Genomic DNA, 61,095 nt, shown 5'->3' with positions numbered 1-61,095 from the left:
TCTTACTACATACCCCACCCTCATACCTCTCCCTCCATTCCACATCTTCATCTCTATCTTATTACATACCCCCACCCTCATACCTCTCCTCCATTCCACATCTTCATCTCTATCTTATTACATACCCCCACCCTCATACCTCTCCTCCATTCCACATCTTCATCTCTATCTTATTACATACCCCACCCTCATACCTCTCCCTCCATTCCACATCTTCATCTCTATCTTATTACATACCCCCACCCTCATACCTCTCCTCCATTCCACATCTTCATCTCTATCTTATTACATACCCCACCCTCATACCTCTCCTCCATTCCACATCTTCATCTCTATCTTACTACATACCCCCACCCTCATACCTCTCCCTCCATTCCACATCTTCATCTCTATCTTATTACATACCCCCACCCTCATACCTCTCCTCCATTCCACATCTTCATCTCTATCTTATTACATACCCCCACCCTCATACCTCTCCTCCATTCCACATCTTCATCTCTATCTTATTACATACCCCCACCCTCATACCTCTCCCTCCATTCCACATCTTCATCTCTATCTTATTACATACCCCCACCCTCATACCTCTCCTCCATTCCACATCTTCATCTCTATCTTATTACATACCCCACCCTCACACCTCTCCTCCATTCCACATCTTCATCTCTATCTTATTACATACCCCACCTTCACACCTCTCCCTCCATTCCACATCTTCATCTCTATCTTATTACATACCCCACCCTCATACCTCTCCCTCCATTCCACATCTTCATCTCTATCTTATTACATACCCCACCCTCATACCTCTCCTTCATTTCACATCTTCATCTCTATCTTATTACATACCCCACCCTCATACCTCTCCTTCATTCCATATCTTCATCTCTATCTTATTACATACCCCACCCTCACACCTCTCCCTCCATTCCACATCTTCATCTCTATCTTATTACATACCCCACCCTCACACCTCTCCCTCCATTCCACATCTTCATCTCTATCTTATTACATACCCCACCCTCATACCTCTCCTTCATTCCACATCTTCATCTCTATCTTATTACATACCCCACCCTCATACCTCTTCTTCATTCCACATCTTCATCTCTATCTTATTACATACCCCACCCTCATACCTCTCCTTCATTCCACATCTTCATATCTTTTTATTTTTTACCACACTATGATTCATCTTGCAATTTTGTCAAAACAAGGTAGTCAAGAATGTAAATCAGATGTATTCAATGTTATAATAATAATATAGGATTTGTATAGTGCACGTATACACCTTGCTAGGTGCTCAAGGCACTCCTATATTACCCCAGCTAAGCAAGTCTACCGATTCTGGTGTGCACAGCGCAGTGTGGATAAATTTCTTGCTGAAGGAAAACATGCCATGGCTATAGGATTCGAACCCACAACCCTCTGTTTGAAAGGCGAGTCGGAACCACTAGACCATGACGTGCCCACACAAACTTATCCCATGACAAACTCAGAGCAGACACAATATACATGAAAAAATAGAGTAATATTTATTCTAAAATTCATTCCCATGTGTATAAAAGTTCCACAACAATTGCATTCAGTATTCACAAGTCATTATTATTGGAACATTTGTATTTACAGTCAAAGCTGCTTTAGAGACCATCTGTCTACAACATCTTATTGACTCTAGAAGAAGATGATTGAAATTCAAATTCAACTTCATTACTACAATTTAAAAATATATAAATATACAAAATAATTTACATTAAATAGGGTTTATACTTGTGGAGGGGTCAAATTAAGCACAATTGCTTCTATAAACTGAATCCATAATAAATATCAAATCAATACGTGTAAAAAATTTACACAAAAGGTAACAATATGAACATAAAAACTGAAAGATGACATATTTTTATCATTTGTATTTTAGGGTTTATTATTGAGCTACATAGCTGAAACCTCTGCTGGTGATACACTTGTTTCTTTTATTCTCTTTACTCCATCCTTTTCTCTATCTTGGTTTACTAGTGCTTGAAAAAATATGGTGGAGCTACCGTTTGAGGCACCGTTCCTGATAATAAGTGTGTATCCTTGTATATCATTGAAACATGCTCGTAAAGACTATCCTATTACAAAGACTGCTTCTCTCTATTGTTTGATATCTATATACAGGTTTTACTGTACCATGATACTGCGTATAATATTAATTTATGATATCATTAGCAATATGAATGACATACATGTTTTAACGTTTTAATGATTCATGCAATTAAAATGATAAACTCTTCTATTTGCATTTAGAATGCATTATAAGTAACTCCATTGTGTCAAAAGTACAGGTGTACTACTTCACAATAATTTGACAGAAGTCAGCCTTTCTACTCAGTAATCAACTTCTATCTAAGCAAGTTATCCATCAATTCTTATACATAATGAAGTGGATTGTGTGATACACACATTTGACAAAAGTCAAGAACTATTTCAGGCAGAAATTACCATTCAAAACCAGTGACATCACAATGGCCTCTACAGGTGGATGCAAAATAAATCATCACACATCTTACATCGGGAGAATATGTAATTCATGAGAAATGTCATAAGAAATTAACATGAAGGCCTTGGCTTTAAAGCAAACGACTTACATGTATACAGTGTGTATCAAAAAAAGTTTACTCAGAAAAAATCCTATAAAAATTATGCATTTGTAATATCTTGAAGATTTTTCCACATTTCAACATTGGTACAGATCTCTTTAAGTCAATGACGATATAACTGTCAAACAATTGTTCTGCTTGAGTGAGCACCACTCACTTTTGAAAAATTGGTGAAAAATGATTTGCGCAGATTTTGAAATAGTTATATGAATAAAACGAAGACTTCAATCGTGAAAAACGCACAGACTTTAGCTAGGAAGATTGATTTGGAGATATCTTTTACATTTTTAGCTTGTTTCCTTGCCCAAATACCTTCATAGAGTGCCATTACATACTACTTCACAATAATCAGACAGAAGTAATCCTTTCTACTCATTAATCAACTTCTCAATTAAAATGGGATTTTGGCATTTTTGATACACCAATTTGACAAAAGTCAATAACTACTAATTTGATACACAAATTCTACTACATGTATTAACAACACATAATTAGTAATACCACTGTGTCCAAAATACAGGTGTACCACTTCACAATATTCTGACAGGAGCCATCCTTTTACTCAATTACCCTAAGACAAAACAGTTTAATTTTTGATTCATATTCAAGACGTAATATATTGGGGATTTTCTGATTCACAAATTTGACAAAAGTCATTTGATACACCACATTTCAAATTACCATTAAAATCCTCCTAAACCAACTTGGCCTATACAGGATGGATGGATACAATAAATTATCTTACATCTGAAGAATGAGTAATTCATGGGAGATGTGATAATAAATAAACATTAAAAGGCATTTAAAAGGAAAAATAGTTAGTTTTAAACAGTTAAAAATGTACCCAAGAAAATTCCTGAATTTAACCAAATTTCAGCTGCCATTGGTTTATAATAGACAATACTGTCTTCTAAACTTTACACTACTAATTTACATTATATATAAACATGTATTATTTATGACTCTATACATTATTAAAATTGAAAGACTTCACATACACTGTGGACATGTACTTGTAGCTTAGAATTATTCCACATTGCTTTTCCTTACAATGAAAATAAGATGAAATATGATGAAACAAGTGAAGCTGATTACTGGTCTCTTTTTAAGAGATAAATCATTCTGATATCATGGATATGGATGAAAATCAACAAAATTATTTTCATCCAAGGAGTAATCATAATCAATTTAATCTATTGTGAGCTTGTGTTTCTATATTGTATAATAAATTTTGTATGATTTTGAAATTGCCCCGCCCCTCTGTTCTTGTAAAATGTGAAGAAAAAAATAGTAGTTTGATTTGAATCACTTCTAAAAGGTGAAAAAATCTTATCTTTATCATAATCAAATGGTATCTTTTCATTTTGCTTTATCATTATTACAAGTTAGATGTAAACATTGAATTGAGAATGGATGAGTAACTCAGTGTATGTACGCATCAGAAAACAAGTAATATATTGTATGTTGTCATTGAATATGCATATTATTATGAAGAGAATCAAATATTATATTGGTAGGTCATATATTTGTGTGAAAAGAACTGCCTTTCATTCTGAAAGATTGCAACTTGGTTTCAAAGTTCATATTAAATTGATTTCATGTCTCTAAAATCATCAAACAAAAAAGTGTATTGAAAACCGTGATTAATCATAAACCAAATATTCCTCATTCAGTTTCAACATGAAAATATACATGTATGATCATTACAACATATACAATTTCATGAAAATAACATAAAGGAAGGCTTCACTTTTAATTTTGAAAGAATGGGCAAGATTTGTAAAAACTAGAAGAAAACACTAACAGCAAATCATTCCCTCTATTTGAAAGAGCGACTTTCTCCTTTATGTTAAACATTAAAGAATTAAAGGAGTGACTTTCTCCTTTATGATAAACATAATAGAATTGAAGGAGTGACTTTTTCTTAATCATAAACATAATAGAATTGAAGGAGTGACTTTCTCCTTTATGATAAACACAATAGAACTGAAGGAGTAACTTTCTCCTTTATGATAAACATAATAGAATTGAAGGAGTGACTTTCTCCTTTATGATAAACATAATAGAATTGAAGGAGTGACTTTCTCCTTTATGATAAACATACTAGAATTGAAGGAGTGACTTTCTCCTTTATGATAAACATAATAGAATTGAAGGAGTGACTTTCTCCTTTATGATAAACATAATAGAATTGAAGGAGTGACTTTCTCCTTCATGATGAACATAATAGAATTGAAGGAGTGACTTTCTCCTTTATGATGAACATAATAGAATTGAAGGAGTGACTTTCTCCTTTATGATAAACATACTAGAATTGAAGGAGTGACTTTCTCCTTTATAATAAACATAATAGAATTGAAGGAGTGACTTTCTCCTTTATGATAAACATAATAGAATTGAAGGAGTGACTTTCTCCTTTATGATAAACATAATAGAATTGAAGGAGTGACTTTCTCATTTATGATAAACATAATAGAATTGAAGGAGTGACTTTCTCCTTTATGATAAACATAATAGAATTGAAGGAGTGACTTTCTCCTTTATAATAAACATAATAGAATTGAAGGAGTGACTTTCTCCTTTATGATAAACATAATAGAATTGAAGGAGTGACTTTCTCCTTTATGATAAACATAATAGAATTGAAGGAGTGACTTTCTCATTTATGATAAACATAATAGAATTGAAGGAGTGACTTTCCCCTTTATGATAAACATAATAGAATTGAAGGAGTGACTTTCTCCTTTATAATAAACATAATAGAATTGAAGGAGTGACTTTCTCCTTTATGATAAACATAATAGAATTGAAGGAGTGACTTTCTCCTTTATAATAAACATAATAGAATTGAAGGAGTGACTTTCTCCTTTATAATAAACATAATAGAATTGAAGGAGTGACTTTCTCATTTATGATAAACATAATAGAATTGAAGGAGTGACTTTCTCCTTTATGATAAACATAATAGAATTGAAGGAGTGACTTTCTCCTTTATGATAAACATAATAGAATTGAAGGAGAGACTTTCTCCTTTATGATAAACATAATAGAATTGAAGGAGTGACTTTCTCCTTTATGATAAACATAATAGAATTGAAGGAGTGACTTTCTCATTTATGATAAACATAACATGATAAATAAAACATAATTAAAGGGAGGACATTCTCATTTTCTACAGCATAGTTGTTAGATCTTCTACCTCAGATAACATAATAGGATTCCAGGAAGAATAAAACAGTATACCTCTGGAAAGAGTTTGGCTTGATAACATCAAACGGATGTAATTTTGACAGATGAAACATGGTTTTTGGTTAAGAATAATGTGAAAATATTTGGAATAGCTTTGAAAAACACTGAAAATTAATTTTTATATTTGCATAAACATAACAAGGTGAATTCATGTTTTTAACATCACATACTTGGTCATAGATAAAAATTACCATCAACGGGTGACAACTGCATAATCTTCTATGCTGAAAAGTTGAGTCTCTTAAAAATGCATCACATGATATCATTAGTTATGATACTTCCTTAATAACCAAAAAATGCCTGAATATCAGTTTGAAAGCATTTCGCATCATAAATTCATTGCAAAACATTCTGGGATAGAAAGAGTTCACAGTCATTTTACGAATAAAATAATGTTCCAGGGATAAAACTGAAATGGGTTCATGTACACACCATTGTAGGATCCAGTGACTGTCATAGAGACCAATAAGATGGTTCTAATCATTAGAGTAGAATGAAACCAGTTATACCATCTAGATGGTTGGGATACTCTGTTATATGTACATGTACACACTATTGTAGGATCTAGTGACTGTCATGGAGACCAATAAGATGGTTCTATTCATTAGAGTAGAATGAAACCAGTTATACCATCTAGATGGTTGGGATACTCTGTTATATGTTTGTATGGATTACTTGGCACTATGTCACCAACACATACACTAAATAATCAAGTCCAAGTTGGTATATTTAGTTAGAAATTCTAAGGCTTTCATCCGGCATCACTGGTTACTATGGCAGCGTATTGTGCAGACATCAGTGACATCATAATGCTTTTTACATCAATGCGCACACATGTATAATCAATAATGATAATACATGTACATGACACAGTCCATGACAGAGAAATGTCATTCATCATTTATTTGTCTGAGGAAGAGGCAACAGCAGCAGAGTACTCGTGTTAAGTAAGAAGGTCCAACCGAGGAGCTCTCGTCTGAAAAATTCTCGTCATAAAAGCTAGGGATATTTAGAAAAAGGCAAAAATAAAGAATTAATCAACAGGATGTAGGCCCAGAATCCTTGTTCGTATAAATTACTAAAAGCGGTTTCATGGCCAGGTAAGGTGTTCCTGATACATGTAAATTAATAATGTTAAGACATGTTTTTATGACCAGTTTAGGAACATTTATTTCATTCCTCTTACAAATAAATTAGTTTGGTACAAAAACGCTGCTGTTTCATGACCAGTTTAGGTACAATTATTGCACTCCTCGTAGGCCTACATATCAATGTGTATTCCTCATACATATAAATCAGTACTGTAGAAAATGTTTTATGAACAATATTGTTTGGTTTTTTACAGTACTAATTTTAGCTACAATATTTGTCTTCCTCAAACATCTAACTAAGTAAGAAGTTTCATGACCAATTTAAGTACAATTACCGTTTTCCTCATACATACATAATAATATTGCACATGAATCAGTTTCATGACCTATTTAGATACAATTGCTGTGTTCCTCATATGAATCAAGTACTAGTGGACAAAGCAGTTTCATGATCAGTTTAAGTACAATCATTATGTTCCTCATACTTAGTATTGTAAATAATTATTTCATTTACATGACCAGTTTAGGTACAATTATCGTATGCCTGGAGCATTTCTACAAAGCCATTTCATGACCATTTAGGTACAATTATTTCATTTGTCATACATACATATAAATGAGTTGGCCCATTGTAATGATCAAATTAATGAGCAGTATAAGAACTGTTTATACATTGATCATATGTAGGTTGTATCAGTCTGAGTGAAGAGGTCACCTTTAGCTTTAATAAAAAGTTTATTAGTTCACCTACCCTATCTCGTCACTGACTGCTTGTAGGAATGATTGAAGATCCTTCTGAGGCTTTCCATTGAACATGAAATTTCCTTTTCTGATCTGAGGGAAAGAACCCTGAAAGAATAGAAGCATCACTGGAAATAGTAATTCATCAAATCATTTCTTTATTCTCATTTTCATAATGCTCAAAATTGTATCATGCATAGAATATACCTTTCTTATCTTATTTATATTTTATACGAGTCATATGAGGCGCAGATCCAGAGTTGGACTTTTACAGGGGGCTGATTAATGCACGGGAAGGTTGCCAACACTTACAGAGCGTGCAAAGCGTGCTACGGGGGGGGGGGGGGGGAGGATGCAGGGAGGGGGGAGTTTGCCCCCTTGTGTGCGGAACACAAAGTTTTTGATATATCCACAAATTCTAATAAACAGAAGACATCTCTTGCATCTCTAGGAGAAAACTGAAATGAGGCGAATTTTTAAATAGTGATCAGAAAGAGAACAGGAGGAAGATCTGAGGACAAAGAGAAAATAGAGAGAGAGAGAGAGAGAGAGAAGAGACAGACAATGTAACATAAATATACAAGTAATTTTCACAACAAAATTACTCAATAACAATTAGAGTTTTGTGTCATTTTTTATACTGTTGTGTATTCTCTTAAATTTCTTGATTGTTTTTGTCTAAAAATTGACCGTCTGAAATTCATGGAAAACCATATCAAAGGACTTCAATATTTCCTTGCAATATTTTGAGTTCTCAACACAACCTTTGCTTACACGTATGTAGAAAACAAATACAATTTACATGTATAACCTTTGACCTTCTTTCAAGAACTGAACTTGCCATGACACTTCACATGACCTTCTATGTTATTTGACACATTGATTTACTGTATCAATCATTTTCTTGATTTAATACTACATTGTTCTAATGGAATTACATGTATCAGCTTTTGTAAGTTATAATCATTTTGAAATTGGTATCTCTTTTATTTTTATTTTCACATCCTTTATCATTAAAAGAATTGACCTTCTATTTTATTTGACACATTGTTTTTACTGTATCAATCATTTTCTTGATTTAATACTCCATTGTTCTGATGGAATTAAATGTTCAGCATTTGCAAGTTATAATCATTTTGAAATTGTTTCCAACATTTAGCAATTACACTAAAATTGAACTTTCTGTTTCTCAATAAATTAAACATACCAATGCTTCTACATGGATTTTGCATGATGCAAATTCACAAATGGAGAGGGGGGGGGGGATCCACTCGTCAATGGAAGTGCCCCCCCCTCTCCCGGGTTCTCATCATTTCATCAAACAGGATACATGTAATTTAAAAATTCTACCACTCTTTCCAATCCTTACTCCTCCATCTTTCTTTTTCTCAATATTTATTAACCCAAAAAACTATATTATGCCTCCTCTCTATCATAGAGCTATTAAAATAGCTCTATCATTCTACAGTGCGTATATAAACAAAGTTTACAATTTGAAAAAGCCCTGGGAATGAAAAAATATACAACATTTGGGTAATTTTTCCACATATAATGTTGGGTTTGGGTCTCATCTATCCAATGAAAGTAAAAGTTTTGACAGAATGTTACACTTGAGTGAGCACTGTCATTTTTGTAAAGCTCGCAGAAATCTGTTTGCGCAGAAATGATTGTTTTCACGCTGTGTCAATAGGGAAACCACGAAATCAAACTTACCCTGCGAAACATTTCTCATACATCTCCCTTGCACTTTTAGTCAATTGAAATTAAACAGATACATTCAAGCATTTTGTAACACTTTTGCCACCCAAACTGAAATTTCAACACTTAGTAAGCACAACCTTTACCTTTTTTTTGTGCCAGCTGGATCTGAGGAAATAAATAAATCTGAACAAAAGTTTATATCAGACATCTCCAGCATATTTTCACCAAGTTTTTATCATTTAAAGTGGGTTTACATTTCATTTTTCATTTAATACTTGTTTCTCTACACTTTTTCAAAGCTTGACAATGATTAAGAAAATGAAAATCAAGCCTAAGCCATTTTATGTAAATCACAGCTCAGTGTAAAGCAAATATCGTCACGATGGCCTCGGTGTGTGGGGAGTGGGGTGGGGCGCAAAGCACTCTTCAAAGTGTTTTGGGCAAGGAAACAAGTTAAAAAAGGTAAAAGATATCTTCAAATCAATGTTACTAACTGAATTCCAAGTGTTCATCATGATTAAGGTCTACTTTAATTCGCATAACTATTTCAAAGTTCTGCGCAAATCATTTTTCACAAACTTTTCAAAAGTAAGTGGTGCTCACTCAAGCGGAAATATTCTTCGACAGTTTATATCGTCATTTGCTTTAATTGACCTGTACCAATGTTAAAATGTGGAAAAATCTTCAGGATATTACAAATGTATAATTTTACAGGATTTTTTCAAATTGTAAACTTTTTTTGATACGCACTGTATTTTGTTAGACAAACTTTGCATCATCAATCCTTTTTCCATGGTGAACTGTTATAAAATCTCAATTTAAAGTTGACTGTGATATGGGTCTCTTAAAAAATGTTTCCCTTTCTGAGACTCACTAAATAACTAATGACCCAAAATGCAATTTGAGAAGAATATTCCTTTGATTAAATTATGTTCATTATGTAAAGAATAAACATTAATATCTAAATTAAACACCAAAATGTCAATGAGGGCAATAGCAATTAATAATAAACATTCCTGATACATTGAAGCAATGTAAAAAGAGCTCACATTGTTCTCTAAAGGTTAGATGGTTTATTTGATAGAATGTTAAATTTATCTTTTGAAAATAAACAAGATGATGCCCATCTAGATGTTTAGTAAATGTACACAGTAATTCCTAACATTTAACAGAGATGTATAAAATTCAGAGTTCACATGTCATTATCCACAGGATAGAGTCTCACTTACTTTCTTAAGTTTTATTTTTCATCCCAATTGTTTATATACACTATGTAAAAGTGTCAGGGAGATTCCCTATAATGTGTACAAGCCATTCACATTTGTTATCATGTTAATTACATTCATGTACATGCTCCCCTTCATTTGACTACTTCTGACTTTGGTTGACTACAAGGTCAAGTACACAATAATTGTAAACATCTAGACAAATGGAATGTAAATTACTTTCTGGAGTTTACTGGTTGGTATAGCATAATGGATTGCACCATTAGTTCAACATGAATAGCTCCAAGCATTAAAACAGATCATATATAGTGATTGTCTATTGTAGAAAAATAATGAATATTTTTCTTTTACAAAGTTCACAATTTTGAAAATTCTACAAATAGTTCCTTTCTCTAAAAAATATTGGATTTCATTCTAATTTCTATTCAGCATTATTAATTGAAGTCGATGGTGTATAACATCCAGGAAGTAGGAATGTGATTCATTTAGGGCACTAAATTAATCTAGAATACAATATTTAATCATGGTTAACCTTAATATAACCATCAGAGACAAGCACTACATGTATTTTTGCAGACTGTTCATTGCAGCATTTGATACTGGGTAAATTTCCATTCCTTTGCTAGACCTACAAATTTTGCTCCTAGTATTTACCAAACAGAATTAATAAATTTGAAATTGATATTCAAATAGCAGGGTAGTAAACTATCCCGTACTAACACTTCAATCAAATTTGCAGCCTGTCAATATCCACTATTCTATTTCAAACAAACTTTATTGAATGACCATTCATAAATCATTATATCCTATAAAGCAAAATAAATAAAGCAAACAAGCAAAACACACAAACACCCATAACCAATGCAGTAATGTAGTAAGAGAACTCAATGTTAAGTCAGTAAGATTGGGCATAATACACAGTGCTTCTGCTAGGTCACTGGATGAGATTGTTGACAAGTCTAATGTATTCAACACACAAACATATATCATTCATTACACACATAAGATTTAAAATCAAAACAACATTACAACTATTCATTTTCAATATAAATCTATTAATTATGTGTACTATAGAGCAATTGAGATGTATATTCTACAGATATATGTCATCAGACACCAACTCACTAAACATAGGTTGAGCAGGACAAAAACATATTTATTGTCTTGCCAACAGATATACAGTGCCGGCCGCAGGAAACGTCACGCCCGAGCACGCAAACACCCTAGGGGGCTTTTGCGTCTAACCGAGGGTATTCAAGGGGAGCCCCCTAGGGTGTTTAGCCGCGCCCGCAGTTTCCTGCGTGCTATATAATATTGGCCGTGCCCGCACTTATCCTCGGGTACCCTAGGGTACGTACATTGCATTATGTTTACATGTGCATGTACTTTGGTTATGTTGTGATAGACCATTATATTTTTTAACTAGCGTGATCAGAATCTATTCTAGATTTTTTTTTTTTAGATGTTGTTTGTTTTGTTTTCTTTCATTTTTTCATTTCTGTTTTCCTTTTAATTCTTTTCCCTTATTCCCTCTTTCCTTTCTTCCTTCCTTCATGTTTTCTTCTGTCTTTCTTTCTTTCAAATAATGAAGGAATTATTTTTCTTTCTTTCTTTCTTTCTCTTTTCCTCCATTTTTCTTACTTTTCTCTTTTCTCTCCTTATGTTTTTTCTTTCACACATTTATTCATCTTCCCTTCCTTTATTTTAATTCTTTCTTTCTTTATTCATTTCAAGTAATGATGGAAACTGTTATCTGTCTTTTATTCTTTCTTTCATCCTTTTATTCAAACTTTTTTCCTTTTAATTTTTCCTTATTTTTTTCTTTCCTCTCAATTCATTTCTTGTTTCCTCATTTTTTTTCTCTTTTGTTTCTTCCGCTCACCCTCCCTCCCCCTTTCTTAATATATTTTGTTAACAAGTCTAACATTGTGTAGCCTTTTTGTTGATTTTTTGGCCTGGCTCGGTCGATCCGATGGTACATAGTGCTTTGTCGATTGTCCCGTATTTAATTTTGTGAAATATGGTAACCCTTGCTGGAACATCGAATTTATTGTTTTTCATTTACCGCAATGAATCTAATCAATTAATCTAATTTGATGCATTAGGTAAACTTTTTTCCTTACGCCTTACGTGGGAGGCATACATGTATCATACAAACTTGTTTAAAAAAATAGGACACAATTGTGATTTAATGTCATGGAGATCAATTCTTTATCTTTTGTGATAAGTTTTTTTTTTCTCTCTCCATACGTACCCATTCCTCTCCCTTCAGCGTGAACTTTACACCTAATCCCATCTCCTTATCATGAACAGTGTAAGAACTAGAAAACATTTGAAACATTCTTCATTGAGTTTTAACGGGGTGCACAGGGTGGAATCAGAAAAGAAGAAAGAAAGGCATATCAACAACAAAAGATAGTTAAAATAGACAAAAGACATTAATAAGCAGACTTGATTTTTTTTGTAAATCAAAATTGACAAGTTATTAACAGAGTGAATGTTAACAAACATTAATGACAAACTTAAAATAAAACAGAATTATGAATATCAAGGGCATTTGCGAATTATCATTATGTTAAAACAAACGTGCGGTCAATATTGGGATCGTCAATTCGTTGACATGGTTGATAAAACCCTAATAAAGGGAATGAAAGGTATGTGAAAACGAATACTAGTATAACCAAGATCTTACAAAGTAGACGTGCAAAAAGCTAACACCAGCAAAACTGGTTGTGCTCATCGATTTGTTATTTGGTTCTTTTGTTATTGTCAACAGTCTGGTAGAGTCTTGCTCCCCGCCCACACCTTTGATCTCCTTTGATCACATCCGCTTCCCAATTTATGACAGGATGTTCATAGAAATGGGGGGGGGGGGGATTAATTTGTTGATGCGTTAACAACAATGATGATGTTCTGTTCATTTCGGTTCAAATCGGGTCTCTAAAACCCTCACCCTATAAAAAGTATAAATTTACCTAAATGTAACAGATGGAACAGATTTATCTTTTTGCTAAAACATCTGATTACATTACCTGCACTCTATTGCGGTTTTTAAGTTACATTGGTAGATATTCGAATTGGGAAGAGATGAAAGTGGTGGAAATAATAAATGAGAAGAAGGAAGAAATATACTTTGTTATATGAATTGGAAATGATAAAACCAAGTCACAACTTGGTATAATACAGAATTCAGTGTTAAATGGCAGCTATAAATAATAATACATGACATTTGTAAAGCGCACTTTCCATCTTGATTGGATGCTCAATGCGCTTCAGAGCAAAGCAACAAAAGCTATTTACATAATGTAACTATTTAAAAAAATTCTAGCGCATTTAGCTTCAATGTTTAAACACATGCCCTAGTAAAAGTATGTTTTCGAAAGCTACTATGACGTAGTGTGTGGAATGGGTACTTAACGAGTTAATTATCACTTTCCGACAAAGCAAGAATGGAGCAGCTATACAGACCATTCTATTCTTTTGTTAAGAGTTTTGGTGGGTGCTCACGCAAACGCTAACTATCAAACCTAACAATTCTTTTGGGGGAACAAAGGAGTCAGTCAAGCAAAGTTAAAGAATGAAAGCCCCGTCCCGGTTCACCTTTATATAGTCGAAAATCCTTTTAATCATCACGCGTGAGCATTACTGAGTAAAACAAGTTTCATAACTAACTACTGCAGAACTATATGGTATACATATTACCATGAAACAATAAGCCCCCTCTATTTTCTCTTTCTCCCCTTTCCCCTTCGTTTCTTCGCTCCCTTCTGCTTCTCTCACTTTTTCTATTTCCTTCTCATTTTCCCTCCATCCCTTCCTATTTTCCTTTTTCTTTCATTTTTCTTTCTTCTTTCTTGAAGGAGCGGATGTTAATTCGGGACAAGTTTTTAATTGATGCAACGAGAGCAGGAAATTGTGAGCATGGTGAGAGAAAATAATTACAAAATTGAGCGCAAGAATGTTCAATACTTGTCATCAGCGTAAAAATGGGCAGATGCGAGTTACTAACGTATTTTCTGACATGAAAATCTGGACAAATTCCCAATTTTTTCTTCCCACTTTCTCTCTTTTCCTCTACTTTTTCTTAAGTCCCACTTCTATTGTCCCCTGTACTTCTTACCTTTTCTTGCGCCCTTCCTTCTCTTCCCCTTTTCGCTTTTTTACTCCATTTTATTATGTCTCCCTTCTTCATTTTATTTAATTTCCCCCTCCTTATCATTCTCTCTTTCTCATTCTGTCCTTCCTTTTCTTCCTTTGTCTCTTCTTCTTCCCTTCGATTTTCAATCTATTTTCCTTTTCTCCTTTTCCCTCTTTTCTTTCTGCCTCACCTTCCCTTTTTTATCCCCTCTGTTTTCTTTTCCATTTCACCTTTTCCTTATTTATTTTCTTTACCCCCTCTCCCTCTTTCTCCTCTTCGCCCCCCCCCTATTTTCTCTTTCTGCACTTTCCCCTTCTCTCACTTTTTCTTTTTCCTTCTCGTCTTCAATCCATCCCTTCATTTTCGCCTTTTCTTTCATTTTTGCTTTCTTCTTCTCCCTTTTATCTGCATCTCGTAGATCCGCGCCTGAAAGGCATGTCAGGGTATATAAAAAAGGATGACCATGTAGGGAAAGAATAGAGTAGATGGTTCTAGGACGACCTCTGGAATGTAGGGTCAACATCGACAAATACCTGCTCCTTTGTCAGAAACTCATTTACGATCACGACTAACCATTTCAGTGAATGAAATAACGGACACCACGGGAGAATATTCATATACATGTATAGGAAAGGACCCTTTACACTGGTGCCAGTGTGTAATCGAACACAATAAGTAATTCGGTGAAAAGCCTAAAATCCCAGTTATCAACCCAAAACTTTGTAATTTTCATAACAGATTTTATCCACGATAAATTATCGAAAACTTATGCTTGATATGAGATAAAAATCATGCAGTCTTGAACGAATGTGTCAAATCAGACCTCCTCTTTCGACCAAGAATGCCCGGCCGAACATACTAGGGAAACACCCTAGGATAGACGCGGGCACTATCCTCGGGCGCTCCCCTAGGGCACTCATGTCCTAGGGGAGCGGACGCGGGCGTCTTCCCTCGTCCGCTCCCCTCAAATGTCCGCTACGGGCTACCGCGTTCGCCCTAGGGGGCACTGTGACGTTTCCCGCGGCCGGCACTGTATGTAAATTGGTTGAAAAACATTAATTTGAAACTGATGTCAAGTTGTGAGGCAGGTATTTATCTTCTACAATATGTGAGTCAGCAAGGAAACAGTATGTTCATATTCATATCCATTTTCCATTCCAGCTTTTACCCTGCATACCATCTCAATCTAAACCACCTGGTCATTGTTCATTTCATCCTATTGTTATGTTCCATGTATACACTCAATGTAGCTCTCACTGTACTGTATACATTGTATGTATCATGGTCAATATCACTCTCATACACATACCACATGCACCTCTGATATTCAATGATCTACTTTCTCTCCCACCTTTTTGAAGCTGATATTTCTCTTTATATCTTTCATGTGTATTATCATAAGAGATGACTAGGAAGAATCACATATGGATAAAGTTAAAAAGGTTTCCATGTTTCGACATCAATCATAACCAAACACTTGAAGATATGACAATTTGTCGATTACAGCATACCTGTGCATTAAAACCAAATTTGAAAAAGAAATCTCATCTAGTCTCCTTTATTTATAAACACTCTCAAACAATATTTCTAAGTAGCATGAAATATGTTCTTTAATGTATTTAACACAATAAAATTAGATAAACACTTTTTGACTATTCCAAGTTTTCCAAACATGATGTGAGAATAAAATAGAGGCAGACATACCTTCAAGGTTGAAGCCTTCTCATTCAGATGAGAATAGAACTCCTGGTCCCAATCTCCTCTCAGTATCAGGTTAGTCAGGTTAGGTAGGAAGCATAAAGCTTCTACTAGGTGATATGAAGAGGCTGATAGAGGCCAATCAATCTCAATATCAAGAGTATGGACCTACATGTGTACAAACATTGATCATTAAACATACATGTACATATAAGATGGTATGATCATGCTGTAATGCTTCCAAGTTAAACTGGTTCAAAAATGTGTTGATAAGGCTAATGTATTCATAGATGTACTTCACAACATAACATTTTAGCATCCATACATGTTTAGGCTTCACATCTTTTCTGTTGAGGTGTATTTTGTTTAATAAAGGACTACACATTTTTAATACCTATGAATTTTGAAAGAATGAATTATTACAGGTAATCTATGTACCCTTATTCTCCATTACAGCATCACTTTTAACAATTATGAGATATCATGAAAATGATTAATTTAAGATCATACATGTGAAGACCATAATAATCTCAGATACTCTGTGATATGTTTGTTACTTCATATTTGTATTCTATTTTTAGTATAACCTTTTACCCTGCATACCATCTCAATCTAAACCACCTGGTCATTGTTCATTTCATCCTATTGTTATGTTCCATGTATACACTCAATGTAGCTCTCATTGTACTGTATAGCATACCTGTGCATTAGAACCAAATTTGAAAAAGAAATCTCATCTAGTCTCCTTTATTTATAAACACTCTCAAACAATATTTCTAAGTAGCTTAAAATATGTTCTTTAATGTATTTAACACAATAAAATTAGATAAACACTTTTTCACTATTCCAAGTTTTCCAAACATGATGTGAGAATAAAGTAAAGGCAGACATACCTTCAAGGTTGAAGCCTTCTCATTCAATTGAGAATACAACTCCTCCTCGTCACAAACTCTTCTCAGTATCAGGTTAGTCAGGTTAGGTAGGGAGCATAAAGCTTCTACTAGGTGATGTGAAGAGGCTGATGATAGAGGCTCATCATCCCAAATCTGAAGAGTATGGACCTACATGTGTACAAACATTGATCATTAAACATACATGTACATATCAGATGGTATGATCATGCTGTAATCCTTCAAGTTTAAACTGGTTCAAAAATGTGTTGATAAGGCTATAAATATTTGCATCACAACATAACATTTTAGAAACCATACCTGTTTAGGCTTCACAGCTTTTCTGTTGATGTGTATTTTGTTTATAAAAGACATTTTAATACCTATGAATTTTGAAAGAAGGAATTATTACAGGTTACCGGTATCTCTGTACCCTTATTCAACATTATAGCATCACTTTCAACAATTTCTGAGATATCATGAAAATGATCAATTTAAGATCATACATGTGAAGACCATAATAATCTCAGATACTCTATGATATGTTTGTTCCTTCATATTTGTTTTCTATTTTCAGTAACCTTTTACCCTACATACCATCTCAATCTAAACCACCTGGTCATTGTTCATTTCATCCTATTGTTATGTTCCATGTATACACTCAATGTAGCTCTCACTGTACTGTATACATTGTATGTATCATGGTCAATATCACTCTCATACACATACCACATGCACCTCTGATATTCAATTATCTAATTTCTCTCTTAACTTGTTAAAGCTGATATTTCTCTTTTTATCTTCCATGTATACCTATTTTATGAAGAAATATCTTGTAAAACTGACTGACGGACAAAGTTGTAAACAATTCTTTATTTCTACATCAATCATAACCAAACACTTGAGGACATGACAAATTGTTTCAATTACAGCATACCTGTGCATTAGAGCCAAATTTCCAAAACATTTACTCATCTAGTCTCCTTTATTAATAATCACTCCTAAATAGTATAAAAATATGTTCTTTAATGTATTTAACAATAAAATTAGATAAACATTTTTTTTTATTATTCCATGTTTTCAAGCATGGTGTGGGTATAAAGTAGAGGCAGACATACCTTCAAGGTTGAAGCCTTCTTATTCAGAAGAGAACAGAACTCCTCTTGGTTACACACTTTATATAGTGTCAGGTTAGTCAGGTTAGGTATGGAGCATAAAGCTTCTACTAGGTGATGTGAAGAGGCTGATGATAGACGCCTACCATTAAAAATCTCAAGAGTATGGGCCTACATGTGTACAAACATTGATCATTAAACATACATGTACATATCAGATGGTATGATCATGCTGTAATGCTTCAAGTTAAACTGGTTCAAAAATGTGTTGATAAGGCTAATGTTTGCATCACAACATAACATTTTAGCATCCATACCTGATTAGGCTTCACAGCTTTTCGGTTGAGGTGTATTTTGTTAAAGGACTAAACATTTTTAATACCTATAAATCGTGAAAGAAGGAATCATTACAGGTTATCTCTGTACCCTTATTCAACATTATAACATCACTTTCAACAATTTCTGAGATATCACAAAAATGATCAATTTAAGATCATACATGTGAAGACAATAATAATCCCAGATACTCTGTGATATGTTTGTTACTTCATATTTGTATTCTATTTTCAGCAACCTTTTACCCTGCATACCATCTCAATCTAAACCACCTGGTCATTGTTCATTTCATCCTATTGTTATGTTCCATGTATACACTCAATGTAGCTCTCACTGTACTGTATACATTGTATGTATCATGGTCAATATCACTCTCATACACATACCACATGTACCTCTGATATTCAATGATCTACTTTCTCTTCAACTTTTTGAAGCTGATATTTCTCTTTATATCTTCCATGTGTATTATCATAAGAGATGACTAGGAAGAATCACATATGGATAAAGTTAAAAAGATTCCATGTTTCTACATCAACCATATCCAAACACTTTATTTTCATTATATAGCTTTTCTGTTTAAGTGCATGTATTATGTTAATACTAAAACCTCTGAATATTGAAAGAATTAAATTTTTCAAAATCGTTTATCTTGGTTATGTACTGTTGGCATTATATAATATTAACTGCCTTATTCTTGTGGAAGCGCAGTGGTGTAGCGGTTCTGACTCTCGCCTTGTAATCAGAGGGTCATGTTTTCGAATCCCACCATGGCGTAGCGTCCTTTGGCAAGGCATAAATCAACACTTTGCCACTCTTACCCAGGTACTAATTGATTGAGTACCGGTAGGAAACAACCATCATTGTGGTTGGTTTAGCAGGTGTGCACCTATAAAAACAGGCTACTTAAAGATTAATTAAGTGAATGGGTAATAATAATTATGAAGTGCTTTGAGAAGTCTAGATTGATAAAGCGCTGTATGCCAATTATTATTATTCTCAAAACAAATTTGGATGATTTACAAGTTTACAAAAGCCTGTAATTGATGTGACCTATAATTACTTTTCGATGCAAAGAACTTAATAATTTCAAACATTCTTTCAAGAACAACATGTGCTGCTACTGCATGTCTACATAGATGTATTCCATTTTCAGAAGCCTTCACCCTGCAAACCATCTCAATCCAACCCACCTGGTCATTTTTCATTACCTTCACTCTATGTGTATATATTCCCTATACTGTAATACACACATGTATCATGGACATTGTCATTCAATATCACTCTCATACAAATACCACATGCACCTCTGAAATTCAATGATCTACTTTCTCTCCTACATGTAACTTTTAAAGCTAATATTTCCCTTTATAACCTCCATGATTATGAAGTATTATCAATTAAAAGATGTCTAGGAAGATATGGATTTTATAAAGTTAAAAACGATTCCATGTTTTTGCGTCAAAACACTTGAAAGTATAACACATTTTAAATGACAGCATACCTGTGCATTAGAAACAGATTTTTAAAAAAATCTCATTTAGTCTCCTTTATTTATAAGCACTCTCAGATAATATTGTCTACATACATGTAGTACAAAAATTTATTCTTAAATGTATATTTTATCCCTATACAATTACATTTTTCCATATTGGTAACGTCATAAAAAGGGCAGCTGCCCAAAATAATACATAATATAAAATGCATAAATTTCAAATATCTTAACGGTTTGTGATGATTTATTTTCACCAAACGATATGAAAAGAATTTACTAGCATACAGGTATAACATCAATCAAATATTTAATAATAACTTCATTTATTCATTATGATGGATTTTTCTTGAACCTTCAATATTTTTTTTTTATTTTCTGTTATTTTATTCAACTTTTTGTCAGGGTGAACTTCCCCTTTAAACATGATATTTGTTATGTTCTTCCTTGTACATACATCAGTATTTATCAAAGATGTATGAAAAGAATCATGAATCGGTATTAGTCAGTTACTTAATATACAGGCCTACATAATTATGTAAACCTGTGTAGCGATTATAACCAGAACTTCATAACAGAATTAGCTGGACACTAAACCTGTGCAGTACATGTAAAACAAAAAAATATCCAGGATATTAATTCACCTTTTGTTTGTTATTTAAAACAATCTAGAGGGTATGTTATACATGTAATACATATTTGATAATAATAATATTTTGCATTTATACAGCGCTTAACACAACGGAACAATGTCACTAAGAGCTTTACAGAAATATTATTACCCCGGTCAACGGATCCTTGCATGCCCGCATACAATGTATGCACCTTCTCCACTCCCTGAAAAGCACTCCAACAAGAGTTCTAAGACTCAATTGCTAGGCATACTATTTATAGGCTTTTGCATCCTACCGGGTACCCATTTAATGCCTGGGTGGAGAGTGGGAAATTGTGGATTGACGCCTTGCCAAAGGACGCTAGCGGCTAGGCCATGGTGGTATTCGAACACACGACCCTCTGATTACAAGGCAAAGGGTCAGATCCGCTACACTACTTTGCCTAAATGTACAATATCTTTGTCCATCTCAACTATCCGTTGTAATCTTTCTATCTCTTTTTACCAAGAGCCTCATGAAAGCAGCTAGGTTGAAAGATTGGCCCTAGTTTTTATAAACAGTATTTAGAGATTGGTGCTAATCACATTAGTACTACTACACTATACCTCATTTGATATGTCTGGTCTGAGCAAAGCTCCATCACAAACCATCAATGTGATTATATGCTACATTTGCTTTGTTTTAGCTTTCTGTTAGAAATAATAGATTGTTAATATTCCTGGCGTTATTACGCTGTTAAGGTGAATACGGCAAAATGACTGATTTCTTTTTCCCTTCTCTTTGCCCTCTCCCCTCTCTTTCTCCCTTTGTCTCTCCCTCTCTTCTTTATCTTTATTCCCTTCAACATTTTTCCTTTTTTCTATCTTACTATGTTCAATACCCTTTCTTCCCATCAGTCATTGTTCCTAATTCTCCCTATCTTGATCTCTTTTCAAGCTCCCATTTGCCCCCAAGTTTCTTCTTTAAGATATGAATACTCAATTCCAACCATTCTTTTTTTTTTCATATACTTGTATTTGCATAATTTATATATTTTTGTTATACCAATATCTTAGTACAATTATGAATTTATGTAGCAAAAATCAGAACAAAAAATTAGTTAAACCACGTATTAGCTTCTCCTCCTCCCCCTTCTCATTACTTCACTATGAAATTTGTTATGAATTGAATTGACTCGTTATAATCCATGTGCATATTATCGCTTGCATTATGTTTGTGTATGTACATTTATATTCATTTCATGTTGCCCTGTATACTGTTCGTCTAAAACAGATAACCTGGGCTTATTGTAATTGTTTCCCTTTTTATCAATAAAAGGTGATTTATATAAAAACAAGTGGAATGCCTCTGGCCGTCTCACCTGCATCACGCGATTCAATATAGCAGCAGTGCTGATTTTGAAAACTACTATAACTCGCACAAGATGTTCAGTGATACTTGGTTACTCTTATTTCCACGTTTTATGAACTAGACCAATACACTTATAGAGATATGATGGCAATTCAACAAATACCCCCAACGTGGCCAAAGTTCTTTGACCTTACATGACCTTTGACCTTGATCATGTGACCTGAAACTCGCACAGGATGTTCAGTGATACTTGATTACTATTATGTCCAAGTTTTATGAACTAGACCAACACACTTTCAAATTTATGGCTGTAATTCAACAAATACCCCAATTTGGCCAAAGTTCATTGACCCTAAATGACCTTTGACCTTGATCACGTGACCTGAAACTTGCACAGGATGTTCAGTAATACTTGATTACTATTATGTCCAAGTTTCATGAATCAGATCCATAAACTTTCAAAGTTATGATGGTAATTCAACAGATACCCCCAATTCGGCCAAAGTTCATTGACCCTAAATGACCTTTGACCTTGGTCATGTGATGTGAAACTCATGCAGGATGTTCAGTGATACTTGATTAACCTTATGTATAAGTTTCATGAACTAGGTCCATACATTTTCTAAGTTATGATGACATTTCAAAAACTTAACCTTAGGTTAAGATTTTGATGTTGATTCCCCCAACATGGTCTAAGTTCATTGACCCTAAATGACCTTTGACCTTGGTCATGTGACATGAAACTCAGGCAGGATGTTCAGTAATACTTGATTAACCTTATGGCCAAGTTTCATGAACTAGGTCCATATACTTTCTAAGTTATGCTGTCATTTCAAAAACTTAACCTCAGGTTAAGATTTGGTGTTGACGCCGCCGCCGCCGTCGCCGCCGCCGTCGCCGTCGGAAAAGCGGCGCCTATAGTCTCACTCTGCTATGCAGGTGAGACAAAAATCATGTTTTTTTTTCAAATTGGTTGTTTAATCATTAATTTGTCTTACATGTATCTAGGAATGTCACTGCACAAGAATGGCATAATAAATCATTATAATGTAGGCAACTAAAATTGCAATCATATAAAGTCATCAGCATTATATCAGGACTACGATTACATTGTTACATAATCTAGAATTATAAATTACTATCAGTATTGTTTTAGCACTGTCATTCTCATTATTACTATCATCACTCATCATCTTCTTCCTCCTTATAAATTCTAACATCAACATGACCGTCTTATTCTTTAAGATGAATTTCTACTTACTGTGGCTGTCCTTCCTTCTTTGGCAAGAGTTTCATAGAAGGTAGGGTGAAAGCTTCCAGTCAGTTTAACATCCCTTAGTGATGGTGCTGAGCATACCATCGCTGCAACCTCTTTTGATATACCTGGTCCGTAGGAAGGTATCAATACATTTCCACCAATATGCATTGCGATCTGGAAGTAGAGCCATACATGTAATTTACAATTACATTAATTTGATTGCATTACTTGGTATTAGATTGCCCCATTGAATAGTTTAAAATTTTGTATTCTGCAAGAGGGCATTTTCACCACAGATGGACACAGAGGCAAAAAAATCAAGTTGATATTCATGTAAAATGCTTTATGTTTTTTAATAAAACAAGACCTGAAGTTTCTGAGACAAATTTTTTTCCGACTCTGGCAGCCATTTTTTATTTCAAAATGGCTGCCAAAGTATGGATACAAATTAGTGTTGAAAATAGTATATTGATATATATTTTGTTTTGACAGATTTTTAAAGAACAGGTTTGATCATGATGTTTTCGCCTGTGATTTTGCTTGCTATCATAACACTTTTTAAAATCCCACAGAAAGAAACACCAGTAATTCATTCATCTGATAAAAAAACATTGATGAAGTATGTGATATGGTATGTAATGTCAGTTACCGAAAACATGAACTTTTTTTTCTCATTTCCTGGAAAAGAGGATATATTATATGAAACTTGGTAGATTTCCTCTCTAAGAGGCTGTTCTCACTCAGTTCCTTAAACTAGTTTAGTGGAAACTAGTTTAACGCTAAGTGAGAACGGTCGAAGCGCTCTTGGAAGCGCTCTTCCAAACCAGTTTGGAAGACCACCTCGCGATGTAGTTTTCAAGATCGCTTCGCATCGGAAAAGTGGTTTTAGCGTAAGTGAGGACACAACCGTTCTTCGGGAAGCGATCTTCGCACATTTTGAGCGCGCTACTCCACACGACAGGTGTAGAATGCCTATGCTGCGGTTTCGAATTTCGCGCGAAACGTGTCACCCCACTGAGAGCGTTTCCATAGCAACAAGAGCGCTTTACGTGAAGTGATTTTGAAAACCACTTTCGTGTGATCAAGTGAGAACGCTAGCAAAGCGATCTTCCAAACTGGCTTTCTGAACCGGTTCCCAGTAAACTAGTTTTAGGAACGTAGTGAGAACAGCCTCTAGGAGGCTGTTCTCACTCAGTTCCTTAAACTAGTTTAGTGGAAACTAGTTTAGTGGAAACTAGTTTAACGCTAAGTGAGAACGGTCGAAGCGCTCTTGGAAGCGCTCTTCCAAACCAGTTTGGAAGACCACCTCGCGATGTAGTTTTCAAGATCGCTTCGCATCGGAAAAGTGGTTTTAGCGTAAGTGAGGACACAACCGTTCTTCGGGAAGCGATCTTCGCACATTTTGAGCGGGCTACTCCACACGACAGGTGTAGAATGCCTATGCTGCGGTTTCGAATTTCGCGCGAAACGTGTCACCCCACTGAGAGCGTTTCCATAGCAACAAGAGAGCTTTACGTGAAGTGATTTTGAAAACCACTTTCGTGTGATCAAGTGAGAACGCTAGCAAAGCGATCTTCCAAACTGGCTTTCTGAACCGGTTCCCAGTAAACTAGTTTTAGGAACGTAGTGAGAACAGCCTCTAGGTAACATCCCTCCCTTCTACACCAAAATTAAAGATTACCAATTAACAATGAAGCCATAGGGTACCATTAAATATATGTAATGTCAGTTACCAAGTGGAAAATGTAATGTCAGTTACCGAGATGTAATGTCAGTTACCATGATAAAACGTTGGTTACCAATATTGAAATGCAAATATGTGGTCAATTTTATGGTGAAGAAATATTGTATACTTGTTATTTAAGTCAAGTCACACCAGAAGGAGCTTGCTATTGACTTTTAAAAGGTATAGTTCACAAGGAATACTATATGTAATTATGAAGGAAGTTGCATTCCCATCGTGCAAAAAAAAAATACTATGAAATTGTTTTGTACATGCACTTACCAAGTACCTAATTGTTTGTATCAGACAATTTTTTGTTTGGTTTTCGGGGGGGGGGGGGGGGGGGTAGGGGGTACTTTTCCCAACCTATTGCCTAAATCTGCAACATTTTTAAAGCTTAACATTGTGATGAAGGGGATTTCCAGGGTCCCTTTTTTAGTTTCTAGGATTCTTTTGAGCATTGCCTCGCTAAAAGTAAATTCCTGGTTTTTATACCTGTTAGTAGTGTGGATGTGTGATACAATTTTGTTTTTGGTTTACAAGTATAGATGAAAAGTGAAATTTGACAGTTCTGATCAATGTTGCATGGATCTACTAAAACTGTGGTGTTTTTTCTAATTTACAAATAGTTCAGTTTCAGTTTAGAAGCTGGAGTTTATTTTTTGTTGACAGCTTATAAAAGAAATTAGCAAAGAAAATGATTAAACAAATTATGAAGAGAATTGAAATCCGACAGATATGAACAAGCATTGCTTGCACTGACCAGAATAGAAATCAATAAAACTACATGGCTGCATGAGATTCGGGGGAGGGGTACATGTACATGTAGCCTAGGAGAGGAGACCCTTATTCATTTTTGCCTTTTTTGAGGGGAGGGGGAGGTTGGAGAAGGAAAAGGCTTAAAAAGTCAATATAAAACTGATGAATATATTATGGGTGTATAGTCAGAAAAATCCATGTGTACAGTCAATGCAATATTAAATTACTATAGGAAAACATGTAGCTGCTATGACAACACCCCCCCCCCCCCCCCGAGTAAGTAAAACATACATTTCTTATCTTTTGATGATTAAAAATGTGAAGTATTATGAAACTACTTTTATGATTTTAAAAAGCCTTACATATATAAGTACCAAGAAAATTATGCCTTTGAAAATCATATAGCACTGGTAAATGTTAATGTGTATTGTCAGTTACCGATAAGTAATGATAAAAATGTTCAAATCAAAGAAAGGAATTAAGAAAAAGAAAAAGTTTTTCATTGAAATGTTCCTAAAAACTTGGGTATACTTCCACATCAAGCTCACTTTCATGCGAAGCCCTGCACAGAAGATACAATGCAATGATTCCACACATTTGACTTCCATGTGTTATCTCTATGGCAAATTAAGTGTAATGTCAGTTACCAGCATGGTTGTGGAAAAATTATCATAGTCCCCAAAAGACAAAAACGAATTTTTAAATATTTTGACACATCTTAACCTAGTAATGGAGGTATATTTACATATTCAAATTATTACTCTATCTACTCAGGGACATGAGATATTTCAATTTTAATGAACACCCTGAAATTGCATGTCCTTTTGCGTAATGTCAGTTACCGACACATTTTTGCTTGCTGATGCGTAAAGAAATGTGGTTACATAGGAAAACTTAGTATCAGAGTATACAGCAAGGTTCACTTTATTAACTCTATCAAAAGCAAACTCCCATCATTTGTTGTTTTAGAGATACACACAATGAAAGGTGTGAAAACATTGTGCCGTGTAATGTCAGTTACCGTGAAAATGCCCAAGAGTATAAATGTAATTAGTATAGTGGTATCTACAATTTCTGTGTGTCGTTAAGGAAGCCTATTTCAGTATGTCTATCCTGTATTCATCTCAATTGAAAAATTAATTTCAAAGACTTGTACTGATATAAACAGTAATATAAACATGATCTGTTACATATGAATGACAAATTAACACATTGTTAGAATCAAGTTGATAGTAGGACTATTAGAGATGATAAACTCAGCAGGAAATGCTGTCATGTCCCTCCCTTGTTTCAAAGACTTGATTGCCATTGGTGTCAGAATTATTGTTTTCATTCAAAAAGAAAAATCATACATCATTTTCAATATCAATTTTAAGTTTTACACAAGTGAAACTCAGGCAGGATCTTCAGTTATGCACTACATTACCCTTACGTTTAAGTTTTATGAACTAAGTCCACATACTTTCAAAGTTATGATAATAACATTTCAAAAACTTAACCTTGGTTAAGATTTCGATATTGATTCCCTCAACTTGGTCTAAGTTCCTTGACCTTAAATGACCTTCGACCTTGGTCATATGACCTGAAACTCAGGCAGGATGTCCAGTAATACATGTACTTGATCACCCTTATGTCCAAGTTTCATAAACTAGGTCCATAAAATTTAAAAGTTATGACAATTCCTCAAATACCCCCAACATGGCTAAAGTTTGTTGACCCTGGTCATGTGACCTGAAAGCAGCGCCTATAGTCTCCCTCTGCTATATAGGTGGGACAAAAATAGGAAATATATAACTATACAGTGCATCCCCCAAAAATGTCCCTCTGACAAAGGGCTGAATTACTTTTAAAATGTGGTAGTATTCTCAATCAAATGTAGAGGAGTAGAAAGTTTATTTCATAATCTAACTTTTATGAAAATTTTCATTGGTCTTGCTTCAGCATTTTGTTACACACCCTGTAAACAGTGGTGCATTTCAGCCCATTCCAAGTTTGCAACACTGTTGTATTTCTGCATTAGCATGATAACCCTCATTTTACCATCCAGGATCTGAGCAGGGATATTTCTGTGATCTATTAGGGCTCATTATTTAACATGGTCATGATCAGAAGGGTATAAAACAACCAAAAATGATTTTTTTTTTTCATTTTTGATAGGGGATCAGTGCATCGACTTGATAGAAAATATGAATGATGGATACATGCAAGTACAATAAGCTGAACAGTGAATGGCAAACCACGAGTGTATCATACTTTGCATTACTTGTGGAAATATTCTTCTTTTTAATTAAAAAAGGTCCGGTGAATTAACTTTAGCTCATTAAGTTAATAAAAAGGAATGACATCAAGAATGCGATATAGTTAGAATTGAGCATGAAACAGACCTGACTTGTTGTCTCTATCATTGTGCATATCCCCTTATCAAACTTAAAATGAATTGTTACTGTAAAGTACTGTTTTTGCCCTTCCAAACATGCGCAATGTTACAATTTGATGAGTTGGTTAGATCTTGGAGATTTTCTGGTCAGCTCAGGAAATTCCCTGATCAGAATCTGAATGATCAAAGGGGTTGATATGCTAGGCAGTGCAGAATATAAGAATTGATAGCAGTGCTGCATAAATGCAAACTTGGAATGGGTTGAAAAGGACCACCCTTACACAATAATGTTTACAAACTATCAATGCCTAGGTATCCAAAAGCTGCATACGGCCATGCATGAATACATAATCATGAAATACAGCTGGAAAAAGTTTCTTCTCACAAATAATTTGATACCATATTTATGTGGTATGTCTTTGCACTTGGATAATTCTTTGCAGTGATGTAAATTTTGATTTGCACCAAAGGCATGACTGCAATGAATGAATCCAGATTTTTATGATGCCATAATCCTACATGAGTTAGTAAACATATTTGCGAATCCCTTGTCAATAAAACATAACGAAAACCTCAGTTTGAGAACACTATACCCCAGTTTCCCTCAATCAATTCTCTTCTCCAAGTACAACAAACCATAACTGCCCCTAGCAAGCAATTGAAGTATCAAAACACCTGTTTCTTGACCTCGGTCCGAAGATAACACAACAGCCCGGCATATACAGTCACAGCAGGGGGCCACACACGATGGGATGCATGCGCAGCGCTGAGCGCGGTCCCTGCAAAGCATGCCGTCATTTTTATTCGCTTACTTTCCTTATTTCAAGGTCAATTTTCTTCGTTCGAATTGAAAATTAACACTGCATAGCATGCCGTCATTTTCATTCGCTTACTTTCCTTATTTCAAGGTCGATTTTTTTTCGTTCGAAATTGAAAATGGACCAACATTGGATTTCTGAATACAATATGCCTTTGAAAACGGGATTAAATATCGAATACAATAATTTCATTCCGAAGGTCCTACTTCAGGCAGAGAAGTCTTACGTAATAGCACAGCTGTTGTTTATCATTTCGTCCTTGGCGAAAGTGGGGATTACCTGGCCTAGCGGGGTTGATCAGGCGAGTGTTTCATAAAGCTGTTCGTAAATAAAGAGCAACTGGTGATCCTGCCTTGCGGTAAATGGTACACACCATTGGCGATGATTTAGCCCGCGAGAAAGGATCACCAGTCGTTCTTAAAGTCGCTCTTAACTTACAAACAGCTTTATGAAACGGCCCCTTGGGCTTGGAAATGATTTTGGGATTTACAAACGCAAAATGGGGTATAGAACCGCAGTTTGCAATCTGAACTGCTGTCTTTCTCCAAACGGGGGTTTGACGTAATGAATTAACTTAAAAATTGATACTAAACAGTGTTTATTAAACAATTATAATGTACATTATTGAAAACATGTTTTTAAATTGATTTTAATGCAGCCCTTGTAGGAATATGACATCACTGACATCTGGATTCATTCAATGCAGTAATACTTTATTTTGGCGCAAAAAACAAAAATTATATAAGTGCAAAGAATACCTACTGTACTGATCATCCAAGCGTTAACAAATACCCCATAGATATTGTATCAAATTATTTGGAAGAACATAATCTTTCATGCCATTTTTGATAATTGTGTTCATGATACATTTTCCATAAATTGGGGATTTGAGATGTTAAGTTTTATTGAACTCGCCCGGTATAATAATTATCATAATATGCATGCATAAGATGGACAATGTTTCAGTCCAATTCAAGATTCCAATATCTTCATACATGTATGTACTACTGATATTTTACTCAGTAAATGAAAAACAAACTGAAAGATGGATGTTTGAATGGTTCAGCTTTTTTTTTTTTTTTTATGTATAAGTCAATTTCAAGACTAGTAAGATCTTTCTGATGACTTTCAGCTACACTCCTGAAGGTGTGCTACTGTATTGAAAAAATAGAAACATGCATGACATCAGGGTACTTTTCCTTTGTATCCAACTTACCGCCTTTGAATATATCCCAGTGGATGCATAACCAGCTATAGTGTGTGTGTCTTCAACATCAATGGACAGAGATGACACTGAATTCCGAAGCATGGCGTTGGTATCTTCATCTTGACTCTCAAAGGTTACATCAACCAAGAAATTCAGCTCCTTTTGTGCAACGTCTCTGCTTTGGGTGTACTGTTGTAGCAGACATGTGGTGATATACTTGGCAATGTTTTTGTCCTGTGACACAGTGAAGTACAGGAGATACCTAAACTCTTCCTTCCTAGGGATCACTACTTCCTCAATCAGCCTCTTAAATTCAGTGCAATCTGAATCATAGAGAGAAGCAAGATAGACTGCAGCCATGTACTCCTGGAATAGTTTATGAGGAAAGAAGAATGTTGACTGCAGGAACGGTCTGCTCTTATCATGAATGGATGAGAGCTTATTCTCCTGTGACAACACCCCTACTTTGCATGCTGTTTTCACAGAGTCTGAGTACTGTTCAAGATCTTCTTCATTGAAAATAAGGTTATTCGATTGCAGTCCAGCAAATGCCAATTTGGCAACGGGTTCCATGAGTTTTTCAATTTTAGAGCGATGGTCATTAAATGATGGACCCCTTAGATCTTGGATCTCTTTTTGGACATAATGCACGTTTAAGAATTCAAACATCTCATGAAATAATTCAGAGAATGTTCGAATGGTTTTAAACAATTCTTTCTTTTTGTCATCAAGTCCTCTCCACATAAGACAGAGCATAGATATATAGATAGGATAGGGTGCCATATACTCTGATATGATGTCATTCTCTTTGATCATTTGAATAAGCTGATCTGCTGTGACTGTATTGTCTTTAAAGTACTTGTGAATGTAAACCTCCACATTCTTCTTACTAAAGCCTTCCACATGAATGAAAGCATACAGTTTCATTAGATTGAGATCCCACTTTATCTCATTGGCCTTCCATGGACGACTGGTCACCATCACTGGGCAATTGCTGAGTTCATCTGAACGAAGGATATGTACTAGAGAGATATCATCTTCTTCAGTAGTGCTTTCACTTCCATCTGAGATGCTGCCTCTTGGCATCAATGGGGCAATTGGTGTACGTGAGGACATATGCCCCATTAACTTTCGTCGCTTTGATTTTGGGCTTGAATCTGGTTGATCATTAGACTCTGGCTGAGCACCTTCTAATTCTTGTTTGGTTTCAGAGTGCTGTACAACCTTGCCACTAAACTCATCTAATCCATCACAGGCAATGAATACCTTTTCTGGATTTGAACGGATGTAATTGGTGATCTGACAGGCTGTTGCTGGGTTGTCCTTTGAGAGATAAGACTTGACTATCTGACCAATTGTATATCGCTTGACTTCACGAAGAGGGATTACAAGTACCCATACAAACTTAGGAACATCAGGACTACCGTTTATCCAGTCCCATGCAATCTTTGCGCAGAGTGTCGTCTTTCCAGCCCCTGCTTCTCCCTGAATGATGATCCGATTTGGAAACTCTCCATTAATTTTAAGTTTGAAGAGGTCCTTATATTCGAGTGATCGCTTCTTATTGCGATAATCTTCTTCTTCCAAAACAAGGTGTGTATATATGTCTTTACACGGCGCAAGGGAACGTGGATTAAGACTATCAGCTCTAATCTTACAGAAATATCTTCTGTAATGGGATTGAAGCTCCTTTCTACATCTTTCAACCAGGTCAGGAGTGAGTGGTTGGGTCTGTGATGCTGGCATTGATGCACCTATGAATGAATTAAGGAGGGTTATAAGAAGCGTATATTTACATGAACACAATAACTTTGCTACTGTTGATCATTCCTGGTCGATTGCTTTTAAATTTTATTTATTTTTTTACCAAAATGACTGAAATTATCAAGAACTCTTCAGTGAGTACCAGTAGACAATTTCTGCATTTGATATTCTATACATATCACATATGTATGTTACCAGGCATGACAAAACATACCCATATAAATTGCCAGAAATTAATTGTCAGGTACTTATTCCTACTGAGAGAGGAGATACTCAGCTTTAAATGGATGAACCTAACCCTCATTACAAAGAGAAGAACATTCACTATCATAAAATATTACTTTTGAGAAAATGAGGATTAAAGTTTACAATTGTATTGAAACACACTTCCTCCCACACAATTGTGAAAGGTGACAAAAAGAGGATAAAAACTCAATAAAATCATTCTACAAGGAATCATCAAATTAGATCCAAATGACACTAATTAAGTACATCCTAATTATTAAAGAAATACATGTATTTCTTCTAGTTTTTTAATATATTGGAGTTCAAATAAGGGGAATACTCTGGTTTTCAGGTAGAACAAATTGCAAAAAATAATCAAACATACAAAATATTAGTCTGAAACTCTGCACCATGACAATTCCACAATATTTAGTCTAAAGGGGGGGGGGGCATAGTGGCCTCGATATTTTTTAAAAATAAATATGAAACGTTTGAGGGTGATCGGGAGTCATTTCATGACTATCTTCTGTCAAATCTGAACAACTTTTGAGAGGAAGTTTTGACGCCCGGGTATACGGTTATGAAATTGCCCAATATTGCGTCAGTGGATGTCAGACTCAAAGTTGCTCTTTAACATGATTTTGTAGTCTGTACAAATATTATATGCTTTGAGCGAAAACTGCTTCTTGTTAATGACTGATTATTTTTGTTTTTATTGACAACAGTAATTTATTTTTGACATAATGAATTTTCAAATCATTATGCTTTAATTATTAAATTCCTAATTGACATTTAGTAGTCCAAAATTTAGCGAGAAGAGCCTTTATACTTAGGATTTTCATTGTGCACTCTTCAGAGTATGACGCACAAACGAATGGAAGTGAATACAACAAAAGAATATAACAAAGGGTGCGTAGGCATAATGGCGCAAAATAGCAAGCGCTAATTGGCTATTTATAAAGTCTGAACAGTAAATTAGTCTTGTCCCCAGTGATACTAGATTACTCTTATATCCAAGTATTACGAACTAGATCCACACACTTTCAGAGTTATGATGGTAATTCAACAAATATATGTAACCCTAACATGGCCAAAGGTCATGACCTTAAATGACCTTTGATCTTGGTCATGTGACTTGAAACTCACAGAGGATGTTCAGTAATACTGATTACTCTTATGTCCAAGGTTCATGAACTAGGTCTATATACTTTCTTAGTTATGCTGTTATTTCAACAAGTGGAATGCCTCTGGCGGTCTCACCTGCATCACGCGATTCAATATAGCAGCAGTGCTGATTTTGAAAACTACTATAACTCGCACAAGATGTTCAGTGATACTTGGTTGATCTTATTTCCACGTTTTATGAACTAGACCAATAAACTTTCAAAGTTATGATGGTAATTCAACAGATAACCCCCATTATGGCCAAAGTTCATTGACCTTTGACCTTGGTCATGTGACCTTAATGCGCACAGGATGTTCAGTGATACTTGATTACTCTTATGTCCAAGTTTTATGAACTAGACCAACACACTTTCAAAGCAATGGCGCACTGTGAAATGTTTTGGGCAAGAAAACAAGTTAAAAAGGCAAAAGATATCTTCAAATCAATCTTCCTCGCTAAAGTTTGTGTTCTTCATGATTATTGTCTACTTTTATTCATGCAACTATTTCCAAGTCCTGCGCAGATCATTTTTCACCAACCTTTGACAAGTAAGTGGTGCTCACTCAAGCATAATAATTTTTTTAGTTATATCATCACTTGCTTGAAGAAATCTGTACCAATGTTCATTACGTCAAACCCCCATTTGGAGAAAGACCGCAGTTCAGATTGCAAACTGCGGTTCTATACCCCATTTTGCGTTTGTAAATCCCAAAATCATTTCCAAGCCCAGGGGGCCGTTTCATAAAGCTGCTCGTAAGTTAAGAGCGACTTTAAGAGCGACTGGTGATCCTTTCTCGCGCGCTAGATCTTCGCCAATGGTGTGTACCATTTACTGCAAGACAGGATACCAGTCGCTCTTTATTTACGAACAGCTTTATGAAACACCCGCCTGATCAATCCCGCTAGGCCAGGTAATCCCCGCTGTCTCAATTTTACCTCCACAGGCCAGATTATGAGCGTTGAGCCAAGGACGAAATGATAAACAATAGCTGTGCTATTACGTAAGACTTCTCTGCCTGTAGTAGGACCTTCGGAATGAAATTATTGTATTCGATATTTAATCACGTTTTCAAATGCATATTGTATTCAGAAATCTAATGTTAGTCCATTTTCAAGTTCGAACGAAGAAAATCGACCTCGAAATAAGGAAAGTAAGTGAATTAAAATGACGGCATGCTTTGCTCGGGCTGTTGTGTTATCTTCGGACCAGAAACAGGTGTTTTGATACTTAAATTGCTTGCTTGGGGCAGTTATGGTTTGTCGTACTTGGAGAAGAGAATTGATTGAGGGAAACTGGGGTATAGTGTTTTCAAATGAAAGGTTTTCGTCATGGTTTAAATGTGGAAAAAGCTTCAGGATATTACAAAATATATAATTTTACAGGATTATTTATAAGAGTAAACTTGTTTTGATATGGCATACACACTGTAGCCTCACTCTGCTATGCAGGTGAGACAAAAAACCTGTTTGAAATGCTGAACACTATTATCTAATAGGTTTTTACCAAGATGATCACCATAGATGCCATTACATACAAATTCAGATAAACAACAGCTCACATAAGACCCTTCTTGTTAGATTAGTAGCTCTACCAACAACAAACTATCTGAACAAGAATTTTTCTATAATTATTCCCAAGAAAAACAATGACAGGGTGGAGTGATTCCTTGCAGGAAGTTAAAATAAGTTTTTTTTTTTTTTTTTCATTCTCACCTGTCCCTAATAGATTTCCAGTAATCAGTTTCTGAGACAGCGACACTAGACCACTCTTTTGTAAAGCCTCTGCAAGATGAGCCCTGATGTTTGTGTCTGGAAGCTGTTTATCCCTCCATCTTGTGAAAGCTGTCATCAATGCATCGCAGTTATCTCGGCTACGCTCCTTGATATTATCAAGGGTTACAATGGAGATATTCAGGTTAATGCCAACTTTCTTGTAGTAACTTGGTCTGATCTCTGTCGACAACATCAAAAGTTCTCTCTCACTGATGGTACTGTAGAAGAAATGAGAAATATCAAGTGCTAATATTATTGTGATGCATTATTGAGTACCAATTATCAAAATCAAATCTCATCTTCCCTATACTATACATTTGGAGGCAGTGGTAGACCGTGATCCATTATTGAGTACCAATTATCAAAATCAAATCACATCTTCCCTATACTATACATTTGGAGGCAGTGGTAGACCGTGATGCATTATTGAGCACCAATTATCAAAATCAAATCTCATCTTCCCTTTACTATACATTTGGAGGCAGTGGTAGACCGTGATGCATTATTGAGTACCAATTATCAAAATGAAATCACATCTTCCCTATACTATACATTTGGAGGCAGTGGTAGACCGTGATGCATTATTGAGTACCAATTATCAAAATCAAATCTCATCTTCCCTTTACTATACATTTGGAGTACGCAATTACTGTACATCATGCAAAGCCTTGTCTTATTTACAAATCTTACAAGTAATGTACAAACCCAGTAGAATACACATGTACATGTATTATTTTCTACCTAAACTAAAATAATGTACAGTCATCTCGAGTACTGAAGTGTGACGTAAGTTGCCATGGTGTCATGGCGGGCTGGTTCTGAACAAAGTCACACCTAGCAATCATCTGTATTTGTAAATGACTTTGGCTCATCTGAAAAATAGGTTGCAAGTGATCATTCCGATAGCAGCCATTTTCTCCTATGAGAAACACACGCTCTCATTTGGCAGGTTCATTTGTTTAGAACCAGGCCGCCATGATACCATGGCAACTGACCTCATCACTTTGGTACTCTATAGTCTTTATTAAAATGTTTATAACAATGTAAGAGTATGATATATCATGATCTAGATTTCTTATTTTGATGTTTGTCCAAATTTTCTAGCATACGAAGAAACACAGATTTTTAAAGCTCTGGTCACATCCCCCATGTGTACACCAAGTCAAGTATTGATTGTTTACATACTGTGGTAATGCTGACACGTCTGCTGCTCCTGTTGAAGTTGATGCTCTTGAAGTTGTTGTAGTTTCTTGTGAGACATCTTTATCATATTAAAGAAAGAAAAAAATGGAAAAAAATATGGTATAAATATAAAATGCTATATAATTTCACCATATTATCATTATTATTATTTCATTAGATATCAAATAATGACAACAAAATACTTGTATTTGAATATATGTTAACCTCTTAGTCTCAGTTCAATGATCAATGTGAAATTGAAAGTTGCCTCCCCTCCCCCTGGAAAAAATATTTGAATTTAAAGAGGAAAATATTTAATGGAAAATACATTGTAAATGCATCACATTATTAAATTTCAATTAACCCTATTTTAACTGAGTTATTTCAGACGGGGGAGGGGGTGGGAGGGGGATCAATTTGACCCCTGTTCAGATCTTGGCCGCTGATTGCGCGATCACTGTGTGATTTTGCACGTGCATCATAAAGCCGGATGTAAACTATAAGACTATCTAGTAAAATTTTCCAAATATTGATTGTCTATATTTCTTATCATCTAATTATGCAAATAAGCATCTATATGAAATTTCCCCGAAATTTGTTTATTGTAGGTTTTTGCCTTTTCAATATAGCTAGTAGAATGCTTATTTTTTGAGAGAGTATTAATTTTTACATTTCTAACAGACAAAAGCTGCCAAAAGTCATGAATATCATGAACCAACAAAAGTAAAAACAATCATACATTTATAAATATAATTTTTGGTTTAAAAACACAACTTGCATTGACTTTTGTACACGGAATCACGTTTTTGAGCTATTTGGGGCCTGACATGCACTTTGCATAATTTCGAAACCACATATCCGGGCGTCGCAAATTTGGTCTCAAAAGATGCGCAAGACTTGAAAGTAAAAAGTCAGTGAACGGCGCAGTCAAAAAATTCCGCGTGACGGCATAGTGACAAAATTTGTTGATTGGGTCAAATGAGGATTAATGCAAAACTGTTGTATCATTTCACATCCTGGACCCCATCGTATACTATTGTGGTTTTAAACTTTTCTATCTAATGATAACTACCATGGTAACACTGCTCAACAGCCAATCAGAATCAAGGATTCCATGCAAGTTATGATTGATTTACTTTTATGCAATGAGCCTCCTGGTTGGTATGCAAGTAAGGAGGGAACCATCGGTATCACTCACTCATGATTTCTTTTGTATGTTATTTTACAAAATATAACATATCAAAATTGTTTCCTCATTGTAATGCAAAAGTTTTACTCTTTCCTAAACATATGGCATTGCCATTTAATTAACCCTTTGGTGGTTAAATCTGTATTCTCATATGTTTAACAACTGAAATTTTAAAAAATGAAGAAAAAAAATGAATAGTGAGTGAGCTACATCAGCCATGAACTCTCTCTTTGCATACCACTGAAATGTGAATAACTATGAAAAAAGCATCATAACTTTCTCATCTTGTTCAATTTTGAGAACATTTCAGCATTATGCTTGTTTGAATGGTATCTTTTTATTCAAATTAATTTGTTCTTATGGAGGACTTGACCTTTATTAATTATATACTGTGCTACCACTAGAAATTCCTAATGTACTACACTCAGAAAGGCATTTTATAAAAATTCTGCAAGCAAAGCCATTAACAAACTTATCTCAAACAGGTTTAATAGATTTCATTTAACCAAAGACATGAACAAATATATTATCACACATCTAACTCTTTACAAAAAAAATATTGCTTAACTTTAAAATTCAATAACTTCAGATTTTGATGAAATTTTGAACATTTTGCTGTGTGCATTCTACTACAATTATTTAGATATGAATATCTTCAGCCCGGAGTATCCCTTTAACGATTTATTGATTATTCACTTTTATCTGACTTCATTTGCTTAGGAAATGCAGGAAATCTGTCAAAATATATACCTATACTCTCAAATAATTTGAGAGCAATTATAGGGACAAAACCAAAATATGTATGTGTTAAAAATTTTACAGAAGGGAAATCAAAGTTATTGTTTGCAAATTATTAATCTAACCTTGGTTTGGTACATATAACATTATGTGCTTACACTGATATTTAATCTAACGCATTTGGAGAGTACATGTATATCACAGTTAATTTTACAATAAAGCTAAAGCAAATATTAATGAAAAATATGAAATAGTGCACAATATGTATGATTTGTAAGCTCTTAAAGGTCTACCCAAAAGACTTCAAAGGATTCATCAAGAAGTAAAGAGCGTATCAAGTAACATGAAAAACTGGTGTAATAATTATTTTTTACAAAATTAATAAAACCTCTTAGCATGGTTTTGAAATTTTGGGATCCCTTGTTGTCTATTTTGTTATACTAAACGAAAGGATAATTTCTAAGTTATCTTTAATTTTTAGATATTTTTTTATTATCGAACACTACATGTACCAGTATTACGTTGTACGTAAATATTTTAAGTTAAAATTAGAATTAAATGAGAAGGGGCCATAAAAAATATATATTTAAAAAGGAGAACATCACCCTTCCCTCTCCCGAAGAGACATCCCCAATCGCAAAGAGCAGTTCAAGGAATAAACTATTATAATAAAATTCATTAAATTACATCATTTTAAAGGGGATCTCGCTTTTATGTATTTTTAAAAGGAATATGTAAGGCCACCTTACCCTCTCCAGATGGGAAGAAATCATCTACTAATTCCGCAAATCCAGCGTCTTCAAATGCCTTGATGATACCAGGTATTTGGTTTGCTCTCCGTGTCTTTCTTTTCCAGTCGAAGAGCATGGAGGTGGTTCCTTCGGAACTGTCATTTCGTCTATTTGTACTGATGTATGTACTGACTTCGGACTTCTGGAATCCCAGTTTCAACCCGAACTTCAATACATTCTTATGGTCACCCACAGCCTCTGCTAGGTCCATGAGTTTTTCCTCTGTTAAGGTCTCCGTCATGGTACTTGGTGATTTTTGCCTGATTTTTTTCAATTAAAAGCAGATTAAATGAGAAAAAGGCATGAGAATGTGGGTGAGAAAACTAAATGAAAATTTCCAATTCTTCTCCGGTCACTCCTGCAAAACCATTTTGAGAAGGCCACTTGAATGTGGAGTACCCCAAGGCTCTGTCGGGGGACTTGTTCTGTTTTCCAGTAGTTTGAGTGCCCAACATCATTTCCAGGTGACATACAGATAACATTCTTCATCTGCTACTTCTACTACCATGGGTGTCGATTTATGTGGAGGGGATGAACAAGATCGTAAACAGAATTTTTCTGGAGGGGGGGGGGGGGCGTAAACATTTCTGATGAAACTCAAAGCGAGGGAGCAAATTAACCAAGTTTGCCATTGGAGCGCTTTTGCATTTTCTAAAGTGAAATTGAAGGATTTTGTGCACACTTATGGTTAATTTTGTGAATATTTTTCAGTATAAATATTTTATTCAATTTCTCTCTTTTTTTTTTGCTATTTTTTTTTGGGGGGGGGGTAACTGCCTCTCTACTCTGCTTATCAGGCTGTGACAAGCTTTGTATTAATGACTGGATAGGGGAATATCATGCCAGACCATAGTAATAGACTGGATAGGGGAATATCATGCCAGACCACAGTAATAGACTGGATAGAGGAATATCATGCCAGACCATAGTAATAGACTGGATAGGGGAATATCATGCCAGACGACAGTAATAGATTAAGGCGGGTGCAGAGACGCAAATATTCTCAAAAGTTTAGCAAGGCTTAAAAAATGGGCATGACACGGTGCAGCACCGAAGTTTTGCATTACAGAATTATCACAAAAAATATAGGTGGGGGGTCAGATCCCTCGTCTTATTAGTGGACCCCTGCAATACAAGTTCAATATAATAGTATCAAAACATATCAAAATGTTTTGTTTAAAAAAATAATCATAACTTTTAAAGTATAGTATCAGACAGCCAAATAAACTTGACCCAATTCCCTCCAATAGGCTCGAGATCACATGCTGGATGTAACATCATCAATCGAGTCGGCGTCACTTGTATAGATAGACAATGGTATGTAACCAAGCAGTTGCAGACAATAAAATTATCTGCTTTCATTCAATTCCTTTACATTTCCTTAATTCATCATTGATGTTAGACGTTGTTAATAATACAGGTCAGCTCAAAGAAATCTAAATACCCCTGTCCCTTTGTTAACTCTATAACATTTAGTTGATGATATCACTGCAGGAATGAGGTTTGGTGCTCCTTTTAACCCTAACTTATCTGCAGGGGGGGGGGGGGGGCTTTCAGGCACCCTCAAAATACCCCTGTCTCTTTGTTAACTCTATAACATTTAGTTGATGATGTCACTGCAGGAATGAGGTTTGGTGCTCCTTTTAACCCTAACTTATCTGCAGGGGGGGGGGCTTTCAGGCACCCTCAAAATACCCCTGTCTCTTTGTTAACTCTATAACATTTAGTTGATGATGTCACTGCAGGAATGAGTTTTGGTGCTCCTTTTAACCCTAACTTATCTGCGGGGGGGGGGGGTGCTTTCAGGCACCCTCAAAATTGTTCGAGATATATCAGCTGCACAAATTTTTACCATGCCGCTCACCGACTATTTAATTTTAAGTCTCACGCAGCTTTATACATGTAGACCAAATTTGTGATGCGCGGGTATGCGGTAACGAAATAAATTATGCAACATTAAGTTCTTGTCAGACCAAATTGCTCAAGATGTATCTATCATGTACAAAGTCACAACAAAATCTGTTTCACCTATTAAAAGAGGTTCAATTATTCTCATTTTCATTGACAATGTTCAGTCATTTAATTTGACGCTATTTAGAAGAGAAAAATAATGTACCCAATGGTTTTTTCCAGAAATTGTAACAAAAAGGTTTTTAAAAAGAAATACTTTAGAAATTAAAAAAAAATCAATAAAATACATGTACATAATAAAATTTATTTTGTTACCAGATTTTTTTCCGCTACATTTTTGATAAAATATCTGATGATGATTATGATAGAATTTTTGATAAAATATACCCCCCCCCCATAACATAAAGATGGAGAAAATAATCACGATATTTCGTTTTTCTTTCAGATTTTGGTTTAAGATATTTCAGTATGAGACAGATCTAGTACATCTAGTAAATCTGTATAAGATGAAGATTGTTAACAATGAAAAATTTGTATTTTCTAAAAAGGAGTTGGAAGATAATTTTGTATGAATGTACGCTTAATAGAAAGAACTTTGAAACTGAAAGGCAACAGTAAATTTTGATAAAGGTCCTCTGGTATGTCAAGTTTAGTTTAAAATAGGCGGCTTAGCTTCAGCCGGGGTAATAATATGATACCAATAGGAGCGGGCTATACATGGGTCAAAACTATTTTTTTGTCATTTCAATATGGCAACAGTTTTTTTTTTATTCCTTGTCATGTATCTCAACATAAAAATGACAATATTTTTTGTCTCGGGTCCGAGAAAAAAGTGAGCCGGGCCATAATTGCAGCGAAAACCCCCAAAAATCACTGTTTTGGCCACAACTTCTTTATTTGGTGGTCTTTTTTCTCTGGTTTTGGTGTCTATTAATATGTTTGTTTTTTGTGGGTTTTTTTTTTGGGGGGGCAGACAATTCGTTTTTCCTCTAATTAGTACTTTTAAACCATTGTAGATCTAAAAGATAATTTTACCTAAATTTGACAATTTTGAAAGCCTTTTTTCAGCCAAAATTAAGTAGGTTTCATTGTCCTGGAGTTCTTGGATATAATGATGATACAAATTCAACAATAGCAAGTAGCTTCATGTACATGTAGCTATATTGCTTTTATTCCTCTACTTTGGGTTTCACGGATATTTGCAAAATATCTTATTAAAAAAAAAAAATGTCAATTATCCATTGGGGTTATACAGTATACAAAGTACTGCACATACTGCAATGCATACATATGTCCATGCATTGACCACCATGACATATAACAAGGCCTGTATATAAACTAAAGTATCATAGAAATGAGCTCTAAATGCCTCAGAAATTGAAGATATGTTTTGTCTCAGAAATTGAAGAAATTGTCAAATATGCTAATTCAGGGGGCAGAGAGAGGAAAATATAATAAACAATAGATTATTGTCAACCCCGCATTATGGCATTTACATTGGACATAGCTATTTTGGGCCTGTTGCATAAAAATTTACCATTACGTTAACTTTGCCGTCCAATGGTAACTTGCATGGAATCCTTTATTCTAAAATTGGCCGTTGATCAGCGTTACCATGGTAGTTACCTGACCCCATTTAAAACATACAGTGGGTCGGTTAAAAAAAGAAGATATGGCTAAAAATGTGATGTACGTACATAATATGCAAGTGATATTCATGAGCAATTTACATTGCATCTGGTTTCATCATGTATATTTGCATGTATAGCTGACAAGCAATCAAATTCACAATCTAATTCTAAACCTCAGATCCTCATTTCTATGACATTATATACAGGACTTGTCATATGTCTTGGTGGTCAATTCATGGACATTTGCAGTGTAGTATGTACAATGCATTGTATAATGTATAGCCCCTATGGATAAATGACATTTTCTTTTATTTGACCAGATATATTTTTCGCAAATATCTGTCAACCCCAATTCAGAGAAATAAAAGCAATATATCTGCTTGCTACTGTTCAACTAGTATCATCTAATCTCAAGAACCACAAGACAATGAACCTACTTTGGCTGAAAAGGAGCTTTAAAAATTGGTAAATTTAAAGGTCAAGTCCACCCCAGGTAAATGCTGACTTGAATACATAGAGAAGAATCAAACTAGCATAGTGCTGAAAATTTCATCAAAATCGGATGTAAAATTAGAAAGTTATGACATTTTAAAGTTTCGCTTATTTTTCACAAAACAGTGATATGCACAACGAGGTGAGTCAGTCGATCATGTCTATCACTCACTATTTCTTTTGTTTTTTTATTGTTTGAATTTTACAATATTTCATTTTTTATAGATTTGACAATAAGGATCAACTTGACTGAAACATATAGGCCCGAATTCACAAAGGTGGTTTTTGCAGAAACCATGGTTTCAACCGTGGGTTTTACTGATTTTGCGATTCACAAAGGTGGTTTCAAATGAAACCATGGTTTCAACCGTGGGTTTTCGGCATGATTTTGAGTCAACTGTTTTAGGTGGTTTCAAACCGTGGGTTTTAGAAAAACCATGGTTTTTAGGCACATTGACCAATCACAGAACAGTATTTTGGTACATTGCTGAGCAAGTGGAGATAGACGACGATAAATAGATATGCACGAAAAGAAAAGAAGCTAGAAGCGAAGCGGGTAATATCGGTATTTGCCGAGCTGTGAGAACATCGTGAGTAATTTACCATTTCATAGCGACGATGAATATTTTTTCTACGTCTGTGTGTATTTGTTTGTGAAGAAATATTATAATTAATGCTGTAAATGCATGCAGATTTAGGAGCGGAACGGTGGACTCGTGATGGGAAAAGCATTATCGCACGCAAGTTATTTTCTAGTCCCACGCGTGTAGTTTTGTGTCCTGTCAAAACAAAAGATTATGAAGAGCTCTCCGTACCGAATCGCTAAGCTCCCTGCCCTGGGTTTAATAGCTCGGCTCATAAAACTGAGCTCTGGAGAAGCGATGCATGACAAAGCCGCCAAAGTAGTCAGACTTTCAACCACAATTGTGCAAAATTCAAGAAAATTTTATTCTTTATTTATACCTTAGTTTGATATGATTTTTTTAGTATAAATTAAAGTAACTGCACAAACAGCATCACTTAATAATTTATAATGGGCATGTTGCCTGTGAGGCTGTGTTGTTATTGCCTTGTTGGGTAAATTTAGTGAATGGGAAAACACTTCCTATAAACTGTGTCTAGTCATTGTTAATTGTTTGTAGATCCTGTCTATAATAATAGTGTTCGCAATTTTTTTTCTTCAAAATTTACTTATTCAGATCCAACTGGAGAAATGTTGGAACTAGATCTACATGTAGCCTCGGCTCGAGGACGAGGACTCTGTGATGATATTTTTAAAATTTTGAGTTGACAGTGTCTTATCATTATGGAGCCGGAGCACGCGCTAGGCTAGGGCAGGCCTGCGTAGGGCTGTGTCAGTGTGTGTCGAAGAAGTTGGTAAAATTGTCAATGATGGAATCCCCTTCAATATCCACATCACTGCCAATTGGTTACACTGAATGGAATTAATTTAAATTTTATACCTTTTTACCACCTAAACTAAAGCATATAAAAGGAATAACAAATATTATATAGGGCCTAAATAATGAAAACATGAAAAATTAGAGGTTTCTTACCAGACCGATCTAGTGACTAGTGGCCATTGCAAAATCTTGCCATCCCTTGCTCACCCTGCGTAATACATAGGCTTGACTCAGTTTGTTTATATGATGTAGCTACAATACGATGAGCTACGTTATGAAGCGCCATTCTATAGAACAATTCATTGAATAAATTATTTTAGCAAATGATATTATGAATTTACATTTTGGTTGGAAATACTATCATTTAATCTGGCAGATTTGAGAGATGTTGAATTATGTCCATTGTATTAAAAAAAAAAAGTAATTTCATGTAGATCTACAGGTCTGTACTTTTTTTTATTTCCGCAGTAAATTTTCGAATGGATGAAAACATCTTACAACATGTGCAGGCTGTCCTGAAGAATGAAGGATTGTTAGAGAGGTATGTTTATTCTTTTTCTATATGGACTATTGTCTATTTTCTTTTTTTTTTCTTTGTCACCATCTAAAAAAAATAATCATAAAATTGGTTTCGATTAAGAAGCATGTATTTTGATCAATTTCAAACTTGGTTGACGTACACATCTGACAGTTACTGAACTAATCTTAATTCTGTGTCACATGATCAATGGTCATAGAGTACTAGACCAAAGGCTTCAGTCTCTGTATTTTGGTTGTTCCGCTGAACTGCGTAAAGGATTATAGTGAAATGTCAGAAATTGTTAAGGAAATCCCCAGAAACGACGGTTATTCCTGTCTAATAGAGTACATGCCTAAATGTCAAAAATTTTGTAGATCCAGTTGATCAATTTAAATTTATGAGAATGACAATGTGATTAGGTTGGCAAAATAAGGAATTCATAAGTCAACTGACCAAATATGCAGATTTCTCAAAAGGTAGGCCAATAAATTTCGACAATATGCAGTAAAGGTAGTTAATACATAGTTGTTGTTTATTCAATGTTGTTTAAATATTTTATTTTGCTTCTTACTCTATTCTAACTCACTAGGAATATGCCAACCAGAACTGCAATTAGGAGTCATTGACAGGAGGAACCTTTGTGACTTGTACGAGGATGAAGCTTTCAAGCACCACACGCTACCTTATCAACATGCTTGAAGATGATCTGAGCCTGAGGAGGGACAAAGGGCCTAGTGATCGACTACCTTTGTATCTGCAAATATCGACAATTCTGCGTTTGTATGCTGTAAGTATTTCTTTTATAAGAAAGTTATGACATAAACATCTCAAGACAAGCCTAGTGTATGCAAATATTAGTGATGTTGCTGTCAAAAGAAATCGAACTCAATGTAAAAAGTGATAAGAAATTTTGGCAACTGCCTGTTTTTAATTCACAATGAACTGAGCCTATGATTATTATTTTGTATTTTTGAAAAAAATAGAAAATACAATCAGAAATGTAAATTAGAACTAGAAGTTTTGTCATCCATTGTCGACAGATTCTTCCAAAATCCATACTTTACATTTAGGTGGTATAATTATCTTGGTTATTTGAAAAAAGTATTGCATCTGCTTTGCTCAATGTATGTTTGTCACACAATTGTTTATGGGGGTGGGAAAAGTTTAGCCTTTAGACCAGTAAAGTAATGTTAAACTTAGACAGCTGGCAGCCGTCTGTTTCGAGGAGTTTTTAAACATTTTTTTATTTTTTTTATTTCTCCTCGTAAACAGACGGCTCGCTATCGTGCAGCCACCATTAGGGGACTTACAATGCAAAATCCCCCCGTCGGGGCTCTTCAATTTTTGTCTTTAATGAATCAAACTTTTGAAAATTAACGCAACCGAAATGCAAATTAATATTCCCTCTTGGCATTACTTGCCAAAAAATTGGGAAAATCAAGTTAAAAGGAACAAAAACAGTGACTTACCTTGGCTGTCGCGCAACTTCACTGCCCTGTTTTATCCGAACTTAATACACATAAACATATATGGCCATTGAGTCCCCTGTACAGATCGCGCTAGAACTTCGGTCTCTGTATTTGGTGAGTGAAGCCAACGGAGTTCAGCTGAACAACCAACATAACAGAGACCGAAGCTTTTGGTCTATGTTAAACTGAGTTCTATGATATTTAAAGGATTCCATATGGGATCAAAAATGATTTTTTTAAATCTTTAAATGTAAAGACAATGAAATAGTTATTTCTTGTTTTCTCTTTGTCATCTGAAAAAATAAAATCACAGAGTAATGTGCAACTTCTGGCAATATATCTTCATTTACAGGATAATTTCAGGGAATACATGGTGATGAGACATCAGCTGTTGAGTGATCAAAGATGTTTCGCAAGCCATAGCAAGAAGAAAGGTTTTGTGAGAACTTCAACAACGAGAGATGAGATTGAGGCTACCCAACAACAACTGTATGAGCGTTGTGGCCCAGTGGATTAGTCTCCCGGACCTTGAAACAGAGGGTCGTGGGTTCGAATCCCAGCCATGGCGTAATTTCCTTCAACAAGAAACTGATCCACACGGTGCTGCACTCAACCTAGGTGAGGTAAATGGGTACCGGTAGGAAGTAATTCCTCAAGAAGCTGTGAACGCCTAGCTTAGCCGGGTAATATAGGAGCGCCTTGAGCACCTAATAAGGTGGATATGTGCGCAATATAAATACCCTATATTATTATTTTGAGTACCAGTACTACAGGAATTCAATAGTCATAGGTGTGATCGATGGGACCCATGTCTATATAAGATAATAAGAATTCCTGGAGGAACACAAGCTTTGTACTTTTTTGAAGGGCAAGTCCACCCCAACAAAGAGTTTCTTTGATATAATAGAGAAAAGTCCAATGAGCATAACACTGAAACTTTCATTAAAATTTGATGTAAAATGAGAAAGTTCTGACATTTTGAAGTTTTGCTTATAAGTTATTTTCACAAAACATCTGTGCACATCCTGGTCATTATGCAAATGAGCGACCAAGTGACGTTCTCCATTCACCGTTTCTTTTGAAATATATCATTAAATATGATTTTTTTTTCCGCCTCATAATGTGTAATACAGGTGTACCGGTATGCTTTGATTTCTCCCTGAAATTTGTGTAAAAAGCCATTGTGGCAACCTGAACTCAATTCAATGAAGACTTATAATTGTGAATTCTGTAAAAATTCAAGTTTTATAATATATTTCATATCTTGATATGCAAAAGAAAGACTGTGACATAGACTTAATTGCATATCACCTGTTTTGTGCATATAAGTGATTTGTGTGAATCTTTGATATGTCATTACTTATTTTACATCATATTTTGATGTTGTCAGTGTCATGCATGTTTTATTTTTATCTATCCATTCAAAGAAACTTTTTGTTGTACAGTGGACTTGCTCTAGAACAGGTATTTTTGTATGTACATGTAAGAATTTCATTATTTATTTGTGTCTTTTCTTTTAACGCTTTTTTACTGGGGGTTGAAGCAACCTCCCTTGAGATCTTGGCCAATGATCACGTAAACGCCTTGAAAATTGGTATGATAATAGTGGGGGATGTAATGTGCAATGAAATATGGTTAATTTTTCCGAAATTGTCAGATCTTTTATATGAATTATGCTAATTTATGTGTAAATTATACTTTTATACCATTGCTATAAAATGCTAACAATCAAATATATAAAAAAATCCTAGTTTTAAAATGAATTTCTCATGTATTTTATTGTTTTATGAATTTCCTATGTATATCTTTGTTTTTCAACCTTTTGGTTTTCTTTATTAAGAAGATGAGAAAACTCAACATTGACCTTTTACACAAAATCCCATTTTGGAGCAATTTTGGGTCTGACATGCACTTATGTAATGTTGAGTAATTTTCCAACCGCATACCAGGCATCGTAAATTTGGTCTCAAAAGATGTGCAAGACTTCAAAATAAAATGTTGGCGAGCAGCACAGTCGTATAATTTATCACAGTGGAATGGTCGTGGAAAATGTCGAGGGTGGGGGGGTTGATTCAACCCCCCCCCCCCGCGGTTTTAGGGTTGAAATAGCACATGATTTTTGAGAATTTCACATGAATACAAAGGAAATTATCTAATCTATTTCTTTTTTAAGTATTTGAAATTAACTTTTATCAGATTTAAATTCTTTCACAGACTACATGTATCTTCAATGATTTTTAAATTTAAACAGTTTGTTAAAAAAAACACTATTTAATCACGAAGCATCAAATGTAAATTCCTCATTTACTTTTTCATGTAAAATATTCTCACATATTTCAAATTGTATTTTTCAAATGTTTAGAACTTTGATAGCTCCCAGAAAGTTTATTGCATGCTCCAAAATATGCATATGTGTCCATGAGGATGATGAGGTCAAGGGTCATCAATTTAAATTGCTCTAATTTCTTTGTTTTTGCATTAGTTGTATTTACATTTTGCACAGATAACCATTGGGTATTAAATACCACATGTACATGTATGTCAAAGAGGATGATAAGGTCAAAAGATCATATTGCATAGTTTATTGATCGTGATATCAGGCGAGACACGTGGTTCACCTTGTTTTTTGTTGAAATGTATTCTTTTCATGTGTCCACAGGGCAACATCCTATCTGAGCCTTATGAATAGAGCTTGACTCAGGCAACTGGGAAAACACTAGCTTGGCCAGGCACATGCACATTTAGGGGGCATGAATGAAACAAAAGGGCAATTAATGTATTTTCTTGGAAAAAATATAATTTCAATTGACCCCCCAAGGATAACCTGATGGCCTAGTTGAGGAAACCAGGCAGCCTAACGAGTAGAGCTTGACTCGGTCAACCAGAAAAACACCAGCTAATAATGAACACTAATGATTATTCATATAGGCCATTATTGTATTGTAATACAAGAATGTGGCAAGATATCAAAACCTGGAATAAGTATTTATTTACTTCACAAATATTTGTAATTTTACAATATGTTATAAAATGCCAATTGAGTATTAGATTTTCAGTGTGTTATATTTTTATGTAATTTCCTGATGTGATTTTCCAAGGTACCAGGTGATTTCATGCAAATTAAAGATATACAGAAAAGATACAAGAGTAGTCTTAATTCCCTTTTCCTGATTTGGACGAAATAATCATGAAGATGATCAAGATGACTTTGGTGGTGATGAGGATTTTAATGTTGTTGTTGCTGCTGATGGTGTGATGATGAAGTTGGTGGTGACGAGTGGTGGTGGTGATGATGGTGGTGGTCATACATGTGATGGTAATGATGATGTTGGTGGTGATGATGGGTTGGTGTTGATGATGAGGTTGGTGATGATGATGAGGTTGGTGATGACGATAAGATGATAGCAATGGTGATGTTAGTGTTGATGGTAATGATGTTGACGATAGTAATGATCATCCCCCTTTCATCTCCATCCGCCTTTTATCTCCAGCACTCTTATCTATATATATCCCTCCTCTGATCATCTCCCTTCCTCCTCACCATCTCCATCCCTCCTCTCACCATCTCCATCACTCTATCCTCTCATCTCCATCCTCCGATCCCCTCCATCCCTCATCTCCACCCCCGTCTCAATCACCCTCATCACCTCCATCCCTCCCATTATCTCCATCACCATCTCTTTCCTCTCAACATTTCCATCCCTCTCAACATCTCCATTTTTCTTATCTCCATTTGTCTCAGGAAAATGCCTATACACAAGATAGAATTCAACAGTCAAAATACTTCTTTTGAAATATAATATCCCTTAGTAAAGTGGGTTTTATTATTTACCATATAAATTTGAATAATTACATAGTAAACACTGTATACTTAACCGAATTTGCATTTTTGAAAGTGAAACTGAATTTTTTCATGCCCACTTTCAGTGGATATGAAAATTTTAAGTAAAATTAAATTATAAAAAATTCCAGGGGGGGGGGGGGGCAACTGCTGCGTACCAAGCCGGCCCCATGTATATTTTCCCTAAATACTCAAACAGCCACGTAATAAGCATAGAACTCATTCTAAGGCTAAGCTGTACACCAGGGGAAAAATAATATAAAAAAGCAATATATTATTCATTAAGCTGCAAGAAAAGTTAAAGAAAATAAATCAGGGGAAAACAAGGAATTGAAAGGGGCAAAATTAGATCAATTTATCCATGTTATTTTAAATTCTGTAAAAAAATGCTAAGTCCCCTATTTTTTTATTTTATTGATCGCTTCCTTCGGCCCGGCATGCCCACACCATATTTCGGGGGCCGGGGCGAAAACGCCCCCCCCCCCCCCTGCAGCCTCGGCATGCGTACATTATTAAATATTAGTACTACATTTCATCATCATCATAGGAAGAAGGCGGTGGCCTGTAATTCCCGGTCACTCCATCTATGGTTTTAGTCTGGTGAATTTATTACTGTACGCATGCTGAGGAGTGGGGATTTAATTTTAGCCTGAATCGAACATCCACAAGTCAAAGAAATTGAAGCCTATTATTACTTAAAACTAAGCTATACACCATTGAAAATAAATATACATAAACAAAATCATTTATTTAAAAATGTAGAAGGGCAGAGCCTACGATGTCAAATTAAGCTTCACTCAGCTCAGCTCGGCTCTTTACACGCCCACTTCCGTTGAGGATATTCGGGGCGGAAGCGCCCCGGCAGCTACGGGGGCCGAGCTACGCAGTATTGCGATGAAAAGCACCGAATCGTTCATCCGATTTTCGCTACTCACGATCAGAGAGAAAAGATGACAAACCTCAACAATCGTGCATCTACAGTGAATGTTACTCTCTCTATGAAGAAATTGAGTTAAGGGAATACAAGAAAGTCTATCTTCTGCGACAAAAGTGAAGAAAATGAATTATGATCACAAAATTAAGTCATTTCTTGAGCCGGGGCCGAGTCAAGTACCAATAAAAATACGGTACAGCAACTAAATAAACGCGGGCCGGCTACATATGGGATCGGAATCGCGAGATAGCTAGAAGCGCATAAAATTACACTTTTTTTTATATTTCACCGAAAAAAGTTGTAGTAAGTGAAGAATCAGACCATATTACCAGTGCTATTTGTTGAATGTAAGTTTTCAATGAACTGAGCATGCTCAGTACACGCTAAAAAAGGGGAAATCCCTGGTTTTGAGGTAAAACCCACGGTTTAAACCATGGTTTCATTTGAGTCCACTGTTGAAACCATGGTTTCATTTGAGACCACTGTTGAAACCGTGGGTTTTAGAAACCATCGTTTGTGAATCGCAAGTTTTAGAAACCATGGTTTTTGAAAAACCATGGTTTCTAAAACCCACGGTTTCTAAAAACCATGGTTTCAAACGAAACCACCTTTGTGAATTCGGGCCTGAGTATTACACAATGCTAATTCCATATGTTCAGGGAGAAATTAATTGTTGTATCACTTGACAATGAGAAAATTAGAATATTTCATATAATAAAATACAAACAAGATAATGAGTGGATGACGTCATAGTCTCCTCATTTGCATACTGACCAGGATGTGCATATAACTACTTTGTGAAATTAAGCGAAACTTTAAAATGTCATAACTTTCTTATTGTACATTCGATTTTGATGAAATTGTCAGCACTATGCTAGTTTGATTTTTCTCTATATATTTATTGAAGTCAGCAATTTCCTGGGGTGGACTTGACATTTAAGCATTTTTAAAGGTCTCATAGCAAATGCACATGGCCAGGAGGTGCACAAAGCTAGCAGCACCTCAAAATCAACATTTTAGCCAAAATTGAGGGATTTGGCATATCTAAGCTCATATTTGAGTAGGTCAGATCATTTCTTGTTGGTCGACAGCACCGTGTTTGTGTGAATGGTGTGTTCTCTGACTGGGCTGATGTAACCAGCGGAATACCGCAAAGGAGTGTCCTCGGACCCCTGCTTTTTGTAATGTCATACAAGCATGTAAAAAATGACAAAGATGCAGAGTTATTACAAGTGGATTTAGAGGTAAAAATGGCAAAGGTAAAATTGACAGAGGTAAAGATCATGACATGCTACTTACATCAACAAGAAAAAGACAGAGCCGTTCCAGAACATTCATGGTGGTGTGCATATAAATGTTTTCACAAAATATTGATAAAATTTAAAATTCAATAATTTCTCAGTGACTGACCTCGGAATGTACAATTTTTTATCATGACCTCTGGTAGGCCCATGCACCTGACCCAAACCTGGCACTACCTCTTGGTCATACCTAAATGTTTCGATCATATCTCCTCGCACACTGCGATATGCTAATGTAGGAAGTTTTAGTTGAATCAATCTTTGTTCATATGGATGGTTCTTTACTTCAGCAGGTACCAACTTAGTGGCCCTTCTTTGTACATTTTCTATTGCTTGAATGTTTCTTTAAGTATGGACTCCATACTGCATGAGCATACTCCTAATGAGGTCTAATCAATGCTTTGTATACAATGGTATAGGAGTAAGAAGTTCTCCTTGTGACATGTGAAGATAAACAAATGTTCTTCTAATTAGATTCATTAGCCTATTGCCTTTATTGGCTTTATTTATCTTTGACTGAAAGTGCTGGTCAAAACTTAGACCAAAAGCTTCAGTCTCTGTATTTTGGTTGTTCCGCTGAACTGCGTTGGGGATTACAGTAAAATGTCAGAAATTGTTGAATAAATCCCCAGAAACGACGGTTATTCCTGTCTAGTCAAAACTAAGCTTTGTCATGTTTGTGTCGACAATCACTCCTATTCCTAAATCTTTACTAGTTTAAACTTGTGATGTGAGGCATTCTCATCATGTGTCATTGTCATGATTGTATAGGCATTAAATTCATCATTCTTTTTACCTATTGTAAGTACACAACATTTATCCAGGTTGAAATTTAACAGCCACTTGTCAGACCAGGAAACAAGTCTGCCTGTAATAACTCGGCATCATTATCATTCTCTACATGTTTATATCAAGATATCATTATCATTCTAAGTCTACATGTTTATATGAAGATATATTCTTACTACATGGCAATTAATGGAAAAAGAACATCTCGATCATCTCACCTGTATGACCTGCAGAATATTATCTGATCATTCTTCCCAGTCAGCACTCATCCTACGAACGAGGTTCTTAAGTTCTAGCCATGGTCAATGCAACTGTATAGGCCAACGGCCAACAAATGTGATTTGTGAACTCGATAGATTCCAGTCAACTTTGCCAGTACTAGTAGATCTTGTTGTTTAACGACTGATTCTGAACACTTGATCAACATCCCAGCACTTTAATAGTGGATGTCTCCATAATGATGAAAACAATGACCACCAATGAACTGTCAAAGTTCGGAATAGATGAGGAAGAAGAGTTTGTACAGTACGCGGCCAATTACCAAAATGGCCGATGTTGACAGACACTTCCTGCAACGCGTCACGGGGAATCCCCGAGAAAAACTGTTTCCTAATCGACATATACAGATGGCGCTATTTAAAATCTGTGGAAGATAAAATCCAATTTTTTTTCCGGGCATGTTACTGTTGTTATTCAGCTAACTTTTTATCCGGGGGGGGGGGGGGCACTTCCATTGACCAGTGGATACCATGCGTGAACATTGGGTTTGAAAAAGCACCCTAAACATATATTTTCCATGTTCTGAAAATGCACCCCTTAACAAGTATTGACGTGTGAAACCGTACCCTTTTAACAAGTATGAAAAAAACAAATAATAAACGATACCCTTCAGTGACAAGCATTCCCTAAAAATATTTATATCTAAATAACATAAATACAATAAAATTCACAAAGCAAAATGCTGAAAATTTCACCAAAATCGGATAACAAAATTATTGAATTTTAAATTTTATCAATATTTTGTGAAAACGTTTATATGCACACCGCCATGAATATTCTTGAAAGGCTCTGTCTTTTTCTTGTTGATGTACGTAGCATTTCATGATCTTTACCTCTGCCATTTTTGCTTTTGCCATTTTTACCTCTGCCATTTTTACCTTTGCCATTTTTAAATCTGCCATTTTTACCTTTACTATTTTACCTCTGCCATTTTTACACCGAGCCTAATCCCCGTTTCCCTAATCCTTACACTTACCCTCAGTTTCGTAACCCTAACCCTAAAAAACGACTATGAAAAATTTTGAACACATAGGCCTACATTATCTACTAAAAACAAAAAAGAAACAACGAAATTTTACGATATACAGTGTACAAGCCTATACGATGCGTATGAAAAAAGGACAGTTTTGAAAAGTCTATCAAAACTTTGTTTCAAATTACGATATGTGTATTTTGATGTCAATAGATGCTCTGAAGTTTTATCTTCCAAATGCCATAAAAATAGTTTCATTCATGCTTGCATACACACGGAACATTTTGGCAGATGTAAAAGAAAAAGGCTTGCGCCAAATGGCAGAAAAAAAACGTTGACGTTCGGACATATTGCTAGTCAGCAGACTTCCTCTTAGCTTTTCATTATCTTTGTTCATTATTTTCGAATTATCCTTTCATAATCCATTTACAAAGCATTCATGTATTTGAATTGTTTTGTATTTTCAATATCTTTTAGCATTTCTTCATGAGTAAAGAAAAAAAAGCTTGTTGTCAACCTAGGTAAAGAGATGTGCATACTAATGGATGAGCTTGTAATTTATTCAAATCTTTTTATTATGTAAAACAAATGTTATGGTGATTTTGAAATGCATGAATCCTATTGTTAATGGGACAAGAAAAATTATGTGTTGGACAGGATGCTGGGAACAATTTTTAACAGGGGTGCTGGTTTAAATTTGATATGCAAAAATAAATGTTTTCACGAAAATTTCAGCTCCTTTTGATCAAGAGAAATTTGACGGGCACAAAAAAAAGGTTTTTTGCTACAAAATTTTACTTGTAACAACAGTTACTCTATCTTATTACATACCCCACCCTCATACCTCTCCTTCATTTCACATCTTCATCTCTATCTTATTACATACCCCACCCTCATACCTCTCCTTCCATTCCACATCTTCATCTCTATCTTATTACATACCCCACCCTCATACCTCTCCTCCATTCCACATCTTCATCTCTATCTTATTACATACCCAACCCTCTTACCTCTCCTTCATTCCACATCTTTATCTCTATCTTGTTACATACCCCACCCTCATACCTCTCCTTCATTCCACATCTTCATCTCTATCTTATTACATACCCCATCCTCATACCTCTCCCTTCATTCCACATCTTCATCTCTATCTTATTACATACCCCACCCTCATACCTCTCCTCCATTCCACATCTTCATCTCTATCTTATTACATACCCAACCCTCATACCTCTCCCTTCATTCCACATCTTCATCTCTATCTTATTACATACCCCACCCTCATACCTCTCCTTCATTCCACATCTTCATCTCTATCTTATTACATACCCAACCCTCATACCTCTCCCTCCATTCCACATCTTCATCTCTATCTTATTACATACCCCACCCTCACACCTCTCCTTCATTCCACATCTTCATCTCTATCTTATTACATACCCCACCCTCACACCTCTCCTCCATTCCACATCTTCATCTCTATCTTATTACATACCCCACCCTCATACCTCTCCTCCATTCCACATCTTCATCTCTATCTTACTACATACCCCACCCTCATACCTCTCCTCCATTCCACATCTTCATCTCTATCTTATTACATACCCCACCCTCATACCTCTCCCTTCATTCCACATCTTCATCTCTATCTTATTACATACCCCACCCTCATACCTCTCCTCCATTCCACATCTTCATCTCTATCTTATTACATACCCAACCCTCATACCTCTCCCTCCATTTCACATCTTCATCTCTATCTTATAACATACCCAACCCTCTTACCTCTCCTTCATTCCACATCTTTATCTCTATCTTGTTACATACCCCACCCTCATACCTCTCCTTCATTCCACATCTTCATCTCTATCTTATTACATACCCCACCCTCATACCTCTCCCTTCATTCCACATCTTCATCTCTATCTTATTACATACCCCACCCTCATACCTCTCCTCCATTCCACATCTTCATCTCTATCTTATTACATACCCAACCCTCATACCTCTCCCTTCATTCCACATCTTCATCTCTATCTTATTACATACCCCACCCTCATACCTCTCCTCCATTCCACATCTTCATCTCTATCTTATTACATACCCAACCCTCTTACCTCTCCTTCATTCCACATCTTTATCTCTATCTTGTTACATACCCCACCCTCATACCTCTCCTTCATTCCACATCTTCATCTCTATCTTATTACATACCCCACCCTCATACCTCTCCTTCATTCCACATCTTCATCTCTATCTTATTACATACCCCACCCTCATACCTCTCCCTTCATTCCACATCTTCATCTCTATCTTATTACATACCCCACCCTCATACCTCTCCTCCATTCCACATCTTCATCTCTATCTTATTACATACCCAACCCTCATACCTCTCCCTTCATTCCACATCTTCATCTCTATCTTATTACATACCCCACCCTCATACCTCTCCTCCATTCCACATCTTCATCTCTATCTTATTACATACCCAACCCTCTTACCTCTCCTTCATTCCACATCTTTATCTCTATCTTGTTACATACCCCACCCTCATACCTCTCCTTCATTCCATATCTTCATCTCTATCTTATTACATACCCCACCCTCATACCTCTCCTCCATTCCACATCTTCATCTCTATCTTATTACATACCCCACCCTCACACCTCTCCTTTCATTCCACATCTTCATCTCTATCTTATTACATACCCCACCCTCATACCTCTCCTCCATTCCACATCTTCATCTCTATCTTATTACATACCCAACCCTCATACCTCTCCCTTCATTCCACATCTTCATCTCTATCTTATTACATACCCCACCCTCATACCTCTCCTTCATTCCACATCTTCATCTCTATCTTATTACATACCCAACCCTCATACCTCTCCCTCCATTCCACATCTTCATCTTTATCTTATTACATACCCCACCCTCATACCTCTCCTTCATTCCACATCTTCATCTCTATCTTATTACATACCCAACCCTCATACCTCTCCTTCATTCCACATCTTCATCTCTATCTTATTACATACCCCACCCTCATACCTCTCCCTCCATTCCACATCTTCATCTCTATCTTGTTACATACCCCACCCTCATACCTCTCCTCCATTCCACATCTTCATCTCTATCTTATTACATACCCCACCCTCATACCTCTCCTTCATTCCACATCTTCATCTCTATCTTATTACATACCCAACCCTCATACCTCTCCTCCATTCCACATCTTCATCTCTATCTTATTACATACCCCACCCTCATACCTCTCCCTCCATTCCACATCTTCATCTCTATCTTGTTACATACCCCACCCTCATACCTCTCCTTCATTCCACATCTTCATCTCTATCTTATAACATACCCCACCCTCATACCTCTCCTCCATTCCACATCTTCATCTCTATCTTATTACATACCCCACCCTCATACCTCTCCCTCCATTCCACATCTTCATCTCTATCTTATTACATACCCCACCCTCATACCTCTCATCCATTCCACATCTTCATCTCTATCTTATTACATACCCCACCCTCATACCTCTCCCTCCATTCCACATCTTCATCTCTATCTTATTACATACCCCACCCTCATACCTCTCCTCCATTCCACATCTTCATCTCTATCTTATTACATACCACACCCTCACACCTCTCCCTTCATTTCACATCTTCATCTCTATCTTATTACATACCCCACCCTCATACCTCTCCCTCCATTCAACATCTTCATCTCTATCTTATTACATACCCCCACCCTTATACCACTCCTTTCATTCCACATCTTCATCTCTATCTTATTACATACCCCACCCTCATACCTCTCCCTCCATTCCACATCTTCATCTCTATCTTATTACATACCCCACCCTCATACCTCTCCTTTCATTCCACATCTTCATCTCTATCTTATTACATACCCCACCCTCACACCTCTCCTTCATTCCACATCTTCATCTCTATCTTATTACATACCCCACCCTCATACCTCTCCTTCATTCCACATCTTCATCTCTATCTTATTACATACCCCACCCTCATACCTCTCCCTCCATTCCACATCTTCATCTCTATCTTATTACATACCCAACCCTCATACCTCTCCTTCATTCCACATCTTCATCTCTATCTTATTACATACCCCACACTCTTACCTCTCCCTTCATTCCACATCTTCATCTCTATCTTATTACATACCCCACCCTCATACCTCTCCTCCATTCCACATCTTCATCTCTATCTTATTACATACCCCACCCTCATACCTCTCCCTCCATTCCACATCTTCATCTCTATCTTATTACATACCCTACCCTCATACCTCTCCTCCATTCCACATCTTCATCTCTATCTTATTACATACCCCACCCTCATACCTCTCCTTCATTCCACATCTTCATCTCTATCTTATTACATACCCCACCCTCATACCTCTCCCTCATTCCACATCTTCATCTCTATCTTACTACATACCCCACCCTCATACCTCTCCCTCCATTCCACATCTTCATCTCTATCTTATTACATACCCCACCCTCATACCTCTCCTTCATTCCACATCTTCATCTCTATCTTATTACATACCCCACCCTCATACCTCTCCTTCATATCACATCTTCATCTCTATCTTATTACATACCCCACCCTCATACCTCTCCTTCATTCCACATCTTCATCTCTATCTTATTACATACCCCATCCTCATACCTCTCCTCCATTCCACATCTTCATCTCTATCTTATTACATACCCCACCCTCACACCTCTCCTCCATTCCACATCTTCATCTCTATCTTATTACATACCCCACCCTCATACCTCTCCCTCATTCCACATCTTCATCTCTATCTTACTACATACCCCACCCTCATACCTCTCCCTCCATTCCACATCTTCATCTCTATCTTATTACATACCCCACCCTCACACCTCTCCCTCCATTCCACATCTTCATCTCTATCTTATTACATACCCCACCCTCATACCTCTCCCTCCATTCCACATCTTCATCTCTATCTTATTACATACCCCACCCTCATACCTCTCCCTCCATTCCACATCTTCATCTCTATCTTATTACATACCCCACCCTCATACCTCTCCCTCATTCCACATCTTCATATCTTTTTATTTCTTACCACACTATGAATCATCTTGTAATTTTGTCAAAACAAGGTAGCCAAGACTGTAAATCAGATGTATTCAATAATGTTATAATAAAAATATAGGATTTGTATAGCGCACGTATACACCTTGCTGGGTACTCATGGCACTCCTATATTACCCTGGCTAAGCAAGTCTACCAATTCTGGTGTGCACAGTTTTTTGAGGAATTACTTCTTGCCGATACCCATTTTCCTCATCTGGGTCGAGTGCAGCGCAGTGTGGATAAATTTCTTGCTGAAGGAAAACATGCCATGGCTAGGATTCGAACCCACGACCCTCTGTTTGAAAGGTGAGTCAGAACCACTAGACCATGACGTGCCCACACAAACTTATCCCATGACAAACTCACAGCAGACACAATATACATGAAAAAATAGAGTAATATTTATTCTAAAATTCATTCCCATGTGTATAAAAGTTCCACAACAATTGCATTCAGTATTCACAAGTCATTATTATTGGAACATTTGTATTTACAGTCAAAGCTGCTATAGAGACCACCTGTCTACAACATCTTATTGACTCTAGAAGAAGATGATTGAAATTAAACTTCATTACTACAATTTAAAAATATATAAATATACAAAATAATTTACATTAAATAGGGATTATACTTGTGGAGGGGTCAAATTGAGCACAATTGCTTTTATAAACTGAATCCATAATAAATATCAAATCAATACGTGTAAAAAATTTACACAAAAGGTAACAATATGAACATAAAAACTGAAAGATGACATATTTTTATCATTTGTATTTTAGGGTTTATTATTGAGCTACATAGCTGAAACCTCTGCTGGTGATACACTTCTTTCTTTTATTCTCTTTACTCCATCCTTTTCTCTATCTTGGTTTACTAGTGCTTGAAAAAAATATGGTGGAGCTACCGTTTGAGGCACCGTTCCTGATAATAAGTGTGTATCCTTGTATATCATTGAAACATGCTCGTAAAGACTATCCTATTACAAAGACTGCTTCTCTCTATTGTTTGATATCTATATACAGGTTTTACTGTAACATGATACTGTGTATAATATTGATTTATAATATTACAAATCTTATGTAGATTTGAATCAGTGATAGGTCAATACGCCATCACGTGATCATAGCTGCGAGGA

At 35.6% G+C, this 61,095-nt stretch overlaps 1 protein-coding gene and 1 long non-coding RNA gene across 3 annotated transcripts; one reads left to right on the top strand and one right to left on the bottom strand.

Moving 5' to 3' along the window:
- Window positions 1–1,905: 1,905 nt before the first annotated feature.
- LOC129283407 (uncharacterized) lies at window positions 1,906–40,576 on the bottom strand. Of its 2 annotated transcripts, XM_064115455.1 has the most exons (10): window positions 39,214–40,576; window positions 36,541–36,616; window positions 35,296–35,573; window positions 30,438–32,182; window positions 23,548–23,718; window positions 18,498–18,665; window positions 17,383–17,550; window positions 16,496–16,657; window positions 7,737–7,834; window positions 1,906–6,893 (listed from the first exon to the last, which is right to left on the bottom strand). In XM_064115455.1, exons 1-10 carry the CDS (start codon window positions 39,494–39,496, stop codon window positions 6,785–6,787), a joined length of 3,258 nt encoding a protein of 1,085 aa, XP_063971525.1. In that variant the 5' UTR covers window positions 39,497–40,576; the 3' UTR covers window positions 1,906–6,784. The 2 variants fall into 2 exon arrangements, with proteins under 2 accessions (XP_063971525.1, XP_063971526.1); XM_064115456.1 differs by lacking the exon at window positions 18,498–18,665.
- Window positions 40,577–43,767: 3,191 nt separating this feature from the next.
- LOC135158568 (uncharacterized) lies at window positions 43,768–49,815 on the top strand. The gene is made up of 4 exons (XR_010297335.1): window positions 43,768–43,879; window positions 45,161–45,233; window positions 45,802–45,999; window positions 47,034–49,815. It is a non-coding gene; the product is annotated as an uncharacterized LOC135158568 (long non-coding RNA).
- The last annotated feature ends 11,280 nt before the right edge of the window (window positions 49,816–61,095 follow it).

The sequence above is a fragment of the Lytechinus pictus genome, unplaced genomic scaffold (genome assembly GCF_037042905.1).
Source record: "Lytechinus pictus isolate F3 Inbred unplaced genomic scaffold, Lp3.0 scaffold_61, whole genome shotgun sequence".
Lineage (NCBI taxonomy): Eukaryota > Metazoa > Echinodermata > Echinoidea > Temnopleuroida > Toxopneustidae > Lytechinus > Lytechinus pictus.
This window is presented reverse-complemented; position numbering and strand designations above follow the sequence as displayed.

Bases quoted from the DNA above. Each gene is read 5' to 3' on its own strand.
- LOC129283407 (XM_064115455.1), bottom strand. From the start codon at position 39,496: ATGACGGAGACCTTAACAGAGGAAAAACTCATGGACCTAGCAGAGGCT. The intron at 35,574-36,540 runs GTATGTAAACAA...TTTCTTCTACAG, and splicing joins GACGTGTCAGCATTACCACA to TACCATCAGTGAGAGAGAAC. The intron at 32,183-35,295 runs GTGAGAATGAAA...ATTCATTCATAG, and splicing joins TGGAAATCTATTAGGGACAG to GTGCATCAATGCCAGCATCA.